We start from the raw sequence: 72,089 nt of genomic DNA, 5'->3' as shown, positions 1-72,089 counted from the left end.
GGAGAGGTGGTGAGGAGTGGAGGCACCAAATCAAAACCGAAGTGTAAATAGCGGCTCAGATGTATGTCTTGGCGTTGCCGGAGACCGCGGCGGTCCCCTGCCAAGCGGTCCCCTAAGACCCTGCCACCGCATCCGGCGCCGACGATGCCGCGGGGGCTGCCCGAACACGGGCCTCCAAGCCAGCAGCATCACGGCGCGGCGTGGCGACGGCAGGAGGGGCTCCGCGATGAGGAGGGATCTACCGCTGCCGCTGCTCGGGAGCTCGGGTCTGCGCCAAGGTCCAGGCCTCCTCATCGAGTGGTCGCGGTCCCTGGTGGCACGGTCATCGGCCACGGCGAGCGGGACGGGCCGGGCGGGCCGGGAGAGGCGGCGGGGCATCGGACACGGCGAGCGGGACGGCAGGGCGGGGCGAGCGAGGCCGCGGGGCATCGGCCACGACGAGCTGGACGGGCGAGGTGGGACAGCGGGGGCGCGGTCATCGGCCACCACCACGGTGAGCGGGACAGCGGGGCGGGGCGGGCGAGGAGGCGGGTGAAGAAAATATGCCCAAGAGGCAATAATAAAGTTGTTATTTTATATTTCCTTATATCATGATAAATGTTTATTATTCATGCTGGAATTGTATTAACCGGAACCTTGATACATGTGTGGATACATAGACAAAACACAGTGTCCCTAGTAAGCCTCTACTAGACTAGCTCGTTAATCAAAGATTGTTAAGTTTCCTAACCATAGACATGTGTTGTCATTTGATGAACGGGATCACATCATTAGGAGAATGATGTGATGGACAAGACCCATCCGTTAGCTTAGCATAATGATCATTAAGTTTTATTGCTATTTCTTTCTTCATGACTTATACATATTCCTTTGACTATGAGATTATGCAACTCTCGGATACCGGAGGAATACCTTGTGTGCTATCAAATGTTATAATGTAACTGTGTGATTATAAATATGCTCTACAGGTATCTCCAAAGGTATTTGTTGGGTTGGCATAGATTGAGATTAGGATTTGTCACTCCGAGTATCGGAGAGGTATCTCTGGGCCCTCTCGGTAATGCACATCATAATAAGCCTTGCAAGCAATGTAACTGATGAGTTAGTTACGGGATGATGCATTACGGAACGAGTAAAGAGACTTGCCGGTAACAAGATTGAACTAGGTATGAAGATACCGACGATCGAATCTCGTGCAAGTAACATACCGATGACAAAGGGAATAACATATGTTGTCATAATGGTTCGACCGACAAAGATCTTCATAGAATATGTGGGAGCCAATATGAGCATCCAGGTTCCGCTATTTGTTATTGACCGGAGAGGTGTCTCGGTCATGTCTATATAGTTCTCGAACTCGTAGGGTGCGCACGCTTAACGTTCGATGACGATTTGTATTATATGAGTTATGTGATTTGGTGACCGAATGTTGTTCGGAGTCCCGGATGAGATCACAGACATGACGAGGAGTCTCAAAATGGTCTAGAGGTAAAGATTCATATATAGGACGATAGTATTCGGACACCGGGAGTGTTCTGGGGTTACCGGGTACGTATCGGGTCACCAGAAGGGGTTCCGGGCTACCCCCGGCAAACTATATGGGCCTTATGTGCCAAGAGGGGAAACACACCAGCCACAAAGGGTCTGGTGCGCCCCCCCCTCCCATATGGGCTGGCCAAATTGGAGAAGGAAAGGGGAAGGAGGAAAAGAAAAAGGGAATAGGATTCCCCCTTCCCCCTCTTCCCTTCCTACTCCGAATAGGAATAGGAAAGGGGGGAGGCCGAATTGGGAGGTGCCCAAGTAGGATTCCTCCAACTTGGGGAGCCCCCTTGGCTGCCTCTCCTCCCCTCCAACCTATATATATGAGGGGGGCACCGCTAGAACACACAACAAACATTGTTAGCCGTGTGCGTCGCCCCCCTCCACAGTTTACGCCTCCGGTCATATTCACGTAGTGCTTAGGCGAAGCCCTGCACGGATCACTTCACCATCACCGTCACCATGCCGTCGTGCTGACGGAAGTCTCCCTCGACACTTTGCTGGATCAAGAGTTCGAGGGACGTCATTGAGCTGAACGTGTGCAGAACTCGGAGGTGCCGTACGTTCGGTGCTTGATCGGTCGGAACGAGAAGAAGTTTGACTACATTAACAGCGTTGTCAAACGCTTGCGCTTTCGGTCCACAAGGGTACATGCACACACTCTCCCCCTCTTGTTTTATGCATCTCCTAGATAGATCTTGCGTGAGCTTAGGAATTTTTTTGAAATTGCATGCTACGTTCCCCAACAGTGGTATCAGAGCCAGGTCTATGCGTAGATGATATGCACGAGTAGAACACAAAGGGTTGTGGGCGGTGATCGTCATACTGCTTACCACCAATGTCTTATTTTGATTCGGCGGTATTGTTGAATGAAGCGGCCCGGACCAACATTACATGACCACGTTCATGAGACCGGTTCCACCGACGGACATGCAACTAGTTTTGCATAAAGGTGGCTGGCGGGTGTCTGTTTCTCCAACTTTAGTTGAACCGAATTTGACTGCGGCCGGTCCTTGTTGAAGGTTAAAAACAGCAAACTTGATAAATCACCATTGTGGTTTTGATGCGTAGGTAAGAACGGTTCTTACTAGAAGCCCGTAGCAGCCACGTAAAACTTGCAACAATAAAGTAGAGGACGTCTAACTTGTTTTTGCAGGGCATGTTGTGATGTGATATGGTCAAGACATGATGTGATATACATTATTGTATGAGATGATCATGTTTTGTAAAAGTTATCGACAACTGGCAGGAGCCTTATGGTTGTCGCTTTATTGTATGAAATGCAAACGCCGTGTAATTGCTTTACTTTATCACTATGCGTTAGCGATAGTTGTAGAAGCAATAGTTGGCGAGACGAGAACGACACTACGATGGAGATCAAGGTGTCAAGCCGGTGACGATAGAAATCATGACAGCGCTTTGGAGATGGAGATCAAAGGCACAAGATGATGATGGCCATATCATGTCACATATTTTGATTGCATGTGATGTTTATCTTTTATGCATCTTATTTTGCTTAGTACGGCGGTAGCATTATAAGATGATCCCTCACTAAAATTTCAAGGTATAAGTGTTCTTCCTGAGTATGCACCGTTACGACAGTTGTCGTGCTGAGATACCATGTGATGATCGGGTGTGATAAGCTCTACGTTCACATACAACGGGTGCAAGACAGTTTTGCACATGCGGAATACTTAGGTTAAACTTGACGAGCCTAGCATGTACAGACATGGCCTCGAAACACTGGAGACCGAAAGGTCGAACGTGAATCATATATTAGATATGATCAACATAGAGATGTTCACCATTGAAGACTACTCCATCTCACGTGATGATCGGAGATGGTTTAGTTGATATGGATCACATGATCATTTAGATGACTCGAGGGATGTCTATCTAAGTGGGAGTTCTTTAGAAATATGATTAATTGAACTTAATTTATCACGAACTTAGTCCTGATAGTATTTGCATATCTATGTTGTAGATCAATAGCGCGCGTATAGCTCCCCTGTTTTATTTTTGATATGTTCCTAGAGAAAACTAAGTTGAAATATGATATTAGCAATGATGCGGACCGGGTCCGTGATATGAGAATTATCCCCATTGCTGCACAGAAGAATTATGTCCTTGATGCACCACTAGGTGACGAACCTGTTGCAGGAGCAGGTGCAGACGTTATGATAGTTTAGTGCACCATGCTTTACGGCTTAGAACCGGGACTTAAAAAATGTTTTGAAACACCACGGACCATATGAGATATTCCAAGAGTTGAAATTGGTATTTCAGACTCATGCCCGTGTCTAGAGGTATGAGACCTCTGACAAGTACTTTGCCTACAAGATGGAGGAGAATAGCTCAGCCAGTGAGCATGTACTCAGATTGTCTGGGTACTACAATCGCTTGAATCAAGTGGGAGTTAATCTTCCAAATAAGATAGTGATTGACAGAATTCTCTAGTCAATATCACGAAGCTACTAGAACTTTGTGATGAACTATAATTTGCAAGGGATGACGAAAATGATTCCCGGGCTCTTCGCGATGCTGAAATCGGCGAAGGTAGAAATCAAGAAAGAGCATCAAGTGTTGATGATTAACAAGACCACTAGTTTCAAGAAAAAGGGCGAGGGAAAGAAAGGGAACTTCAAGAAGAATGGCAAGCAAGTTGCCACTCCCATGAAGAAGCCCAAAGCTAGACCCAAGCCTGAAACTGAGTGCTTCTACTGCAAAGGAAATGGTCACTGGAAGTGGAACTGCCCTAGATACTTGGCGGATAAGAAGGATGGCAAAGTGAACAAAGGTATATTTGATATACATGTTATTCATGTGTACTTTACAAGTGTTCATAGTAACCCCTGGGTATTTGTTGGAAATATGCCCTAGAGGCAATAATAAAATGGTTATTATTGTATTTCCTTGTTCATGATAATTGTCTGTTGTTCATGCTATAATTGTATTAACTGGAAACCGTAATACATGTGTGAATACATAGACCACAACATGTCCCTAGTAAGCCTCTAGTTGACTAGCTCGTTGATCAATAGATGGTTATGGTTTCCTGACCATGGACATTGGGTGTCATTGATAACGGGATCACATCATTAGGAGAATGATGTGATGGACAAGACCCAATCCTAAGCATAGCACAAGATCGTGTAGTTCGTTTGCTAGAGCTTTTCTAATGTCAAGTATCATTTCCTTAGACCATGAGATTGTGCAACTCCCGGATACCGTAGGAATGCTTTGGGTGTACCAAACGTCACAACGTAACTGGGTGGCTATAAAGGTGCACTACAGGTATCTCCGAAAGTGTCTGTTGGTTGGCACGAATCGAGACTGGGATTTGTCACTCCGTATGACGGAGAGGTATCTCTGGGCCCACTCGGTAATGCATCATCATAATGAGCTCAATGTGACCAAGTGTTTGGTCACGGGATCATGCATTACGGTACGAGTAAAGTGACTTGCCGGTAACGAGATTGAACAAGGTATTGGGATACCGACGATCGAATCTCGGGCAAGTAACGTACCGATTGACAAAGGGAATTGTATACGGGATTGATTGAATCCTCGACATCGTGGTTCATCCGATGAGATCATCGTGGAACATGTGGGAGCCAACATGGGTATCCAGATCCCGCTGTTGGTTATTGACCGGAGAGTCGTCTCGGTCATGTCTGCATGTCTCCCGAACCCGTAGGGTCTATACACTTAAGGTTTGGTGACGCTAGGGTTGTAGAGATATTAGTATGCGGAAATCCTAAAGTCGTTCGGAGTCCCGGATGAGATCCCGGACGTCACGAGGAGTTCCGAAATGGTCCGGAGGTAAAGATTTATATATGGGAAGTCCTATTTTGGCCACCGGAAAATGTTCGGGATTTTTCGGTATTGTACCGGGAAGGTTCTAGAAGGTTCCGAAGTGGGACCCACCTGCATGGGGGGACCCACATGAACGTGGGTAGTGGGGGCAAGGCCCCACACCCCTGGTCAAGGCGCACCAAGATCCCACCTTAGAAGGAATAAGATTATATCCCAAAGGGATAAGATCAAGATCCCTAAAAAAGGGGGATAACAATCGGTGGGGAAGGGAAATGATGGGATTTCTTTTCCCCACCTTTGCCAACGCCCCAATGGACTTGGAGGGCAAGAAACCAGCCCCCTCCACCCCTATATATAGTGGGGAGGCGCATGGGAGCAGCACCCCAAGCCCTGGCGCCTCCCTCTCCCTCCCGTGACACATCTCCCTCCTCCCGCAGCGCTTGGCGAAGCCCTGTTGGAATCCCGCTACTTCCACCACCACGCCGTCGTGCTGCTCGATCTCCATCAACCTCTCCTCCCCCCTTGCTGGATCAAGAAGGAGGAGACGTCGCTGCTCCGTACGTGTGTTGAACGCGGAGGTGCCGTCCGTTCGGCGCTAGGATCATCAGTGATTTGGATCACGACGAGTACGACTCCATCAACCCCGTTCTCTTGAACGCTTCTGCTCGCGATCTACAAGGGTATGTAGATCCACTCATCCCCTCTCGTTGCTAGCATCTCCTAGATTGATCTTGGTGACATGTAGGAAAATTTTGAATTTCTGCTACGTTCCCCGACAGTGGCATCATGAGCCAGGTTTATGCGTAGATTCTATGCACGAGTAGAACACAAAGTAGTTGTGGGCGACGATTTGTTCAATTTGCTTACCGTTACTAGTCTTATCTTGATTCGGCGGCATTGTGGGATGAAGCGGCCCGGACCGACCTTACACGTACTCTTACGTGAGACAGGTTCCACCGACTGACATGCACTTGATGCATAAGGTGGCTAGCGGGTGTCTGTCTCTCCCACTTTAGTTGGATCAGATTCGATGAAAAGGGTCCTTATGAAGGGTAAATAGCAATTGGCATATCACCGTTGTGGCTTTTGCGTAGGTAAGAAACGTTCTTGCTAGAAACCCATAGCAGCCACGTAAAACATGCAACAACAATTAGAAGACGTCTAACTTGTTTTTGCAGGGTATGCTATGTGATGTGATATGGCCAAAAGGATGTGATGAATGATATATGTGATGTATGAGATTGATCATGTTCTTGTAATAGGAATCACGACTTGCATGTCGATGAGTATGACAACCGGCAGGAGCCATAGGAGTTGTCTTAATTTATTGTATGACCTGCGTGTCAATGAAAACGCCATGTAATTACTTTACTTTATTGCTAACCGTTAGCCATAGTAGTAGAAGTAATAGTTGGCGAGACAACTTCATGATGACACGATGATGGAGATCATGATGATGGAGATCATGGTGTCATGCCGGTGACGAAGGTAATCATGCCGCGCCTCGAAGATGGAGATCAAAGGCGCAAGATGATATTGGCCATATCATGTCACTTTATGATTTGCATGTGATATTTGTCATGTTTACATCTTATTTGCTTAGAACGATGGTAGCATAAATAAGATGATCCCTCACTAAAATTTCAAGAGATGTGTTCCCCCTAACTGTGCACCGTTGCGAAGGTTCGTTGTTTCGAAGCACCACGTGATGATCGGGTGTGATAGATTCTAACGTTCGCATACAACGGGTGTTGACGAGCCTAGCATGTACAGACATGGCCTCGGAACACAAGCAAAACACTTAGGTTGACTTGACGAGACTAGCATGTACAGACATGGCCTCGGAACACAAGAGACCGAAAGGTCGAACATGAGTCGTATAGTAGATACGATCAACATGGAGATGTTCACCGATGATGACTAGTCCGTCTCACGTGATGATCGGACACGGCCTAGTCGATTCGGATCATGTATCACTTAGATGACTAGAGGGATGTCTATCTAAGTGGGAGTTCATTAAATAATCAGATGAACTTAATTATCATGAACATAGTCAAAAGGTCTTTGCAAATAATGTCGTAGCTTACGCTTTAGTTCTACTAAGATATGTTCCTAGAGAAAATTTAGTTGAAAGTTGATAGTAGCAATTATGCGGACTGGGTCCGTAAACTGAGGATTGTCCTCATTGCTGCACAGAAGGCTTATGTCCTTAATGCACCGCTCGGTGTGCTGAACCTCGAGCGTCGTCTGTAGATGTTGCGAAACATCTGACATACATGTTTTGATGACTACGTGATAGTTCAGTGTGTGATGCTAACGGTTTAAAATTGTGGCACCAAAGACGGTTTTGCAACGTCGCAGAACATATGAGATGTTCCAAAGACTGAAATTGGGATTTCAGACTAGTGCCCACGTCAAGAGGTATGAGACCTCTGACAAGTTTCTTAAGCCTGCAAACTAAGGGAGAAAAGCTCAATCGTTGAGCATGTGCTCAGATTGTCTGAGTACTACAATCGCTTGAATCGAGTGGGAGTTAATCTTCCAGATGAGATAGTGATGGTTCTCCATAGTCACTGCCACCAAGCTATTAGAGCTTCGTGATGAACTATAGCATATCAGGGATAGACATGATGATCCTTGGGCAACTCGCGATGTTTGACACCGCAAAAGTAGAAATCAAGTAGGAGCATCAATTGTTGATGGTTAGTAAAACCACTAGTTTCTAGAAGGGCAAGGGCAAGAAGGGATACTTCATGAAATGGCAAATCAGTTGCTGCTCTAGTGAAGAAACCCAAGGTTGAACCCAAACCCGAGACTAAGTGCTTCTGAAATGAGGGGAACGGTCACTGAAGCAGAACTACCCTAGATACTTCGTAGATGAGAAGGCTGGCAAGGTCGACAGAAGTATATTGGATATACATTATATTAATGTGTACTTTACTAGTACTCCTAGTAGCACCAGGGTATTAGATACCGGTTCGGTTGCTAAGTGTTAGTAACTCGAAATAAAAGCTGCGGAATAAACGAAGACTAGCTAAAAGTGAGATGACGATATGTGTTTCCAAGGTAGATGTGATCAAGCATCGCATGCTCCCTCTACCATCGAGATTGGGGTTAAACCTGAATAATTGTTATTTGGTGTTTGCGTTAAGCATAGACATGATTGGATTATGTTTATCGCAATACGGTTATTCATTAAAGGAGAATAATGGTTACTCTGTCTATTTGAATAATACCTTCAATGGTCTTGCACCTAAAATGAATGGTTTATTGAATCTCGATCGTAGTGATACACATGTTCATGCCAAAAGATATAAGATAGTAATGATAGTACCACATACTTGTGGCACTGCCACTTGAGTCATATTGGTATAAAACGCATGAAGAAGCTCCATGTTGATGGATCTTTGGCCTCACTCATTTTTGAAAAGATTGAGACATGCGAACCATGTCTATTCGTATATATGCATGAAGAAAGTCCATACAGATGGATCATTTGGACTCACTTGATTTTGAATCACTTGAGACATGAAAATCATACCACATGGGCAAGATGACTGAAAGGCCTCATTTTCAGTAAGATGGAACAAGAGAGCAACTTGTTGGAAGTAATACATTTGATGTGTGCAGTCCAATGAGTGCTGAGGCACGCAGTGGATATCGTTATGTTCTTACTTCACAGATGATTTGAGTTGATGCTGAGAATATTTACTTGATGGAACACAAGTCTGAATTATTGAAAGGTTCAAGTAATTTCAAAGTGAAGTTGAAGATCGTCGTGACAAGAGGATAAAATGTCTGTGATATGATCATAGAGATGAATATCTGAGTTACGAGTTTGGGACACAATTCAGAAATTGTGGAAATTGTTTCACGACTAATACCGCCTGGAACACCATATTGCGATGGTGTGTCCGAACATCATAACTGCACCCTATTGGATATGGTGCATACCATGATGTCTCTTATCGAATTACAACTATCGTTTATGGGTTAGGCATTAGAGACAACCGCATTCACTTTAAATAGGGCACCACGCAATTCCGTTGAGACGACACCGTATGAACTATGGTTTAGAGAAACCTAAGCTGTCGTCTCTTAAAAGTTTGGGGTTGCGACGCTTATGTGAAAAAGTTTCAGGCTGATAAGCTCGAACCCAAAGCAGATAAATGCATCTTCATAGAATACCCAAAACAGTTGGGTATACCTCCTATTTCAGATCTGGAAGCAAAAGTGATTGTTTCTAGAAACGGGTCCTTTCTCGAGGAAAAGTTTCTCTCGAAAGAATTGAGTGGGAGGATGGTGGAGACTTGATGAGGTCATTGAACCGTCACTTCAACTAATGTGTAGCAGGGCACAGGAAGTTGTTCCTGTGGCACCTACACCAATTGAAGTGGAAGCTTATGATAGTGATCATGAAACTTCAGATCAAGTCACTACCAAACCTCATAGGACGACAAGGATGCGTACTACTTCAGAGTGGTACGTAATCCTGTCTTGGAAGTCATGTTGCTAGATAACAATGAACCTACGAGCTATGGAGAAGCGATGGTGGGCCCGGATTCCGACGAATGGCTTGAGGCCATAAAATCCGAGAGGATCCATGTATGAAAACAAAGTATAGACTTTGAAAGAACTACTTGATGGTCGTAAGGCTGTTGGGTACAGATGGATTTTAAAGGGAAGACAGACAATGATGGTAAGTGTCACCATTAAGAAAGCTCGACTTGTCGTTAAGATGTTTTCCGGCAAGTTCAAGGAGTTGACTGCGATGAGACTTTCTCACTCGTAGCGATGCTAAGAGTCTGTTAGAATTATATTAGCAGTTACTGCATTATTTATGAAATCTTGCAGATAGGATGTCAAAACATTGTTTCCTCGATGATTTTCTTGAGGAAAGGTTGTATGTGATACAACCAGAAGGTTTTGTCAATCCTGAAAGATGCTAACAAGTATGCAAAGCTCCAGCAATCCTTCTAAGGATTGGAGTAAGCATCTCGGAGTTGGAATGAACGCTTTGATGAGATGATCAAAGATTTTGGGTTTATACAAGGTTCATGAGAAACTTGTATTTCCAAAGAAGTGAGTGGGAGCACTATAGAATTTTGATGAGTATATGTTGTTAACATATTGTTGATCAGAAATGATGTAGAATTTCTGGAAAGCATCCATGGTTATTTGAAAAGTGTTTTTTAATGGAAAACCTGGATTAAGCTACTTGAACATTGAGCATCAAGATCTATAAGGATAGATCAAAAACGCTTAATAGTACTTTCAAATGAATACATACCGTGACAAGATTTTGAAGGAGTTCAAAATAGATCAGCGAAGAAGGAGTTCTTGGCTGTGTTATAAGGTGTGAGCTCAAGACCTGACCACGGCAGAAGAGAGAGAGAAAGGACGAAGGTCGTCCCCTACGCTTTAGACGTAGGCTCTACAGTATGCTATGCTGTGTACCGCACCTGAAGTGTGCCTTGCCATGAGTTAGTCAAGGGGTACAACAGTGATCCGGGAATGGATCACATGACAGCGGTCGAACTTATCCTTAGTATCTAGTGGACTAAGGAATTTTCTCGATTATGGAGGTGGTAAAACAGTTCGTCGTAAAGGGTTACGTCGATGCAAACTTTGACACTAATCCGGATGACTCTGAGTAGTAAACCGGATTCGTATAGTAGAGCAGTTATTTGGAATAGCTCCAAGTAGCGCATGGTAGCTACATCTACAAGATGACATAGAGATTTGTAAAGCACACACGGATCTGAATGTTGCAGACCCGTTGACTAAAACCTCTCTCGTAAGCATAACATGATCAAACCCTAGAACTCATTGAGTGTTAATCACATGGTGATGTGGACTAGATTATTGACTCTAGTGAACTTTGAGTGTTAATCACATGGTGATGTGAACTAGATTATTGACTCTAGTGCAAGTGGGAGACTGTTGGAAATATGCCCTAGAGGCAATAATAAAATGGTTATTATTGTATTTCCTTGTTCATGATAATTGTCTGTTGTTCATGCTATAATTGTATTAACTGGAAACCGTAATACATGTGTGAATACATAGACCACAACATGTCCCTAGTAAGCCTCTAGTTGACTAGCTCGTTGATCAATAGATGGTTATGGTTTCCTGACCATGGACATTGGATGTCATTGATAACGGAATCACATCATTAGGAGAATGATGTGATGGACAAGACCCAATCCTAAGCATAGCACAAGATCGTGTAGTTCGTTTGCTAGAGCTTTTCTAATGTCAAGTATCATTTCCTTAGACCATGAGATTGTGCAACTCCCGGATACCGTAGGAATGCTTTGGGTGTACCAAACGTCACAACGTAACTGGGTGGCTATAAAGGTGCACTATAGGTATCTCCGAAAGTGTCTGTTGGGTTGGCACGAATCGAGACTGGGATTTGTCACTCCGTATGACGGAGAGGTATCTCTGGGCCCACTCGGTAATGCATCATCATAATGAGCTCAATGTGACCAAGTGTTTGGTCACGGGATCATGCATCACGGTACGAGTAAAGTGACTTGCCGGTAATGAGATTGAACAAGGTATTGGGATACCGACGATCGAATCTCGGGCAAGTAACGTACTAATTGACAAAGGGAATTGTATACGGGATTGATTGAATCCTTGACATCATGGTTCATCCGATGAGATCATCGTGGAACATGTGGGAGCCAACATGGGTATACAGATCCCGCTGTTGGTTATTGACCGGAGAGTCGTCTCGGTCATGTCTGCATGTCTCCTGAACCCGTAGGGTCTACACACTTAAGGTTCGGTGACGCTAGGGTTGTAGAGATACTAGTATGCGGAAATCCGAAAGTCGTTCGGAGTCTCGGATGAGATCCCGGACGTCACGAGGAGTTCCGAAATGGTCCGGAGGTAAAGATTTATATATGGGAAGTCCTATTTTGGCCACCGGAAAATGTTCGGGATTTTTCGGTATTGTACCGGGAAGGTTCTAGAAGGTTCCGAAGTGGGGCCCACCTGCATGGGGGGACCCACATGAACGTGGGTAGTGGGGGCAAGGCCCCACACCCCTGGTCAAGGCGCACCAAGATCCCACCTTAGAAGGAATAAGATTATATCCCGAAGGGATAAGATCAAGATCCCTAAAAAAGGGGGATAACAATCGGTGGAGAAGGGAAATGATGGGATTTCTTTTCCCCACCTTTGCCAACGCCCCAATGGACTTGGAGGGCAAGAAACCAGCCCCCTCCACCCCTATATATAGTGGGGAGGCGCATGGGAGCAGCACCCCAAGCCCTGGCGCCTCCCTCTCCCTCCCGTGACACATCTCCCTCCTCCCGCAGCGCTTGGCGAAGCCCTGTTGGAATCCCGCTACTTCCACCACCACGCCGTCGTGCTGCTCGATCTCCATCAACCTCTCCTCCCCCTTGCTGGATCAAGAAGGAGGAGACGTCGCTGCTCCGTACGTGTGTTGAACGCGGAGGTGCCGTCCGTTCGGCGCTAGGATCATCAGTGATTTGGATCACGACGAGTACGACTCCATCAACCCCGTTCTCTTGAACGCTTCTGCTCGCGATCTACAAGGGTATGTAGATGCACTCATCCCCTCTCGTTGCTAGCATCTCCTAGATTGATCTTGGTGACACGTAGGAAAATTTTGAATTTCTGCTACGTTCCCCAACAGTATTTGATACCGATTCAGTTGCTAGGATTGGTAACTCAAAACAGGAGTTGCAAAATGAACAGAGACTAAGGCAAGGTGATGATGTGTGTTGGAAGTGATTCCAAGGTTGATAAGATCACCATCGCACACTCCCTCTACCTTCGGGATTAGATTTGAACCTAAATAAATGTTATTTGGTGTTTGCGTTGAGCATAAATATGATTCGATCATGTTTATTGCAATACGGTTATGCATTTAAGTCAGAGAATAATTGTTGTTCTGTTTACATGAATAAAACCTTCTATGGTCATACACCCAATGTGAATGGTTTATTGAATCTCGATCATAATGATAAACATATTCATAATATTGATGCCAAAAGATGCAAAGTTTATAATGATAGTGCAACATATTTGTGGCACTGCCGTTTAGGTCATATTGGTGTAAAGCGCATGAAGAAACTCCATGCGGATGGACTTTTGGAATCACTTGATTATGAATCATTTGATGCTTGCAAACCATGCCTCATGGGCAAGATGACTAAGACTCTGTTCTCCGGAACAATGGAGCGAGCCACTGACTTATTGGAAATAATGCATACCTGAAAGATCGTGGATGTCGCCTAGAAGGGGGGTGAATAGGCGCTTTAAAATAATTACGGTTAGGCTTGAACAAATGCGGAATAAACCTAGCGGTTAATTTGTTAAGCACAAAACCTACAACAACTAGGCTCACCTATGTGCACCAACAACTTATGCTAAGCAAGATAAACAACTAGGTGATAGCAAGATATATAACAAGAAACAATATGGCTATCACAAAGTAAAGTGCATAAGTAAAGGGCTCGGGTAAGAGATAACCGAGGCACGCGGAGACGATGATGTATCCCGAAGTTCACACCCTTGCGGATGCTAATCTCTGTTTGGAGCGGTGTGGAGGCACAATGCTCCCCAAGAAGCCACTAGGGCCACCGTAATCTCCTCACGCCCTCGCACAATGCAAGATGCCGTGATTCCACTAAGGGACCCTTGAGGGCGGTCACCGAACCCGTACAAATGGCAACCCTTGGGGGCGGTCACCGAACCCGAACACTTTGGCAACCCTTGGGGGCGGTCACCGGTACCCGTCAAATTGCTCGGGGCGATCTCCACAACCTAATTGGAGACCCCGACGCTTGCCCGGAGCTTTACACCACAATGATTGAGCTCCGAACACCACCAACCGTCTAGGGCGCCCAAGCACCCAAGAGGAACAAGCTCAAGGGCACCAAACACCCAAGAGTAATAAGCTTCTCAACTTGTAACTTCCACGTATCACCGTGGAGAACTCAAACCGATGCACCAAATGCAATGGCAAAGGCACACGGAGTGCCCAAGTCCTTCTCTCTCAAATCCCACTGAAGCAACTAATGCTAGGGAGGAAAATGAGAGGAAGAACAAGAAGGAGAACACCAAGAACTCCAAGATCTAGATCCAATGGGTTCCCCTCACATAGAGGAGAAAGTGATTGGTGGAAATGTGGATCTAGATCTCCTCTCTTTTTCCCCTCAAAAACTAGCAAGAATCCATGGAGGGATTGAGAGTTAGCAAGCTCGAAGAAGGTCAACAATGGGGAAGAACACGAGCTCAAGAGATAAAGTAGAATGGGGAAGAAGACCCCCTTATATAGTGAGGGAACAATCCAACCGTTACCCCCACTTCAGCCCCGCAGAGAGCGGTACTACCGCTTGGCCAGCGGTACTACCGCTTGTCCCTATAAGCGGTACTACCGCTCCCCCTCGCGGTACTGCCGCTGGGCCCAGAGCGGTACTACCGCGGTGGCAGGGCGGTACTACCGCATACGAGCGGTACAACGGCCCCCACTGACGTGGCCAGTACCGTAAAACCCGACACGAAAAAGACCCCTCGAATCGAGGCGGTACTAGCACGAGACCGCAGCGGTACTACGGCTGGGGGCTACCAGCGGTACTACCGCTCAGGAGCGGTACTACCGCTATAGAGCGGTACTACCGCTTGTAGCACCCAAGCGGTACTACCGCTCCGGCCCGCGGTACTACCGCTAGGAAACCAAAACTGCCATAACTTCTGCATATGAGCTCCGAATTGAGCAAACTCAAGCTTGTTGGATAGAGGAAGATGAGTAGCCAACAAATAGAGGAGTGAAACCTCCAACCGAGAAGAACCGGCATAACCTCCAACATCGAAAACATCATAGAAGATGTGAGTGAACTCCGTTTTCGATGAACTCGAGCTTGTCATCAAGATGACCATAAGCTCCAAAACTCACAAAGAGAAGAACCAAACAAGAACCAATAAAGATGATGCAAGGATGCAATGGTTTGAGCTCTCTATGAACGATACGATCAAGCTACTCATCGAGAGCCCCCCTTGATAGTACGGCAATCGATCCTATAACCCGGTCTCCCACCTACCATCATGAGACCGGTAAAATAGAAAACCTATCAAAAGCAAACCTTTGCCTTGCACATGGTCCACTTGAGCTAGATGATGACGATCTTGACTCCCTCAAGTTGGACCACCTTTCTTGGTTGCGTTGGCTTGATGAAGACTAGTTGATTGCTCCCCCATGCTCCACTATGGGTGAGCCACTTTTCCGCACATCTTCACACGTCCATTGTCACCACAATGGACGGCAAGCTTCAAGCATTTGATCTCTTCATGATGCTTCACTTGAACTTGCACACCGCAACATCTTCATAAGTCCATTGTCACCACAATGGACGGCAAGCTTCAAGCATTTGATCTCTTCATGATGCTTCACTTGAACTTGCACACCGCAACCTAACCCCACAAAGAACTCTCACGAAGATCATGGGTTAGTACACAAAGCGTAATTGATAATGCTCACCACACCATGGGATCGCTTGATCCCTCTCGGTACATCTTGTGCGCTTTGTGTGTTGATCAACTTGATTCACTCTTGACTTAGTCTTGATCAACCTTGACTCTTTCCAACTCTCTTCATTTGGATGATGTCTTGAAGGTAAACATGAATGATCACACAATCTTCTTCTTCAAGACATGCTTGCAATAAGCTCAACTCTCACATGACCAATCTTTGGATAATCCCTTAATAACTACTTGGTCACCACATAAACTCTTTGAAACCAACACATGGACTTCAAGAAATGCCTATGGACAAATCCTTGGTCACCACATAAACTCCTTGAAACCAACACATGGACTTCAAGAAATGCCTATGGACAAATCCTTCAAATATAACTCAAGGCAACCATTAGTCCATAGAGATTGTCATCAATTACCAAAACCAAACATGAGGGCACCGCATGTTCTTTCAATACCGATGTATGCGATCCGATGAGCGTTGAGGCTCGCGGCGGGTATCGTTATTTTCTAACCTTCACAAATGATTTAAGCAGATATGGGTATATCTACTTAATGAAACACAAGTCTGAAACATTTTAAAAGTTCAAAGAATTTCAGAGTGAAGTGGAGAATCATCGTAACAAGAAAATAAAGTTTCTACGATCTGATCGCGGAGGCGAATATTTGAGTTACGAGTTTGGCCTTCATTTAAAACAATGTGGAATAGTTTCACAACTCACGCCACCTGGAACACCACAGCGTAATGGTGTGTCCGAACATCGTAATCGTACTTTATTAGATATGGTGCGATCTATGATGTCTCTTACCGATTTACCACTATCGTTTTGGGGTTATGCATTAGAGACAGTTGCATTCACGTTAAATAGGGCACCATCTTAATACGTTGAGACGACACCGTATGAACTATGGATTGGCAAGAAGCCTAAGCTATCGTTTCTTAAAGTTTGGGGTTGCGATGCTTATGTGAAAAAGCTTCAGCCTGATAAGCTCGAACCCAGATCGAAGAAGTGCGTCTTCATAGGATACCCAAAAGAAACTGTTGGGTACACCTTCTATCACAGATCTGAAGGCAAGATCTTTGTTGCTAAGAATGGATCCTTTCTAGAGAAGGAGTTTCACTCAAAAGAAGTGAGTGGGAGGAAAGTAGAACTTGATGAGGTAATTGTACCTTCTCTCGAATTGGAAAGTAGCTCATCACAGAAAACCGTTCCCGTGATGCCTACACCAACAAGAGAGGAAGCTATGATAATGATCATGAAACTTCAGATCAAGTTACTACTGAACCTCGTAGGTCAACCAGAGCATGTTCCGCACCAAAGTGGTACGGTAATCCTGTTCTAGAAGTCATCTTACTAGACCATGATGAACCTACGAACTATGAGGAAGCGATGATGAGCCCAGATTCCGCAAAATGGCTTGAGGCCATGAAATCTAAGATAGGATCCATGTATGAGAACAAAGTATGGACTTTGGTTGACTTGCCTGATGATCGGCAAGCCATAGAGAATAAATGGATCTTCAAGAGGAAGAAGGACGCTGGTAGTAGTGTTACTATCTACAAAGCTAGACTTGTCGAAAAAGGTTTTTGACAAGTTCAAGGTGTTGACTATCGTAGCAATGCTTAAGTTTGTCCGAATCATGTTAGTAATTGCCACATTTTATGAAATCTGGCAAATGGATGTCAAAACTGCATTCCTTAATGGATTTCTTAAAGAAGAGTTGTATATGATGCAACCAAAAGGTTTTGTCGATCCTAATGTGCTGACAAAGTGTGCAAACTCCAGCGATCCATCTATGGACTGGTGCAAGCATCTCAGAGTTGGAATATACGATTTAATAAGGTGATCAAAGCATATTGTTTTATACAGACTTCGGTGAAGCCTGTATTTACAAGAAAGTGAGTGGGAGCACTACAGCCTTTCTGATAAGTATATGTGAATGACATATTGTTGATCGGAAATGATGTAGAATTTTCTGGAAAGCATAGAGGAGTGTTTGAAAGGAGTTTCTCAAAGAAAGACCTCGGTGAAGCTGCTTACATATTGGGCATCAAGATCTATAGAGATAGATCAAGACGCTTGATAAGACTTTCGATGAGTACATACCTTGATAAGATTTTGAAGGAGTTCAAAATGGATCGGTCAAAGAAGGAGTTCTTGCCTGAGTTGTAACGTATGAAGTTGAGTAAGACTCAAAACCCGACCACAGCAGAAGATAGAGAGAGAATGAAAGCCATTCCCTATGCCTAAGCCATAGGTTCTATAAAGTATGCCACGCTGTATACCACACCTATTGTGTACCTTGCCATGAGTTTGGCAAAGGGCTACAATAGTGATCCAGGAGTAGATCACTGGACAGCGGTCAAAATTATCCTTAGAAGACTAAGGGGATATTTCTCGGTTATGGAGGTGATAAAGAGTTCGTCGTAAAGCGTTACGTCGATGTAAAGCTTTGACACCGATATGGATGAGTCTGAGTCTCAATCTGGATACATATTGAAAGTGGGAGCAATTAGCTAGAGTAGCTCTATGCAGAGCATTGTAGACATAGAAATTTATAAAATACATACGGATCTGAATGTGGCAGACCCGTTGACTAAACTTCTCTCACAAGCAAAACATGATCACACCTTAGTACTATTTGGGTGTTAGTCACATAGCGATGTGAACTATATTATTGACTCTAGTAAACCCTTTGGGTGTTGATCACATGGCGATGTGAACTATGGGTGTTAATCACATAAAGATGTGAACTATTAGTGTTAAATCACATGGCGAGGTGAACTGGATTATTGACTCTAGTGCAAGTGGGAGACTGAAGAAAATATGCCCTAGAGGCAATAATAAAGTTGTTATTTTATATTTCCTTATATCATGATAAATGTTTATTATTCATGCTGGAATTATATTAACCGGAAACTTGATACATGTGTGGATACATAGACAAAACACAGTGTCCCTAGTAAGCCTCTACTAGACTAACTCGTTAATCAAAGATGGTTAAGTTTCCTAACCATAGACATGTGTTGTCATTTGATGAACGGGATCACATCATTAGGAGAATGATGTGATGGACAAGACCCATCCGTTAGCTTAGCATAATGATCGTTAAGTTTTATTGCTATTGCTTTCTTCATGACTTATACATATTCCTTTGACTATGAGATTATGCAACTCCCGGATACCGGAGGAATACCCTGTGTGCTATCAAACGTCACAACGTAACTGGGTGATTATAAAGATGCTCTACAGGTATCTCCGAAGGTATTTGTTGGGTTGGCATAGATTGAGATTAGGATTTGTCACTCCGAGTATCGGAGAGGTATCTCTGGGCCCTCTCGGTAATGCACATCATAATAAGCCTTGCAAGCAATGTAACTAATGAGTTAGTTACGGGATGATGCATTACGGAACGAGTAAAGAGACTTGCCGGTAACAAGATTGAACTAGGTATGAAGATACCGACGATCGAATCTCGTGCAAGTAACATACCGATGACAAAGGGAATAACATATGTTGTCATAACGGTTCGACTGATAAAGATCTTCGTAGAATATGTCGGAGCCAATATAAGCATCCAGGTTCCGCTATTGGTTATTGACCGGAGAGGTGTCTCGGTCATGTCTACATAGTTCTCAAACACGTAGGGTCCGCACGCTTAACGTTTAATGACGATTTGTATTATATGAGTTATGTGATTTGGTGACTGAATGTTGTTCGGAGTCTTGGATGAGATCACGGACATGATGAGGAGTCTCGAAATGGTCGAGAGGTAAAGATTCATATATAGGACGATAGTATTCAGACACCGGAAGTGTTCTGGGGTTACCGGGTACGTATCGGGTCACCGGAAGGAGTTCCGGGCTACCCCTGGCTAACTATATGGTCCTTATGGGCAAGAGGGGAAACACACCAGCCACAAAGGGGCTGGTGCACCCCCCCCCCATATGGGCTGGACAAATTGGAGAAGGAAAGGGGAAGGAGGAAAGGAAAAAGGGAATAGGATTCCCCCTTCCCCCTCTTCCCTTCCTACTCCGAATAGGAATAGGAAAGGGGGAGGCCAAATTGGGAGGTGCCCAAGTAGGATTCCTCCTACTTGGGGCGCCCCCTTGGCTGTCTCTCCTCCCCTCCAACCTATATATATGAGGGGGGCACAGCTAGAACACACAACAAACATTGTTAGCCGTGTGCGACGCCCCCCTCCACAGTTTACGCCTCCGGTCATATTCACGTAGTGCTTAGGCGAAGCCCTGCGCGTCACCTCACCATCACCGTCACCACGCTGTCGTGCTAACGGAACTCTCCCTCGACACTTTGCTGGATCAAGAGTTCGAGGGACGTCATCGAGCTGAACGTGTGCAGAACTCAGAGGTGTCATACGTTCAGTGCTTGATCGGTCGGAACGAGAAGAAGTTCGACTACATCAACCGCGTTGTCAAATGCTTCCGCTTTCGGTCTACGAGGGTACGTGGACACACTCTTCCTCCCTCGTTGCTATGCATCTCCTTGATAGATCTTGCGTGAGCGTCGGAATTTTTTTGAAATTGCATGCTACGATCCCCAACAGCGGGGCAGGGCGGGCGAGGCAGCGGGGCGAGTGGCTGGGAAGGGGAGAGAAGAGGAGGCGGCTAGGGTTCTACGGGAGCTGCTAAGATTTTTATACCCGAAAGTGAAATGACTAAGATGCCCTTGGGGGCATCGATTTTACATGTGGTGGCACGAGATATTTCACCGCGGGAGTAACTATCCATTACTACAGGAGCTCAGGTTCGATCTGACGGCCGACGTCCTCCGGCGCCTCGATTCGACGGCCGAAATCCAATCAAGCAAACGAAATGGACGGCTGGATCGCTCAAATCGCTGAGAGAGCCCATAGCTCGACTCGTCTCATCTTTCTGGATATGTTGTGGATGTCTACAAGCACCCATGCTTAGATCATACATGAGAAGGATATGAGGGTATTCAGGCATATATGTGTATATATATATATATAAACACTATTCTGATCACGGGATCAGAATATTATTCTGATCACAACATGAACTTCCTGAGTTACACGCCTGAACTTCCCTTTGTAGGAACCCGACATTCGGGCTATCTTCACAACCGTGTCTCCCCACACGAATTATTCTGGTTAGTCGTGTTCTATGTGATGTAAGTGTAATCTAGAAACGGTTTTTAGCAACTAAATGCCCGTTTTAAATAGGAATCTTGCTCGTTGGCGGATTTTGCTCTCGGGTCGTGATGAACTTGCGTTTTTTGCAATTTTACTGCCTGAGTTGTTTGACCTGAACTTCCCCCGGCGCTAGGTTGAACTTCCGCCAACACTGCCCAAATGGGGCTTGCGATATACCGTTGGAAAAATATGGACACGAGTATCATGACCCAAGTTAAATATTGGCAAAATCTAAGCGGTTTAAGAGCAGTTTTAAAAACCGTTTTTTCTTCATACAAAAAACGTGAATCGTATTTTCGATCGCATTTCTAAACCGTTTATCAGAATGAGGCAAATAATATGGCATTGAAAAGCTGCTGCAAAACCGCTCCTTCCACATGTTGATAGTTTTCTCTAATTCCCTATGGTTAAAGAGTAATTTGGAAAGTTGTAAAATTCCGCAAACCGAACAACCGAGTTCGTATTTTCGACGTCATTTCTAACTGGCTAATCCAATTGAGGCAAATGATATGGCGTTGGAAAGCTTATGAAAATGTGCTACTTTTTCATGTTGAAAGTTTTTTCTAGTTTTCAACGGTTTAAAATTAATTTAGAAAACAAGTTCCACCGAGTTCGTATTTTCGAGCTAAGTTTTTAACCGTAAGTCCGAATGCAGCAAATGACACAGCGTTGGAAAGCTTGAACAAATGCGAAACTTTTTGGTATATATTTTTTCTCCCAATTCTTTATGGTTTTAAGTCAATTTTGAAAATGGCTAAAAACGTATTTTTGTTGTAATTTCTATAAACTTTATCAGAATGGGACAAATAATATACCGTTGAAAAGCTACGGAAAATGTGGAACTTTTTCATGTTGATGGTTTTCTCTGATTCCTAGCCGCTTTTAAGTAATTTCAAAAACGACGAGATCATTCATTCTGCCTTTATCGCGAAACAGATATTTCAAAAATGCATCGCGTGAAGAACTTGAACTTCTCGGCATGTCTACTTGAACTTCACCCTATTTTTGGCATGCTTTTTTTGCTCGTAGCTCTCCATCCACTGCTCGTAGCTCTCCATCCACTCACTGGAATTGAGAAGTGATATACCGATGAAAAGCTGCTGTAAACATGCAACTTTCCCGTGTTGATCATTTTTTCATACTCGCGACGATTTAAAAGTTTTTCATCTGAAATTCATTCAGCGTAGTAGTTGAACTTCTGTGACGTATTTTCGTTTGTAATTTTCTCATCCATTCGTCAGTGCTACACAAATGATATTCCTTTTGTACAAATCTCTCTCACAATAATTTTTTAAACTTTCTCCGACGGAGGACTTGAACTTATAGCAACAAAAATAATTGGACCTTTCCTTTTAATTCATTTTTCTCATATTAAACACACACCATGTAGTACATGAACTTTTTTCGTTTTTATAATTTGAATTTTTTATTTTCTTTCTGAAATCAAATTGCTCCCAAATAATAACTGAACTTCTTTGTGGATTGAGAGAGTTATTTTAAAATGCAAAAAACAATTTCTTTTTTGTGTTTTTGAACATGAAAATACAAGGTGAACCTCTCTCGCAAGAATTTTTGAACTTCCCCGGACAGAGCACTTGAACTGCTTTCAACAAACCTTTTAAGCTCTTATTTTTCTATACTTCTATTCTCACCTGAAATGCATTCCGTGCAGTACTTGAACGTCTTGTTGTTTTCAACTTCTTTCAACAGATAAGAATTTTTTGAAATACATAAAAATGTGTTTTAGACGGTATACATGAAAATTTTAAACCATTCACTGGAGTGTAGCATATAATATACGGTTGGAAGGCTTATGAATATGAGCAACTTTTTTATGTAGACAAGTGTTACAAATTTGTTGCTGTTTGAGAGCAGTTTTAAAAATGGCAAACACGATCTTGTTTTTGCCTCTCTTTTTAAACATGCAATAGAAGGTCGGAGTCTCGTAATATAATTTTTGAACCGTGCAGGGTGGAGCACATGAACTTCTTGCAAAAAACTTTTAGGCTTTTAGTTTTGTACTCTTTTATTCTCATCTGAAACGCATTCCGTGTAGTAGTTGAACTGCTCCCTGTTTTCATATTGAACTTCGGCCATGTATTTTTTGTTTGTAATTCCTCACCCGTTACTCAGAGTTCCACAAATGATAAACCATTAGAAACATGTTGAAAAGACACAACTTTTTAAATACGATTAAACTTCTTTTTGGGACAACATGCACCAATTTGTTTTTAACTGTTTATGTTGGAATAAGAATATGATATACCCTTGGAAATTTGTTGAATAGAAGAACATTTTTCGTGCCGAGCATTATGTTTCAAATTTGTAATGGATTGAGAAAACTATTTTAAAGCACTAGAAATACATAGTGAACCTCCTTTACAAGAATTTTGAACTTCCTGGGCCGAACACGTGAACTTCTAACTAAAGTCTTTTTAGACTTTGTCTTTTTATTCTTTTTTTTTCTTATATGAAACACACTCCGTGTAGTAGTTGAACCGCTGGTTGGTTTCACTTTGAACTTCACTTTTGCTTTTTTACCCATAATTCCGAAAACTTTAATAATTTTATTCTCCGGAGAGAAAAAATATGGTTTTAGAATCATACAATTTTATTAAAATTGAACTTCTTGCTTTCATTTTTCCTAGAAATGGAAAGAATTTCAGTTTTCCGTATACATCAAAGTACTCCTTTATTTTAATTTGAACTTCTTCATTTTTATTCCTTAGTAACAAGGAAACCTAAGATTTTTATAAATATTGAACTTCTCTATTTTTCATAATTTGGACTTCTTGGTTTGTTTCCTTGTAGTGACGAAAAAATCCTAATTTTCTAATAAATATTGAACCAGCCCGTTATTTAAATATGAACTTCTAGAGTTTTTATTAGAAATGATGAAAAACCTTTTGTAAGAATTTTGTACTGCTCTATTTTAAAAAATTGAACTTCTTGTATTCATTGTATAATAAATAGGAAAATCTGAATTTTGTATAACCATCGAACTGCTCCGGTTTTTAGATTTGAACTTCTGGGGTATTTTAACAGATAAAATACTTTTTGTATAAATTTGTGTTGAGATGCTTTGTTTTTTTTGTTTAACCTTCTTGGGGTTTGTAATAAACATTGGACTTCTTTGTCTTTTAAATTTAAAACTCTAGGTTTTTCTAGAAACGGGGAAATCCATGTTTTTTATAATTTTTGAAATGATCATTTAAAAAAAATGAAAGTCTGGGTCATTTTAGAAATGAGGAAAACCCATTTTCAAAGACAGAAAAATCCATGAGCTTTTTTCTGTACAAACATATGTGTCTCTTTTTTATTTTCTCGGTTTTGTCGAATTCTCCAATTTATTAAATCTGAACTTTGGGAGTTAACACTATTCTAAGTGATCCTTTTTTCGTTCTTCCTATAAAAATATCATTTGATTCACCCCAAAACACAGGGAAAAAACTCTAGTATTTCTAGGGAGTTTCAAAAACCCACAAAGCCAAAGAATTACAATATATTTTGTTACAACTAACATACTTGACCTTCTTGAACGCAACAGTTTGACCATTGCATAAACAAAAAAAATCAAAATTCAAAAAATTTGGAGAACAACACAAATTTGTTGGAGATGATATTCTCAGGAAGTTTGTTGTTCGTTCGGGCATGGCCATATTCAATTTTTACCAAAACTGAATGAGCATATGAAGTCATTGGTGTACGCCCTAGATCCTCTATGAAACAATGCATAAATTTTATAGGGCACAAGCAACCACATTGAACTCTCTCAAAATTCATTCTGTACATTTCTAGATTGCAGGAAAAATGACCCCTAGTCAATCTAAGAAAATTCTAAATGAATCAGCTCATAGCATGTGCATCTTTTTTGAACCCTGTCGTAGCTAAAGCCGTCCCGTAGTGTCAAGAAGAACATAGACTCAAACAAGGTTGCAGAAAATCCTGTAAAGAGATAAGGGAATAGCAATATGGGGATGAAGATTACCTCAGCTGAATTAGGGGAACCGGCGACCTCCAGTTCGAGGTGGACTGGTGGCTCAGGCGAAGTGGGACTGCCCTGGTGTTGCGGCAGTGAAGCCCCAACAGGAGGAGGCACCGCGTTTTTGCGGATCCCTGCCGGGATGGTGCCATGGCTGGGGAGCTTCACCGTGGCTGAGGAGGAGGAGGAGGAGATGGAGTAGTAAGTGGGGTGCATAGGCTGCAGGGGGCGATGGCGGCGACCAAGTAGCCGACGGCAGCGGCGGGGCAGTTGGCCAGCGGTGGTGGAGGCGCTCGCCCAGGAGCTGCCCGCACTCCGGTGAGGAGTGGCGCAGGGGCAAGGCCGCGCAGGGGGAGCTCGAGCTCCACCACCCGATCTGGGCGTGCTCCGACAGCACGACGTGCTGACGATGAGAAGAGGCGGGGGTAGGCGCGGCGGCTCCGACAGGTTTCCGAGGGAGCGAATGGCTCCAGCTGTGTGCAGGGGAATCGCTGGAGGGGAGCACGTGCCCTGGGCTGCGGCGGCAGTTGTTGGAACGAGGGATGGCGGTGGTGGTTGGGACGAGGGGTGGCGGTGGTGGTTGGGTCGAGGGCCGACGGCGGCTATGGTGGATGGCCTCAGTAGCCGACGACGTGCAGTGTCGAGTGGGATCCGGGCGCTGCGGGTCTCGGCTGGGTGGAGGTCGTGGGAGAGTGGGCTTGACCCGGTTGGTTCTGCCTTTTTTTGTTCTTTTCGAGTTCGGGAAGATCTCATCGGGGCCTTATAGGGCCGGCTGTGATCAGAATAAGGATCAGAATAGTGATATCCTATATATATATATGGGAGAGAGTACAGAGCCTACGTTGGACGCTTCACTTCATCCCCATTTAGATACATTACAACCGTGCGCTTTTCCAGCCCTCTCATGCCACCAGTGTTTCCAGCCGTTGGATGTGCTCTTCTAGGCGTTTCTGACCATCTGATAAAATTCTAGCGCGCCATTTATAGCGACAGGACCAGGCAGCTGCTCTTGCAGCAAAATTGGAGGCCTGTGGTTAATTGGGCCAACACGAAGCCCATTCCAGACTCACAGGAAACCATCGAAGGAGCGACCCGAGCGACTCGTCTCCCTTCGCTCGACGCCCTCCTCTCCTTCGTTTTGACTTCTGCCGTGCCGCCCCCTCTCTCCGTCGCAACGCCTCCCTGATCTTAACCGCACTCGGGCGGCGGCGGCGGTGAAGTGCCCCCTTCCAGATGAAATCTTTGGTGCTAAATGGTCTCTCTCTCTCTAACCCTAACCCTAACCACCATGGATCAGCACCGCGTCTCGGTGACATGTCTAAATCCCACACCGCTGCCTTCGACTGTGCGCATACGTCGTCTTGCTTCGGTTCGCTAAGATCAAGTGATGGTACGCTGCTCCAGTAACAATTTCTGGAGCCTTCTATTAAATTGGGCCTGATTAGCCACGTTTCCTCAACCCCCTACTCGCATTGCAAAGGAAACAGTAGGGGAACACCCTCAACGACGAGGGATGGATGCCGACTACTAGATCCTGACCTCCCCTCCTATGCCCTCGTGCTATTCCTTTAATTTGCACATCGATTAATGGCATAAATTCCTAATTCGCCTATGATTTTGGTCTGTTGTTCTTGGATTGCAGGTTGTGGCCGCAGCAGTGCAGATGTATGGAGCACACTGGAGCAGGGGAGCTCGAGTTTGCGGCCGTGGCAGAACGGCTCCGGCATGGACTACTATTTGGTGATTCATTTTCCTTCCAGTACCTTTGCCGCTCCTTGTAATTTATCTAGATATTATGGAACCTAAATTGCTATTTTGTGTGCTGAACTAAAATCCCTTGGTTGTTAGTAGTACAAAATATATCAGATCTGTTGATCCCATTCTCCCCTTTAAACCTAATATTTTTTAGGCCTAAATCCCCAATTTGTACTGATGTTTAACTGAAATCCCCGCTTTAATACTTCTATGAAAGTAATGTGATGACTCCAAAGTATTTTACTTGCCTTAATCCGTTTCCTTATTTCTTCAAGTTGCTAGCTTACCGTTGGTGGCTATAAACCAGGTTTCACGTTCGTATGAACATGTCCAATTTAAAGTGTATCCTTCTCATTCACTCCATCACCACCTATAAGATATGTTTGGTGCCTTCAAATTTTATTTTCCTATTTGCTTTCGCAGGATTTCAACAACCTATTTTTGATTAGGAATTATATCCATCAGACCGTTTGCTTCTCACGCTATGGCATTTGAAATCCCTTCAAATCAAATTAAATTCCCATATATGCTTGTTACTTTGTTGATTCCATTTTTATATTTTATGATTGCTACCTCTTGAGATTGCGTTGGTTTTTCCCTTGAAGAGGAAAGAGTGATGCACCAAAATAGAGTAAGTATGTCCCTCGGGTTTTGAGACCCAAGGTATCAATCCAGTAGGAGACAACGCACAAGCCACTGAATACCTGCACAAACAAACACCAATTTGCACCCAACGTGATAAAGGGGTTGTCAATCCCATCACGGTTATTTGCAAAGTGAGATCTGTTATAAGTGGATAAATGGTAAAGTAATATTTTTGGTATTTTTGGTTTATGGAACGGAAAGTAAAAGATTGCAAAGAAAGTAAAAAGGAAACTAAAATTGTAGATCGGAAACTTATATGATGGAAAGTAGACCCGGGGGCCATAGGTTTCACTAGAGGCTTCTCTCAAGATAGAAAATATTACGGTGGGTGAACAAATTATTGCCGAGCAATTGATAGAAAATCGCATAATTATGACGATATCTAATGCAATGATCATGAATATAGGCATCACGTCCGTATCAAGTAGACCGACTCCTGCCTACATCTACTACTATTACTCCACACATCGACCGACTCCTGCCTGCATCTAGAGTATTAAGTTCATAAGAACAGAGTAACGCATTAAGTAAGATGACATGTGTAGCGGGATAAACTCAAGCAATATGATGAAAACCCCATCTTGTTATCCTCGATGGCAACAATACAATACGTGCCGGTTCCCCTTCTGTCACTAGGATCGAGCACCGCAAGATTGAACCCAAAGCTAAGCACTTCTCCCATTGCAAGAAAAACCAATCTAGTTGGCCAAACCAAATCGATATTTCTAAGAGACTTGCAAAGATATCAAATCATGCATATAAGAATTCAGAGGAGATTCAAATAATATTCATAGATAAGATGATCATAAATCCATAATTCATCGGATCTCGGCAAACACACCGCAAAAGAGTATTACATCGAATAGATCTCCAAGAACATCAAGGAGAAATTTGTATTGAGAATTAAAGAGAGAGAGAAGAAGCCATCTAGCTACTAGCTATGGACCCGTATGTCTGTGGTAAACTACTCACGCTTCATCGGACAGGCAATGGTGTTGATGTAGAAGCCCTCCGTGAATGAATCCCCCCCCGACAGGATGTCAGAAAAGGCCCCTAGATGGGATCTCACAGGTACAGAAGGTTGCGGTGGTGGAAAAGTGGTTTCGTGGCTCTCCTGGAAGGTTTTGGGATATTTGAGAATATATAGGCGGAAGAAATAGGTCGGTGGAGTCACGAGGGACCCACAAGGGTGGGGGCGCGCCCTACCCCCCTGGGCGCACCTCCCGACCTTATGGCCGCCTCGTGGCTTTCCTAACGTGCACTCCAAGCCCTCTGGATGTCTTCTGGTCCAAGAAAAATCATCATGAAAGTTTCATTCCGTTTGGACTCCGTTTGGTATTCCTTTTCTGTGAAACTCTAAAACAAGGAAAAAAAACAGGAACCGACACTGGGCTCTAGGTTAATAGGTTAGTCCCAAAAATAATATAAAATAGCATATTAATGCATATAAAACATCCAAAACAGATAATATAATAGCATGGAACAATCAGAAATTATAGATTCGTTGGAGACGTATCAAGCATCCCCAAGCTTAATTCTTGCTGGTCCTCGAGTAGGTAAATGAAAATTCCCACCAGTATATGAAAGTGATATCATAGGAGACTCTCTATCATGAAGATCATAGTGCTACTTTGAAGCACAAGTGTGGTAAAAGGATAGTAACATTGCCCCTTCTCTCTTTTCTCTCATTTTTTTTATTTGGGTCTCCTCTCATTTTTGTGGCCTCTTTTTTTCGCCCGGAGTCTCATCCCGACTTGTGGGGGAATCATAGTCTCCATCATCCTTTCCTCACATGGGACAATGCTCTAATAATGAAGATCATCACACTTTTATTTACTTATAACTCGATACTTAGAACAAAATATGACTCTATGTGAATGCCTCCGGCGGTGTATCTGGATGTGCAATGAATCAAGAATGACATGTATGAAAGAATTATGAACGGTGGCTTTGCCACAAATACGATGTCAACTACATGATCATGCATAGCAATATGACAATGATGGAGCGTGTCATATAAACGGAACGGTGGAAAGTTGCATGGCAATATATCTCGGAATGGCTATGGAAATGCCATAATAGGTAGGTATGGTGGCTGTTTTGAGGAAGGTATATGATGGGTTTATGGTACCGCAAAAGTTGCGCGGCACACGAGAGGCTAGCAATGGCAAAAGGGTGAGAGTGCGTATAATCCATGGACTCAACATTAGTCATAAAGAACTCATATACTTATTGCAAAAATCTATTAGTTATCGAAACAAAGTACTACGTGCATGCTCCTAGGGGGGTAGATTGGCAGGAAAAGACCATCGCTCGTCCTAGACCGCCACTCATAAGGAAGACAATCAATAAATAAATCATGCTCCGACTTCATCACATAACGGTTCACCATACGTGCATGCTACGGGACTCACAAACTTTAACAGAAGTATTTCTCAAATTCACAACTACTCACTAGCATGACTTTAATATCACCATCTTAATATCTCAAAACAATCATTAGGAATCAAACTTCTCATATTATTATGAAAGTTTTTATTATATCCCTCTTGGATGCCTATCATATTAGGACTAATTTTATAATCAAAGCAAATTACCATGCTGTTTTAAAGACTCTCAAAATAATATTAATGAAGCATGAGAGTTCATCAATTTATATAAAATAAAACCACCACCGTGCTCTAAAAGATATAAGTGAAGCACTAGAGCAAAATTGCCTAGCTCAAAAGATATAAGTGAAGCACATATAGTATTCTAATAAATCACGATTGATGCGCGTCTCTCTCAAAAGGTGTGTACAGCAAGGATGATTGTGGCAAACTAAAAAGCAAAGACTCAAATCATACAAGACGCTCCAAGAAAAACACATATCATGTGGTGAATAAAAATATAGCCTCAAGTAAAGTTACCGATAGACGAAGACGAAATAGGGGATGCCTTCCGGGGCATCCCAAGCTTAGGCTCTTGGTATCCTTGAATATTACCTTGGGTGCCTTGGGCATCCCCAAGCTTAGGCTCTTGCCACTCCTTATTCCATAGTCCATCAAATCCTTACCCAAAACTTGAAAACTTCACAACACAAAACTCAACAGAAAATCTCGTAACCTCCGTTAGTATAAGAAAATAAATCACCACTTTGGGTACTGCTGTGAACTCATTCTTTATTTATATTGGTGTAATACCTACTATATTCCAACTTTTCCATGGTTCATACCCCTCGATACTATCCATAGATGCATCAAAATAAGCAAACAACACGCGAAAAACAGAATCTGTCAAAAACGAAAAATATTATATAGCCAATATTAATTTAACTGAAAATAAATTCAGAAAAATATTGAAACAACAAATTTTAAAATAGTTCAAAAATATGAAAAGGTTCGTCAAAAATGAAAAAAGTTTGTCGATTGTGAGAAAAAGTTCATCAATTTTCGAAAGAATTCATTGAATTTTAGAAAAGAATCAAGATTTTGAAAAAAGTTCATTGGATTTGAAAAAACGTTCTTTGGATTTGAAAAAACTTTCATCGAAGTTGCAAAAAGTTCATCAAATTTTAAAAAAGTTCATAGAATTTGAAAAAAAGTTCATCCAATTTGGAAAAAGTTCATTGAATTTTAAAAAACTTTATGAAATTTGGAAAAAGTTCAATTTTTTTAAACAATTCATCATTTAAGAAAGACCTAAAAAGAAAAAAATTGATGAAAAAGAAGACGCATCTGAAAAAGAAAAAATGAAATAATAAAACCTGATTAAAACCACCCCGGAAATGACCAGCGGACTAGGGAAAATCCGTTTTGGGAAGCTTCCCAAAACCAAAGGATTCCTGCGATTAAAGATACAAATAAAAATAAAAAAGCAAGTTACTAAGCAGTAGTCATTTGTTGGTGGCCTAATGGTAACTGTGTTGGCGTCGCTGCAAGTGATCGCGAGTTCGAACTCCGGGAGCGCCTATTCGGCGCCTTCAGCGCCGCCGAAGGTAGCTGGCGCCTGCGGCAGCGCCTGCTGGGTCGGCCCACGAATGAGCAAGCAGAAAAAACTGGCGTCGCTGCAAGTGATCGCGAGTTCGAACTCCGGGAGCGCCTATTCGGCGCCTTCAGCGCCGCCGAAGGCAGCTGGCGCCTGCGGCAGCGCTTGTTGGGCCGGCCCATGAACGGGCACGCAGAAAAAACTGTATTATTACGCGAAAAGACATCCAAAAAGGTGACTCTCTGTGATTCGAACTCACGCCCTCACGCTCATCTCCGAGGCTGGCCAACCGGTACACCTACTAGATGCTAGTGATTAATTTCAGCGCGAATTGATTTAAGAACCAACATAGTAGCACTTGACTTATTTGAAAACATTAATAAAAAATGTGAATGTATGGAAAAAATGTGAACAAATTTGGAAAGTTGACGAACATGCATAAAAAAGTTAACCAATGTAAAAAAAGGCTCATATATTCAAAAAAGTTCACGAATTCAAAAATAAAAGTTCATGAAATGGAAAAAAGTGCACTAATTTGGAAAAAAATAGTTCACAACAATGAAAAAGACCATGAGTTTGAAAAAAGTTCACGGATTTGAAAAAAGTTCATCGAATTTGAAAAAGAGTTTACTGAATTTGGAAAAAGTTCAACGAATTTCAAAAAAGTTCATCAACTTTTCAACAATGTTCATCGGATTTGACAAATAGTTCATCGAATTTCAAAAAAGTTCATCAGCTTTTCAAAAAAGTTCATCGGATTTGAAAATATTTCATCAAATTCCAAAAAAAATCATCGAATTTGAAAATAGTTCATCAAATTTGCGAAAAAAAATATCAAATTTGAAAAACAGTTCATCAAATTTTAAAAATTATTTATTGGATTTGAAAAAGTTCATCGAATTTGAAAAAAAGTTTCTCAATTTAGAAAAAAGGTTCACAAATTTTTAAAGAGCGAGCATTACAGAAACAAAAAGAACTAACACAAAAGGATAAGAAATTTTGGCCTTCTTTTTATTTATTAAAATGTTGCCAGGAAATAAAACTTTTCCAATTGTCAAGTTTTAACTTTTGTGATTTTGGATTTATGCCTCTTGTGGGAAAAACCTTCAAAGGTATTGTTGGACTTGATTTCTCTCTATAATAAAACAATTATTTATCAGTGGATTCAAATGTTGCAAGATTTACTTTCTCAAAACTTTGTTCTTATAAAATGATTTCTTTTGCATTTGGAGCCTATTTGCACTACAAACATTTGGCAAATGCATTCAAATTTTCCACCAAAATTTGGGGATGTCATGTGATGGTTCCACATCACTTTTATGCAAAAATACCTTCTGGCCATTGGAGATTTTGAGCTCTTCACCAACTTTTCCAATCTGGTCCAGTAGGCACTTTTGCACTGCAACCCATTTAAATATTCTTCTAAAAATTCTTCCAAGTGTTTGGAGATGTCAGTGGATGCATACCATTCATCATCAAGCAAAAACCCAGTGATGTTCTTTGAAAAATTTGAGTGGATCAACCTCTTTTGCATTCTGACCCAATTTGGTGATTTGTACTGCAACCTTATTTTTCTTTGCTCTAGTAACCCTGAGCTTTTTCCTACTAGTAGCCCTCCCTACCAAACTCTTAAGTCCAGGAGATTGGGCTCATTGGAGGTTTTGAAATGCATGTTCTAAACCCTTTTTCTTTCTGCCCAAAACTGGAGTTTTGCAAAACTTACTCTAACAAGTTTTTGGTTTTGCCCAAGTGATCTTACCACCATCTTCTGCATCTAAAGAGACACTGATCTGGAGATTTTGGCCACTCCAAGAGTTGCCTAAGTGCATCTGGCATTCTGTCGAACACCTGGTGTGCACAGCCCTTTTTGGCAAGCTCTCTGGTTTGCATTATGGGCTTGAACCCCTGACCGATCCACCTTGTCCACTGAGTGCCTTGTTACCCCTACCTCCATCCTGTGCAGTGCCAGCTCCACCCTCGAGCTCTAGAGCGCGCTGGCATTTCATCGAGCAGGTGCCGTGCGTGCTCTGGGCGCGCCCAGAGCGCACGTTTTGCACGCGCGCGCACTACGCCGACACGCCGCACTGCCGCCCTCGTCGCGTCCCATCTCTGACCCCTGCTCGCCTGCCGAACCCCGCCACGCACTCGCCCTCTCTCCAGTACACTCCAAGCTCCCCCTGGCACCCTGCAGCGCCGCCTTGGCAGCACGCCGGCGTCGGCAGCAGATTCCGCCGCGGACAGCGCCGCCCAAACCGCCAGCGCACGCCAGCTGCCCCAGAGCACAGGCCGTTCTTATCCTCCCGCTCGTCGGCACGCTTTCGTCGCCTCCATGATGCCCTGCAACTACAGGAAAGTGGTCGCCGGCGATCTTATCTTCTGCCGCCGCGGAGCCAGCCCCGTCACGCTATAAAAGGGAACCCCGAGCTCGTTCAAGGCTTCAGGCGACACGTTACAACGCACGGGTCCTTTTGTTACAACGCACGGGTCCTTTTGTTAGTTATACGTATGAATATGGGCTCAAAGCGGACATTTTGCACGTCCGCGGGCCAAATTAGCCTATGGTGGTAAATGTTAAGGAGTATTAGTATTGGTCTAGGAGTCCTTATTAGTCTATGTTTAGTTTCCTTGCACCTCAAGTCATGTGTAATATATATATATATGCCTCTTGGGCCTTCAATAAAGATAAGTTGCTTTCCTAACATGGTATTAGAGCTTAGGTTGTTTTTTTAGCACGCGCAACTCGTGCAGATCCAATTTTGCGCCGCCGCCAACCTCCTCTCGGTCGGACGCTGCCTCCCCCGCGATGCCGCCATCTTCCTCTGGCCGTCTCGCGCTCCCATCCCCCCCACTTCACGTGCCCTGCCAGGATCCTCCCTGGGCAACGGTGTCTCCAGATCGGGAGATTGGGCCGCCCCAGTCAAAGCTGCCTTCAGATCGGTTTGGTTCGACACCCTCCAGAGATCGGGCCGGCTTGGTCAACGTCGTCATTCTAGAGTCTGGATCCCATCGCCCTGAAGATCGCCACCGCCCTGGTCAACAGCGCCCCCGTGCAGGTCTCTCACGCCTGCTGTGCTCCCATTTTCTGCTCTCCAAGTCCGCCGCTGGGACGATCGGCCCTTCCGCGAAGACCGTTGCCGCCGCGTGACGACTCGCGTGCGTCCGCTCATGCAGCCGTGCAAGCGTGTTCCTCTCCTCCTGCTCTTGCTTCCGTGTGCGTGGCTGTTGCTATCTCTTGCTACACTGGCTGCTGCTACCTGCTAGTCTGCTATGTGATGCTGCTACGTGGTACTACTACCTGCTACTACGTGTTGCTGCTAGTCCCCATGGATCTAGTTCCGCCGTCCGGCTGTCTTCTTTGCTTTCGCTGTGTCTTGGTCCGGCTACGTGTTGTTGTGTCTTGGTCCGCTGCTTGATCTCATAAAAAAATCTTTATGTTTCTTCCGCTGCTAGATTTTCCATCTATCCATTGCATCTACTATTGCTTTTAGTTTTCTTTTCTTCCGTTGCGTCCACCAAATCCGTTAATATTTCGTGTTTCTCATGCCATGCGAGTCCACAATAGCTTTGTCCGTTAGCCTTTTTCTAGTCATTGTCCTATGTATAGGATTTCTGTGGCCTCTCTTTGCATTGTTGATCTAAGCCCATTCTCTTGCCGCCGAGCTTCTTTCGCCGTCGGTTTTCATGGGCCATGATTCTTCAAGCAATGCTTCATTCTCTTGATGTGCCATCTTCTTTTGACAACCCATCTTCTCTTGATACTTTTATTGTATCATCTATTGATGCGGTGTCTTCTCTGATGTGCCATCTCTTCGTTATCCCCTTTGGCGACTCGACAGGTTTTGAAGACTCTTCATGCTACGACGACACTCTCAAGACGCGGATTTGGATTATCTTTTTTTAGTATTACACTTCTTCAAATGCAATGCTATTGCATACGCTTTTGCATTTGAAAGGGGGTGTTAAGGAGTATTAGTTTTGGTCTAGGAGTCATTATTAGTCTATGTTTAGTTTCCTTGCACCTCAAGTCATGTGTATGCTAACGCTCACACGTGTGGTGGGAGCCAAACCCGCCCACATGCCCTATAGCACACAGACTACTCCATGTCACCGCATGCATGCCTGTGGAAATCTTTTTGGATTTTCTTTTTTAAAAATGTTTTATCTCTTAAATGAAAAATCCGATTGAAGATCCGTTTTCACCATTAAATCTCTCGCGACGAGATCTTCAAAACTAGATCTCATATCAATATATTTCAACGAATTTTTTTGGGTTAAAAGTTGCCGTGTCTATTGCACATGAATTGTCATGATGTTTACACTGAAGTTGCCATAATATGTTTCAGCTATTTTCTTCTACATTTAAAAATAATTTTGACATGTTATAAAACGAGGAATTAAGAAACTAGACTTGCCATGCACCATAGATTAAAATTGCCATAATACATGCACTTAAAATTGCCATGGTTCATACAAAAAAATATTTTCATGTTCAAAGTACTGGAATTGGCATCATCGAAAAACTAAAATTGCCATGATTTACAAACTAAAATTGCCACATGGAACTTTAGTTTAAACACTATGACAACTACAGTGTAAACATCATGTCAACTTTTGGGGAATTTTTTTTTCGTCGAAACATATCAACATGGGGTCTAGTTTTGAAGATCTCGTCGAGACGGATTTAATGGTGAAAACGGATTTTTAATTCGCTTTTTTAGTTAGGAGTAAAACATTTTTAAGCCGAAAATAAAAAAGATTTCTGCTGATGTCATTTGTTCATACGTGGCAAAATGAGTGGTGATGGAGGTGTGTGAGCGATGTACAAACGCCCACACGTGTGGGCGTTAGTTTTTCCGTATATATATGCCCCTTGGGCCTTCAATAAAGATACAGTTTTGCTAAAGCACATCTAGATGTACCATAAGTATTGCACATCTAAGTCCTATGTCATTGATCTTAGTCGAGATTCGTGTGGATATTTTCTTTTTCTTTTTTCTTTTTCTTTTTTGCTTGATTCACTCACTTAGATGTGCAATAACTAGGGTACATCTAGACGTGCCCTAGACACACCCAGATACATAAGGCTGGTCATAGTGGGGAGTAACTTAGACTAGTAATGTTACTAGTCTATGTTACTACCTCTATAGTGCATAGTGTCATAGATTAGTATCATAGATGGTCTCATTTATTGTCATGCATGACACATAGTAGCATCACATTTATTATGTTACGGTATCTACCTATGTCACTATAACCATCTTTTTCTTCTTTAATTGCCTGCCACATAAGCATGTTTGCGACTCCCAAATGCATGATACTACTTATGTTACCCACTATGGCCAGCCTAAGTTGCTTTACTAACAGTAAACCCCCCGGGCCAATCGGAGCGCGGCATTTGATCGAGTTCTCTCCGCCACTACCCGGATGCCACTCCTTGCATACGTGGCGGTCCAAGCCCCACCCCACCGCTCGGCCATTTGCCGGCCACCACGCGTCTGCCGCTCCCTGGACTCGACTCCTCTCGTCTCGGTTGGGGGGAGAAAGAGAGAGAGAGCAGAGAAGACAGGGAGGGGGGAAGAGGCCGTCTGCGAATTTGAGGATTTTCCTCTCCCTCTCTCTCTTTTGTTCGTAGCCGTCTGGATATGCTACCGCTGGCACCCGGGAGACAGCACGAATCGGGCGCGGTCGCCGCTACCTGAGCTGGAGGAGGATGTTTGATTGCAACGGGGAATCCCAACAGCAGGTGTGCCGCCGCCTCCCTCTTCTCTGCTCTGTTCTAATTTGCGTTCTCCTCACACGGTTAGATCTGCTATGTGTTCACGACGTGTCATGTATGTTGCGTTCTAGGTTTAGATGTGGTGGTTTGAGAAGGGGTAGGAGATGCTTTCCATGGAGGTCTGAGCGTGGTTGCGCAGCAGAGCAAGTCATTTTGACATCTCTATGTTTTTTTTTTTTGACGGGGGAGCAGTCATGGTTTACTACTAGTACTAGTTACGGATGTAGCCGGTAAGACTGCCTATTGCTTCGAGGAGTACTGGAATGCTGCGCCACGTGCTTGAGAGGGGAAAAAGCACAACAAATATTTTGTATGTGTGTAGTGTTGCTGCAATCTGTCTATCTGAAAATGACCCCATTTTAGCACCAGTTTTCATACCTACCTGAAAATGACCCTATTTCAAGCTCTGTATGGTTTTCCACCTCTCATGGTAGCTGAGTCTACACTACCTGACTCCATTTGTGAGGACAGTGAGAACTTATTACAAAACAGAGAGCTAGCAATGGAAGTGATCAAGAAAAATTTGCTGAAAGCTCAAGACAGAATGAAGTACTTTGCTGATAAGAAGAGAACTGACAGGCAATTCCAAGTGGGTGACATGGCCTATCTCAAGCTTCAACCTTACAGGCACACCTCACTTAGTCTCCACAAACACCTGAAACTCCATTCCAAATTTTATGGTCCCTTCAGAGTGCTGCTATAAATTGGGAACACTACATATAAATTGCTCCTTCCAGAAGGGTGTCAACTACATCATACCTTCCATGTCAGGCAGCTCAATAAGCATGTCAGCCCTCATGTCATACCAACTCGTCACTTGCCTCTAGTGGATGAGAATGGACTGATCAAAATGGAGCCAGAAAAGGTACTGGAAAGGAAATTGATTCCCAGACCACAGGGGAACATCAGTATTCCTGTTGTATGTTTGCTAGTCAAATGGGCGAACAAGTCGATCGAAGCAGCAACATGGGAGGACTCAACATTTATATAAAAGTTTTTTCCCTCCTTTCAGCCTTGAGGACAAGCATTGTCCCAATTGGGGGGTATTCTCAGGTTCGAGACTGAATCAACTGAAGAATAGTGACACTTCTACTGTCTCCGCGTGATGCTCCTGAGGTCGCGCTCGACGTTCATCCTTGATCGTAGGGCTCACGTCGCTTGATACCGGTTCGCCCGTTTATGTTCATTGTCAGCCGCTGATCGAAGATCGGATGCTACACCACCTCTCTCGCATCATTGTTCAGCATCTGGCAACGTTGACTGGTTGCCTTTGCTTTCTGTTTTAGCTTTTCACCTGCTTACGACTGTAATGGCTATAAAGCACCATTTCTTTGCGTTTGAGACCAACTTTATGTAATTGTGTAATTGGGTTGTAACCGTAACCGCCTGTGGCGTGCTACAGTGCCCTAATTTCCTACTCCCTCCGTCCCAAAATAAGTGTCTCAACTTTGTACTAACTCTAGTACAAAGTTGTACTAAGCTCTAGTACAAGCTTAGTACAACTTTGTACTTGAGTTAGTACAAAGTTGAGACACTTATTTTGGGACGGAGGGAGTATTTTGCAATAGAAACCCTAGCAACTCGAGCCAATTTGCACTAAAATCTTCTAAGTTTCTTCTTTCACAATATAATCCAGTCAGTAGCTAGCCATGCCCTAACAGAGAGAGAGAGAGAGCGATAGAGGTAGGTGGGAAGAATAGGAAGACCAGAAAGGGATTTGCTACAGTCTTCTTCGATGGCTCACTCCTCTACGCTTTTGACTTAAGTACTGGTTACATTCGCTAGTCCTGAACCCCACACGCAGGTGATTACTATTGTTTGAGAGAGAGATAGAGGCAGGTGGGATGAACAGGAAGAACAGAAGGGCATTGGGAGAAGTGCATATTTCAACCCCAAACTCATGCCCTAGTTAATTTACAACCCCAAGCTCCAATACCGTCTAGACTAGGGCATGAGTTCGGGGTTGAAATATGCACTTCTCTCAAGGGGCAGTCTTCTCCGATGCCTCACTCCTCTACTCAATCGGCTTAAGTACTTGTTACATTAGTGTCCTAGTTGATTAAGCAACTTCGTTAGGAAAGAGTCCAGTCAGTTTAGAGATCGTATTAGAGTTTGAATAGATTTACTGGCTTGTTTTGAACTGGACTACATGTTCTTTATTCTCCCTGAATATTCGTGGTCTTTTATACATTTTGAGAATATTAACATTTCATCAAATTACAAATTTAAATAGAGGCAGGTGATAGAGTTTGCGATTTGCTAAATTTTATGATGTGAGACTAAAAAACAGTAACAACATAGTCCCAAACAAGTTGGGGTAGGCTAGAGGTGAATCCCATAAGATCTCACGACCAACTCATTGTTTTGGCATATGGATAGCAAGCTTCCACGCATCCCTGTCCATGGCAAGCTCTTTGGTGATATTCCAATCCTTCAGGTATCTCTTTACGGACTCCTCCCATGTCAAGTTCGATCTACCCCGACCTCTCTTGACATTATCAGCACACTTTAGCCGTCCGCTGTGCACTGGAGCTTCCGGAGGCCTGCGTTGAATATGCCCAAACCATCTCAGATGATGTTGGACAAGCTTCTCTTCAATCGGTAATACCCCAACTCTATCTCGTATATCATCATTCCGGACTCGGTCCTTCCTTGTGTGGCCACACATCCATCTCAACATGCGCATCTCCACCACACGTAACTGTTGAACATGTTGCCTTTTAGTCGGCCAACACTCAGTGCCATACGACATTGTGGGTCGAACCGCCGTCCTATAGAACTTGCCTTTTAGTTTTTGTGGCACTTTCTTGTCACAGAGAATGCCAGAAGCTTGGTGCACTTCATCTATCCGGCTTTGATTTGATGGTTCACATCTTCATCAATACACCCATCCTTCTGCATTATTGACCCCAAATATCGAAAGGTGTCCTTGTGAGGCACCATCTGCCCATCAAGGCTGACCTCCTCCTTGTGCCTAGTAGTATTGAAACCGCACCTCATGTACTCGGTTTTAGTTCTTCTAAGCCTAAAACCTTCCGATTCCAAGGTTTGTCTCCATAACTCTTAACTTCCTATGACCCCCATCTGAGTATCGTTGACTACCACCACATCATCTGCAAAGAGCATACACCATGGGATATCTCCTTGTATATCCCTTGTGACCTCATCGGTCACCAAAGCAAAAAAGATAAGGCCTCAAAGATGACCCCTGGTGCAGTCCTATTTTAATCGGGAAGTCATCAGTGTCGCCATCACTTGTTTGAACACTTGTCTCAACATTATTGTACATGTCCTTAATGAGGGTAATGTACTTGTCTCAATAAATCTGACTAGAGTGTCGACCACTACTAAAAGTCACTAGATGTGATCCTCTCTTTTTAAAGAGGGTGTTAGCTACGATCATGTCGTAGGCTAGAGCAAAGCTTAAGACATCTTCTCCTTGATTCCTGATGCCATAGCCAAAGCCCCCATGCATCCCTTCAAAACCTGTGTTAGATGTACCCACGTGGCCATTGAGGTCTCCTCCTATGAACAGCTTCTCGCCAATCATACACTTCTAACCATGTCCTCCAGGCCTCCCAGTACTCCCTCTTGGTGTTCTCATTGTGGCCTACTTGCGGGGCATACATGCTGATAACATTGAGAACTAAGTCCCCAACTACCAGCTTGACCAGGATAATCCGGTCCCCACGTCTCTTGATGTCTACCACTCCGTACTTGAGGCGTGTACCACAGCTTGAAGCCGGTATCCTCCACCTCCTTCGCCTTCTGTCCCCTCCATTTGGTTTCTTGGACGCAAAGGATATCAACACCTCTCGGCACCGCTGCATCAACTAGCTCCCGAAGCTTCCCTGTTAGGGACCCTACGTTCCAGCTACCTAAGCGAATCCTCCTAGACTCGGCTAGCTTCCTTACCCTTCGCACTCGTCGAGTCAAATGTGAAGACCCTTGCTCATTTTCCACTACATCCGGGCGACGATGTAGTGCGCCACTAAGGATGCGACGACCCGATCCTCGCTCACTTGCCACCGTATCCAGATCAAGATACGGTGCGCCATCGAGGGGATGACGGCCCGGCCCTTGCCCATTTGACACCACACCCGGGTTCCGATGTGGCGCGTCGCTGAGAGGGTTACGCCTCTTTTGGGTTTTATCTCCATAAGAGTGGCTGAGTTTTGACGTTGTCTCGCCAAGCCTATCACAACCCTCCTCAGTATGATGCGCAAATTAATTTTGATTAGCGACGCAGAGACACTGCTACTTTTTATCCAGATGATTTAGTCTTTGGTTTTGAAATGCAGGTAGGGGATGGAATCTGGGCTGAACTCAGGGAGAATGAAGACCATATAACACCTTGCCCCAAGGATACGAAGGATAGTAGATCAATCTGTGTTCGAGACCAGAAGAAGAATGATGATGAAGCAGCTAGTGTTGTGGGCCTTACTGAATGTACTTCAGGGGGTCAAACTGAACATCCTGGTTTGGAAAAGCAGGCTGCCACTGAGGCTAGTGGACATTATTCAGCTGCACAACTTGACATAGAATCCTGGCCTGACCTGCCTCTCCCGAGCACTGCATTTGATAGAAACTACAATGACTATAATATAGCATCAACATATTTGGATTTCAATTCTGCATCTAGTTTACAAAAAGTTACCAGAAGCGTGTCAGGTTTGTTTCATTATTTAACATTTCTACATTCAAACATGCCACACATGTAGGAAAAAAAAAGGTAAAGACACAATACTTTCAAAGCAAATTATATATCTTTCGTTAGCCCATATACAGTGCAGCTGGATGGTGAATCTGAAGTGTTTGGCAATGAGAATGAAGAAAAGAGCAACAACCTTCTCGACTGTGACTGGGGCAATATTGGAGATTTTGATGATTTTGACTACTTGTTTAGGTAAGGTTGGAAATCAAATGAAACAACAAGTATGGATAGTTGGTACGATACTATTACCGGTTTAATAAACTTATAGCTTGATGTGGTTCTGCAGCAACACTGAAGCCTTATTTGGAAATGAGATGATTGTTAATGGCAGTAATTTCCTTGTTACGAGTTCAGATGTGGTTGTCGGTACTGTACAATCAATCCCCTTTCCGGTATGTATATGTAGTACTCGGATCTTTTATTGCTAATTTTCATTTCCTCTGTAGCATTGAGCTCTTTCTTATCAATGCGACTTGATTGTTTTACAGTGTATACCATTAAATAAGCAACCATCTTCTGATTGTGGATCTTCTTCGGTTCTGATTAATTGTACTCCCAGTAAAATAGCCAAACAAGAAATCAAGGTACATGGCTAAATGCATTGACATGCCTAGCAACCATCTCTTGGTTGCTCTTGTATATACGATACAACTTTTGGGGGGTAGTAGATGTTACAGACAGGTATTGGGGGCAGCACTATAGCCGCAGGCCCAGACCTGCCACACAGTCCGTAACCACAATACCAACAGGTGGGCCTTAGGCAGGCACATGGCTAATCCTTGGCGGCCAAGAAGTCCAAGTTTATCCCTAGCAAATATATTTCTATTAGGAAGTTGTCTTTACTTTCCAAACGGTTAGGATCTGGTTTGCTTTCCAAGTTTTGTGATCTCTCTGATCTATATAAAGAGAGGATAGTTTGTATTAGGATTATCAATCAAGAAATAGGGAAAATTGCCCCAAACTGAGAGTTCAGAGCCTCCAGCGTCACGGCAGGGGACGAGCCCCTACATGCGCCTAAGGGCGAACCTCGCTATCCCCTCCGATCAGATCCCAGTTTCCACCTCCCAACTCCACGCACGTAACATCTTGGTATCAGAGAGGACCTTCCTCGGCCACCCACCACCAACAGCCACCAATTCCCCCCCCCCCTTTTCTACCTGACCTCAAAGCACTACCCGAGCTGCGGTCTGATGTCGCAGCATTGACGGAACAACTAGCGGCTGCTAGGGTGTCCATTGACCTTCTGGAGAAGGGAGGATCCAGCAAGGCACAGAGCAAAGATGAAGATGAGATTGACAACACAGCTGCTGCTGCACTGGCTGCACCGTTTGCCTACCGGGAGGCTCCAAAGTTCCACAAGCTGGAATTCCCTACCTATAACGGGGAGGGCGACCCGTTGCCTTGGTTGAACCGTGTCGAGTGCTTCTTCAAGGGCCACCAGACGGAGGACAAGGAAAAGGCGTGGATGGCCTCCTATCACCTAACCGATGATGCTGCACTATGGTACAGCCGGCTGGAGATGATGCATGGCGAACCACCATGGCCAAAGTTTGTCAAATACCTGAACCGCAGTTTTGGGCCAAGGATCAGGACTAGTCGGCTGGCGGAAATTAAACACTTGAAACAAACAGGCTCGGTATGCGACTACAAGAAGCAATTCCTCACTCTTGTTTGCAGGTGCGAGAGTCTTTCAGAAGAGCAACAGATCGAGTTGTTCATTGCTGGGCTACGCAAGCCCATCCGTACTGATGTGGACTTGCAGTACCCATCGAACCTTGAGGCTGCCATGAGCTTAGCACTCTCCTATGAGCAGGGTTGTTTTACAGATGATGAGGACACAACCACACCACTCTCAGGCACAATATTGTCGTCCAAAGCAACCAAGGCAACAGCAACGGTCGCTGTTTCCCTACCCAAACAGCCTGCTGCTGTCCCAGCCGGACAGCCCCTCCCTGCTAGGCAATTCAAGAAACTTACCCCAACAGAGATGGCCGACCGGCGCACTAAAGGGTTGTGCTTTAACTGTGATGAGAAGTACGCCCGTGGCCACCGTTGTGCCCGGCTTTTTTGGATCGAGGTGCCTGATGGGGAAGACACTGACGACGTTGATGCTGACACAGTTGAGAAAGTGTTCGCCCTGGCAGCATCTGACACTACTGCGAGAGGTCCAGGAGCGTCAACCAATGGCACGCCAACCATCTCGGTGCGTGCACTTACGGGTATATGCATTGGCAAGACCATGCAGCTACATGTCCAAGCTGCTGGAGGTCGTCTCAGGGCTCCGGTGGACTCAGGATCCACACATAATTTTCTAGCTGAGGAGGCAGCCAGTCGCATGGGAATTTCCCTTGAACAACGCCCGGGGTTCAAGTAACCGTGGCTAACGGGGACAAAGTTTCGAGTGCTGGATGTGTGCAGGGCCTCTTGCTGGATGTCCTTGGCGAGCTGTTTGTCATTGACTGTCATGCCACTCCCTTGGATGGTTTCGACTTGGTACTTGGCGTCCAATGGTTGCGCACACTGGGGCCCATACTTTGGGACTTTGAGCACTTGACCATGTCGTTTTGGAAGAAAGATCACCAGGTCATTTGGCACAGCATCAACATGTCCGAAGGGCCACTGCAGGTCCATTCATGTGCCACCGATGACCACATGGCCATACTTCTGGAAGGGTTCAAGGCTCTGTTTGATAAACTGTGTGGCTTACCACTGGTGCGCATGTGCGACCACGCATTCGGCTCTTGCCAGGAACGACCCCTATTGCAGTTCGCCCATACCGTTACCCTCAGCTCCAGAAGGATGAGATTGAACGCCAATGTGAGGATATGCTCCAGCAAGGTATCATCCGGGAAAGTAACTCTGAATTTTCTTCCCTGGTGATTCTTGTCAAGAAACAGGTCGCACATGGAGGTTTTGCGTGGACTACCGCCAACTTAATGATGGTACTGTCAAGGATAAATACCTGATTCCGGTTGTCGACGAGCTCCTGGATGAGCTCAATGGTTCTTCGTTCTTCACCAAGCTTGATCTCCGCAGTGGGTATCATCAGGTTCGGATGCACGAGCCAGATGCCAAGATGATGGCCTTCCGCACGCATCACGGCCATTACGAGTTTTTGGTGATGCCTTTTGGCCTCACCAACGCACCAGCCACGTTCCAAGCCTTGATGAATGCTGTTCTTTGTCCTTCTCTTCGGAAATTTGTACTCGTTTTCTTTGATGATATTTTGATCTACAGGAAGTCTTGGACAGAACACCTTCGTCATGTTCGTGCTGTCTTGCTTCTCCTACAGCAGCATCAGCTATCCTGAAGCGCTCTAAGTGCTTCTTTGGTGAGCGCAAAGTGGCCTATTTGGGCCATATCATCTCAGCAGACGGCGTCGCCATGGACCCGGCCAAGGTGGAAGCGGTGGAGGCATGGCCAAAACCACGAAGTGTCCGCGCCCTTAGCGGGTTCCTTGGGCTTGCTGGGTATTATCGCAAGTTCATCCAGGACTACAGAGTGCTCTCAGCTCCACTCACCAAGCTCGTCAAGAAAGAAGGCTTTTTGTGGTCCCCGGAGGCTGACACAGCCTTTCACACACTCAAGCAGGCACTCGCAGCAGGACCTGCCTTGCAGCTACCGGACTTCAACTCTCCATTCTTGGTGGACTATGATGCGTCTGGCACGGGCTTTGGAGCCGTGCTACACCAAGGGGGCAGACCTCTTGCTTTCTTCAGCAGGGCGGTGGCACCATGCCATGTCAAGCTAGCAGCTTATGAGCGTGAGCTAATTGGATTGGTGAAAGCTGATCGACATTGGAGGCCGTATTTGTGGGGCCGAAGCTTCAAAATAAGAACATATCACTATAGTTTGAAATACTTGCTTGACCAGCGCCTCTCCACCATTCCGCAACATCAATTGGTAAGCAAGCTGCTGGGATATGACTGCACTGTGGAGTATCGACCAGGCCGTCAAAATACAGTGGCATATGCTCTCTCCAGGTGCCACGAGGAGGAGCTAGGGGCTGTCTTTGTTCTCTCATGTCCTCAGTTTCAACTTTTTGATGATTTGCGCCAGGAAATTGCCACTAGTGCAGACCTCACAGCGTTGCGTGACTCCATTAAAGCAGGGATGGCTGCAGGGCCTTGGAGTGTCACCGACGGCCTCATTCTCCATAAAGGTCGGGTCTACATCACAACAGCCTCAGTTTTCCTCCCTGCAATCTTGGCAGATGCCCACGACTCCGGTCATGGGTGTTCAGAAGACACTTCACCGATTGCGTGCCAATTTTTACATCCCTTGCATGCGAGCAGTGGTGGAGGAGTTTGTGCGGTCTTGTGTCGTGTGCCAGCGCAACAAGACTGAGCATCTTCCCGGTGGCCTTCTCCAACCCCTTCCAGTCCCTCAACATGTTTGGACAGACATTTCCATGGACTTTGTGGAGGGCCTGCCGAAAGTGGGTGGTAAGTCAGTCATTTGACTGTTGTTGACCGTTTCTCGAAATATAACCACTTCATTGCTTTGGGACATCCATACTCTGCTAGCTCTGTTGCCAAGGCCTTCGTCGATAACATAGTTCTTCTACATGGATTTCCGACGTCCATTGTGAGCGACCGTGACCCAGTATTTACCAGCAATTTCTGGACCGAGCGTTTCCGCCTCGCTGGTGTCAAACTACAACTCAGTTCTGCATTTCATCCCACTGACGGACAAAAATAAGTGCTGAACCGCATCATTGGCATGTACTTGCGGTGTTTAGTGGGCGATCGTCCTAAACAGTGGCCTCACTGGCTTCCTTCGGTTGAGTTCTGCTACAACTCATCTTTTCAGTCCGCCCTGAAAGCTACTCCTTTCGAGGTGGTATATGGGCGTCCGCCTCCGATGCTTGTATCTTATGAGCCAGGCCTTGCAAAAGTAGCAGCTGTGGACCGTGCCCTCTCAGACCGTGACGAGTTCCTTGCTGACATACGGGATCGCCTTCTCCAAGCTCAGAATAGCATGAAGATCCAGCATGATGAGAAGCACCGTGACATTGCCTTCACCATTGGAGAATGGGTCTGGCTTCACCTTCAGCATCGGCCCACGGCATCCTTGGGTGCGCACAGCAATGCCAAGCTCGCTCCACGATACTTTGGACCATATCAAATTCTTGAGCGCATTGGTGAGGTGGCATACCGGTTGCAGCTTCCACCTCATGCACGGATTCATGATGTATTCCATGTGGTGTTCCTCAAAAAAATATCATGGTCCGCCCCCAGATACCCCTCCTGCATTACCGGACATCTTACATGGCAGGGTGGTTCCAACTCCGGCTGTTGTGCTTCGCTCACGTCTGTTCAAGGGAGTCCCTGAAGTATTGGTGCAGTGGCAGGGTGCTGATTCGACAGCTACTTCATGGCTGCCCCTGGAAGACTTCAAGCATCGTTATCCAGATTTCCAGCTCGAGGACGAGCTGTTTCTCCAGGCGGGCGGAAGTGTTACGGACAGGTATTGGGGGCAGCACTATAGCCGCAGGCCCAGACCTGCCACACAGTCTGTAACCACAATACCAACAGGTGGGCCTTAGGCAGGCACATGGCTAATCCTTGGCAGCCAATAAGTCCAAGTTTATCCCTAGGAAATATATTTCTATTAGGAAGTTGTCTTTACTTTCCAAACGGTTAGGGTCTGGTTTGCTTTCCAAGTTTTGTGATCTCTCTGATCTATATAAAGAGAGGATAGTTTGTATTAGGATTATCAATCAAGAAATAGGGAAAATTGCCCCAAACTGAGAGTTCAGAGCCTCCAGCGTCACGGCAAGGGACGAGCCCCTACATGCGCCTAAGGGCGAGCCTCGCTATCCCCTTCGATCAGATCCCAGTTCGGACCTCCAACTCCACGCACGTAACAGCAGATGCTAATGCTAATGTATGCTGAGTGTAAAATTGTCTGGGTAGTGATTATTCTCGAAAACTAAATCAGACCAGTAATTGTGTATGTGCAATGCACATTAATATTAAGCAAGATATTAATTGTATTGCACATTAATATTAGGCAAGATATAAATTGCATATTAATATTAGGTAGGACTAGTACAATGCTCGTGCGTTGCTACGGGCAAAATACAGGAAAATAAATCAAACTGATGACTAAGTGACATCAGTGAAGTCCTTCGAATATATATCACCTTTTACCAAATTCTTTAGCGGATACTATGAGAGCAACTGTGCACCGGTTGCCTATTTTTTATCGGTGGTAAAAATTTGTGATCGTCGTCTTCTTCCTCCTCTTTGTCTTCCTCCTTCCATCCCAACAACCCATCCTTCGACGCTGGTCGTGGCCAGTGTCGATGTCCTGCGCCACCCTACCCGAGCCACCTTCTTTGTTGGTTCATCATTGCCCCGACACTGATCGAGGCCGGTGTCGATGCTGCCCTGCCCATTCTCAAAACAATTATGCAAATCTCAGATGATCTCTTAAATGAAACATGTTATCAGTGCTTGGCGAGATGGCATGTGCATAGCTTATATGAAGCATGTGAAAGAGGGTATCATGTTTTTAGAGGGATGGATTGATCAGCACAAGCATGCATGTATGGAAACTTAATGCCTTCCAGAATTAAGCCACAAATTTTTCAAGCAAAGCACCATATTTTTCTTATGCTAGAAGGGTGAACACGTATGCAAAGGAGCTGAAATCAACCTTAATGTTTGGCACATTTTTATATTGGTATAGATACGGTTGAACAGGTGAGATTTGTCGGATCTCCGCAACTCGCTCTTTTTATATTGGTATAGATATTGAAGGTGGTAGCTAGCCATGTGATGCATATGCTCATCTTTTATGAATGAATTCATCTCCATCTTTCATGATGATCTGGGAAATTGTTTTCTTCACATGGTTGCTATCCTTTCTAAACATATAAATTAACACATATAAGAGTGTCAATTGTCCAGTGTAGTGATTTTTAAACACTTATTCACTTCATAGTTATCATTTATTTTTCACTTGCAATTTAGAGATCTTTTGAACTGGCCTGAATGGAGCTGATGATCATATCCTGATAAATTTGGCTATACCAATCTGATATCTGTTATCCAGCCTAAGGCTCCAATAGTTGATGTTCACCAGAAAAGTAACAACAACAACAACAACAAAGCCTTTAGTCCCAAACAAGTTGGGGTAGGCTAGAGGTGAAACCCATAAGATCTCGCGACCAACTCATGGTTCTGGCACATGGATAGCAAGCTTCCACGCACCTCTGAACAAAAGATGCTACTTGTAATGTATGCTGTTTTTCTATACATGTATTCAGTTGATCCTCTCTGGATTCATCCTGTATGACATTTTTCCCCTCCTATTGGGAACTGTCTTCACTACTATAATTGCCGTTTTGATAGCCTAGAATTTATATGTAGTTTAAAATTGGTCAAAACAATAGGTACTTGGTTACATCTTGTTTCAGTGAGTGACCTGGCTCGTTACAACCCAGTATAAATGTGGCACTTTTGTAGGGAGATGTAAAGAAGAGACAATTGAAATCACAAAGAAAACCAGATGACGGAAGCAAAAGTAAAACATCCAACAATACAAGTGGTTTCTCCCAGAACCAAGGACACCAGCAACCAGACAGTTTGCATTCATTATCCGAACCTCCTGTCCAGCATTTTCAGACTCGTCAATATGCACTGCTCCACGATAGCAAGAATATGGAGCAATTTCAAGATGCTATTCAGCTTGCATTCCCTGGCTATGGATATCCTGCATATCCATGTCCTACCATTCCGGCGGTGTCAAATATTCAGGCTGAAGGCCATCAGACAAACCCAAAGGCTGCATGTTACCAAACTTCAGTAGATCCTCTGAAGCAATCAAGTTCCACAGAAAAGCCACAAGATATGCCATCAAGGGCACTGATGATGACACCCCAGGAAAAGATTGAAAAGCTTAGGCGCCGACAACAACAACATGCCCTGAGAGCTATTCAACAACAGCAGCAGCAATTTTGTCAAGAGGGTTCGGGCAGGGACACTTTGGTACCTCGAGCATACTCCCGAAGGAACAAGAACTCAGATTCATTAGGGAGTTCAGGTATCATAGACGAAAATGCACTAGAGCAGACTTCAGCTTGTCGTAAAGAGATTCATAAGAATTCTGGAATTCCTGATGATCCCTTTATAGAGGAAAAAATATATTATGAGCTTAAAGATGCCCTTGGGAAGGTCATTTCTTTGTTCTTTCTGTAAAACGTTATTGATGTTCATGTGTTGAGTGAAACACTTTTCAGTTGCAGGATTTGGTCTTATGAAAATGAAATTGACTAAATATTTTATTCCTTGTGCAGCTGGATGCCAGGACTCGACTCTGCATTTGAGACAGTCTGCTTCGATTGGCTCATAGTTCCTCACAGAGACAAATTGCTGGTGACAGAACTAGCAGTAACAAGACTAAAAGAGATGAAGATGAAGTTTCAGAAAATGACGCATCCAACAGGAGAAAAAGGTATATTGCTTAATGCCAAAGTGGGTTAGTACTCCCTCCATTCCAGGAAAAGAGTGTATATAACTCCCACAACTATCACATTTTGGACAGATAACCCCCTCACGTCCACAAGCATCATGTTTTGGACAGATAACCCCCTCACGTCCAAAACCGGGATCTTAATTGCCTCAACTATCCAAAACCAGGCAAATCACCCCCTCCAAACTGTTTTGGCAGGTGGTTTTGCCCACATGGCCCGCTGACCAGATTTTTTTGTTTGACTTACACTGCCATCTCATCTCATGACTCACATGTCAGTGTAATCAATTGTTTCTTTAAAAAACCTGTTTTTCTTTCCTCAAGACACATCAATGGAGCTGCACATGTCCGCATCTCCGGCGACTCTGTCGTGTGCTCCCCTGACGAGACCGTGGCGCATGCCGGTGAGGAAAACTAGCAGCAGGGTACTCGATCGTCCATCTCCTCAAGAGTCAAGACACGCGTTTAGCAGGTACGGCCCCTAGTCTCTGACTCCAGGGAGCTTGCCATCCCGCCGCTACACAATCCCCGAGTAGGCCAGCGTGGGAGTCCACCTGATACTGCCGTCGGCGTATTCCTATTACGCGCACCTCCACACAGCGCTATGGCGGAAGTGTTGTGCTGCCGCCTTCCCCATAGTCAGCATGCACGGTGGCCCCGATGTCCGTGGGAATGCCGAGGGCCGAGCTGCGCGTTGGGATGACAAGTGTCGGCGACTTTGGGCGCAGCTAAATCCTATCAAGCAGGCCGCAAGTGTCGGGATGACAATACCCGCACAATCGTAATGAAGTTTTCTGCAAAGAAGAAGCGGCAGGGTCCCCAACGCGCTGCTCGTTCGGAGATGTTGTGGCGATGGCGACGCGCCGCTACACCACCTCTGCGTCGCCCTGCGCAGGTACTGTGGGGGCGTTCGAGCGGGCACCTCTGAAGACTCTTGTGTCGTGGAGCAGTGACTATCCTACTCCCTCGGCCATGGCATTCAAGAACTCCACCTCCGAACGAGCACATGCCATGATGACATGATCTGCACGTCTCTTGTCCTGCTCCTTCTCACGTCCATCTCATGTCCCTGGAGACGCAGGCCATGAGCAACATCATCACTTTTTTCTCTGGCTCCATACAACAGCCGAACTGATGCACGTGGCCTGTGACCGGACAACGGACATCATGGGGAAACGAGCTCCGAATGTTGTTCTGCAACACGAAGCCTCCCATGGGATGGACGCAGGTGGAGCCCGAAAACAATGGCTCGTGCGGGATGGAGTGACGCGTCCTGCTGTGGATAGTTTCCGCTGCTGTCACAACGGTCGGCGGCCTCGATCGCGCCTCCGTGCCTGGACATGGCGCCCCCTCGTTCACTTCGCTACGCCTCCGGCAAGCTCTCGACGCGCTCCCAGCTCAGCGCATGGCCTCACCCAGTGCAGCAGAGCTTTTCCATGTCTCCTCGCTGCCACGTTTGCAAAACCACCATAAAAAACCACTTACCAGGGCATGAGGGGATGATTTGCCTGGTTTTGGATAGTTGAGGGGATTAAAATCCCGGTTTTGGAAGTGAGGGGGTGAATAAGGTGCACACACATTTCAAGAATCAAGTTTGACCATCAGTTTAACCAACAAAATGTGGGTTATGTGCGCCAACATTTTTATTTTCATTAGTATAATTTTGAAGTCACATAACTTATAGTGTTGGTCTAGTTGATGGTCATAGTTAAATCTTGAAATGTGTGCTGGTATGTAGGGGTTATTGGTGACTCCACTGTGATTCTAGATCTAACATCTAGCTCAAGCAGACTTGCCCTGACAGATTGTATAGCTAGGCATGTATATATGCCCTGATAGATTGTATAGCTAGGCAGACTTGCTGTACTGTCTTTATAAAATTGGGGTCCTATTTATTATTTTATGTAGTTCATACACAATATGTGTTATTCTGCTGAAGAAAAAGGGGAAAGAAAAGAAAATAAAAGAAGGGCAAAGAAGGCTCGAAACATGCCATGATAGTTGTTGCTTCAATTAAGTTCAACTTCAATTATAATGATTTTAGTTTTGTTTGAAATACCAAATTTGACCAACATATCAGAATTGCTTAGCTTGAAAAAAATGCAAAGAAAAGAAAACTTGTATATCAATGCCCAAAAATATCAAAGTTGTTGGGGTTTGAGTAAAAAAAGAAATTAAACTAGTTAAATAGGAAATCCTATCATGTTTTTTGAAGTAACATATATTTTTTAAAAGACATACATTTCATTGGTTCTTACTTAGCTCTAGGAAATCCTTGGTTACAAGTGTTCCTTTGGCATGGACATTTTGATGATAGGGACACTTTGGTGTGCTTGAGGCAAAAGGCAAATATTCCCCTGAAAGTTGGAAGCTCTAGGTATTTACTGGTGTAGTTGGAACATGCATCGTTGTTGGCTGATACAAGAAGATTCAGAAAAGGGACTGCCACGTAAATAAATACAACCATGTCCACATGTAAGATGCTCTGAAATTCCTTCATAACCCTAGCAAGTAATTGAAAGGATCTGAACTTTGCCAAGATGGGTAAAGCGTGTCAACTCTCCTGGTGGAGAGCCCGCATATTATATATTCATAGGATGGGGCTTATCCCATAAATGCATACACTTGATTGTTACAATTGTGCATAGCACGTTGAGAGTAAGAGAGATACACGGAGGTTTACAAGAGAGTTAAAGAAGAGAGTTACAGGCATAAACCGTGTACGTTTAATCTTGATCTTTAACTAGACATCCATAACATCCGCCATAAGATATCCATAACAACCGCCATAATATATCTTTAACACCCTCCCTTATTCTGAACTTCCCAAGTTAAGATTACGCTTGAACTCCTCAAACGGTCGTGTGGCCAAGGCTTTTGTAAAACCATCTGCAACTTGATCCTTTGAATGAACAAACCGAATCTGCAACTCCTTATTAGCAACTCTTTCCCTCACAAAATGATAGTCAATCTCTATGTGTTTGGTTCTTGCATGAAAGATAGATTAGCAGATAGGTATGTAGCACCAAGATTGTCACACCAAAGACATGGGGTTGGTGTGTGACATATGCCAAGTTCCTTAAGCATGGACATGACCCATATAATCTCTGTTGTTGCATTTGCCAATGCTTTGTATTCTGCCTCAGTACTTGACCTGGAAACTGTGGCTTGTTTCTTTGCACACTATGAGATCAAATTAGGTCCAAAGAAGACTGCAAAACCACTTGTTGATCTTCTATCATCTATGCAACCTGCCCAGTCAGAGTCAGAAAACACACTAACAAGTGTGGATGAAGACTTGCTAAAGGTTATGCCAATACTAAGTATTTTTCACATATCTCAGTATACGTTTGGCAGCAGTCCAATGAGCTGTAGTTGGTGCATGCCGAAACTGACAAACCTTATTGACAACAAAGCAAATATCAGGCTTGGTGAAAGTCAAATACTGAAGTGCACCCACCAAACTTCTGTACTTAGTACCATCCTCTTGACTCAGGAGTTCTCCTTCAGCAAGAGATAGTTTTTTCTGAAATGGACAATGGTGTTGGTGATGGTTTACAGCCCTGCAATCCAGCTCTATTCAAAAGATCAGTTGCATATTTTTCTTGGGAAAGATGAAGACCACCTTCCTTGTTTTTCTTGACTTCAATACCAAGGAAGTAATGCAGGTCACCTAGATCTTTGAGGGCAAATTCTGAATTCAAATCCTTTAACAATGCAGTTACTGCCTCATTTGATGAGCTTGTGACAATGATATCATCAACATATATAAGCACAAATATGGATGTTTTGAACTTGTTGTAAATAAATAGTGATGTGTCGGATTTAGAAGGAACATGACCAAGTGTTTGCAACTTTGAACTCAGATGTGAGTACCATGCTCTAGGGGTTTGCTTCAACCCATAGAGATTTATCAAGCCTGCACACATGAAAAGGTTTATTCTTATGTTCAAACCCAGAAGGTTGCTTCATGTACACTTCCTCTTCCAGAACACCATGAAGAAATGCATTCTGCACATCTAGCTGTCTGAGGCTCCAGCCTCTGGATACGACAATAGACAAAACAAGACGGATACTGGCAACCTTAACAATAGGACTGAAAGTATCCTCATAATCTATGCCATACCTCTGTTTGAATCCTTTAGCAACAAGTCTAGCCTTGTAACGATCTATTGTATCATCTGACTTTCTCTTTATCCTGAACACCCATTTGCAGTCAATTAAATTTTTACCTTGATGTGAAGGAACTAGGTGCCATGTCTTGTTTCTCTGAAGTGCTTGGAACTCTTCCTCCATAGCTTTTCTCCACTTGGGATCTACACTTGCTTCTTGAAAAGTACTAGGTTCTCCTGTTGAACATGCCAAGCCAAATTTAACTTTATAATTTACAGGTTGAATTACCCTTGTTCGAAGTCTTGTACGCGGCGGTGTAGTATGTTGCTGGACTGTTGTAGATGATCCAGGCGCAGAAAATCCCATAGACTGCTCCTGGATAGAGGATCCAGGCTATCCCGAGGTTGCTGCTGTGACATGTGCCGCTGCCGGATCTTCTCTGGCCATATATGTGGGTGAAGCTTCAGTGGATGGTGCAGAAAACCTAGGCGAGACAGTTGGATCAGGCTGGGATCCCGCGCCTGCTGCGGGCTGGCGCACCGTCCGCCTGACATAGACCCGTGGGTCCGGGCCAAACCGCGTGGTCGGCCGGTCCCTTGATGGCGACGCGTGCGTGGATGACGACCCCCTAGGTGAGGACGTGGCAGACGTAGACCCGTGGGTCCGGGCCAAACCGCGTGTCGGCTGGTCCCCTGATGGCGACGCGCGCGTGGATGACGGCCCCCCAGGTGAGGACGTGGCAGGCGGGGGTTGGCGAGCAGCCGCTCCTGGCGTGGATTCTGTGTTGTAGCGCTTCGATCCCGGAGTGGGTCGCGCCTGCGCTGACACCGCCGTTCCCGAGGCAGATTCGGGAGCAGCCCTGTCACGTAGCGGGGGACACATGAAATATGGACCATTTTGGCCATTTTCTTTACCATTTGACGCCAAATTGGTTTCTGTTGCTTCACCACTTGAGCCTGCTTCATCACAAATCTCATTTGCACGGTTAGAAGAGTTAGTCAAGTGGTTAGTACAATTGTCGTTCCCTTGATGAAAACCAGACAAATGAGGTGGTAGTAGAAGGATTTCTTGGCGAAGTAGGGCACCGGCGTTAGGATGTAGATGAGCAAAAGTGAAGACAGTTTCATCGAAGACCACATCATGAGAAATATATACACGACCTGTAGGAACATCAAAGCACTTGACACCTTTGTGTTGCGCACTATAACCCAAGAAAACACATTGTTTTGAGCGAAACATGAGTTTGCGAGTATTGTAGGGACGAAGGTTTGGCCAACAAGCGCATCCAAAGACACAAAGAGAGTTATAGTTTGGTCGAGTATGAAGGAGTCGTTGCATGGGTGTTTCATTGTTGATGACACGACTGGGTAGCATATTGATGAGATGAACTACAGTAAGAAATGCCTCATCCCAAAATTTGAGAGGCATGGAGGTACCGGCTAGGAGAGCAAATCCTACCTCAACTATATGCCTATGTTTGCGCTCGGCAGATCCGTTTTGTTGGTGGGCATGAGGGCATGAAACATGATGCAAAAGACCCAACTTTTGGAAAAAACGAGTTTAACTTCTCGTATTCACCACCCCAATCAGATTGGACAGCAAGGATCTTAGTGTCAAATTGGCGTTCAACAAGTGCTTGAAAATTATGAAAAACTTGAAAAACGTCAGAACATTTTTTAAGAAGGTAGATCCGAGTGAATTTACTGTAGTCATCTATGAAACTAACATAGAAAGTATGTCTACCAACGGAAGGAGGAGCTGGACCCCATACATCAGAGAAAACAAGTTGCAATGGCTTGGTAGAAATACTAGTGGAAACTGGATATGGTAATTGATGAGCTTTCGCTTTCTGACAAGAATCACAAATAGTTTCAAGACTACGCTCACCAACACATGGGAGCTGATTATTTCGAACCACTTGTTGAACAATAACAAAAGAAGGATGTCCTAATCGCGCATGCCACCGTTCCGATGAAATTTTGATGACACCACACACTTGTTTATTGAAGCTTCTAAACTGAGGAATCAAAGGGTAGAGCCCATGCACACATCTACCGCGGTAGAGAATTTTCCTCGTGGCCTGATCACGAATCAAAAAGAAGTAGGGGTGAAACTCGAGAAAAACTTTGTTATCTATGGCAATACGATGAACAAAAAGAAGATTTTCTCAGTTTGTGGTACTTGTAAGATATTTCTAAGATGAATATTCCGATGAGGGGTATTGACAATTGCATGACCAACATGATCTATCTTCATACCTTCACTGTTTGCGTTGTGGACTTGATCATGGCCATGGTACTTCTCGCTCATGGTCACCTTTTCAAGCTCATTGGTGATGTGATTTGTGGCTCCAGAGTCAACGTACCAATTGGTATCAACTCCATAAGATGTATCTGCAGCTGCTGCAACTTTCTTGCGTTGGGAATTGTTCTCGGCATAGCGCCAATCACAATCGTTTGCAATGTGGTTTTTTGTTGTTGCAAATTTGACATTTATTTTCATACTCATCATAACCTTGAAACGGACGACCCCTATTGTTGTTATAGGAGGGGCGCCGGTTATTGCCGTAGTAGTAGTTGTTGTCGTTGTGGTAGTGGCTGCCGCCACCACCACCGCCGCCACCACCGGTGTTGTAATTGCTGCCGCCGCCGGTGTTGTAGTTGTTGCCACTGTTGTTACCACCATAGCCACCGCCACGACCACCGCCCTTGCGGTAGCCCTTGGGAGACCCACCACGGCCTCTGGCAGCGAGATTGGCAGATGATTTGAAGGCACCCGCCCCTGTTCCTTGGAACATCTCGACTCGTTGGTCGAAATTTGAGACCATGCCGAAGAGATCATCCACGGTCAGGGACTCCACGCAGACATCCAGTGGCGAGATGAGGGGCTGATAATCCATATCCAGCCCCCCGATGATGAAGGAGAGAAGCTCCTCGTCCTTGATTGGTTTGCCAGCTGCAGCGAGCTCATCAGAGAGGGCTCGCATTTGACCGAAGTAGTTGCACTCGGTGAGCCTTTTTGGGCGTTTGAGAGGGGCGATGTGGCAATTGTTGGCGCGGGAGAGGGATTGGGTGGCGAACATGTTAGCGAGTGCTGACCAGATCGCGTGGGATTTTTCTAGGGATGCAACCTGAACAAGAACTTCCTTAGAGAGGTTCCAGAGGAGATAGGCCACGATCTGTTGGTCCTGGATGAACCAGGGGTCGTAGGCTGGGTTGGGAACGATCTCTTCTTTCCCATCGGAGTTCTTGGTCATGATGGTCTTTGTGGGTTCGACTGTGGATTGGTCGATATACCCATATAGCCCAGCCCCCATGATTTGGAAACGAGCTTGGGCTTTCCAGAGGACATAGTTGGTTCGGTTGAGAGGCTTGGATGTGGTGTAATTAAGGCCAAGGGAAGAGACTTGGGTGGAGGAGGACATGGCGGCTCAAGGTGGAAGATGAAGGTTGTGGTGGTGAGGGGTTTGCTAGATGCAATGGAAGAAGGAGGCTCTGATACCATGTCAAGATGGGTAAACCGTCTCAACTCTCCTGGTGGAGAGCCCGCATATTATATGTTCATAGGATGGGGCTTATCCCATAAATACATACACTTGATTGTTACAATTGTGCATAACACGTTGAGAGTAAGAGAGATACATGGAGGTTTACAAAAGAGTTAAAGGCATCAACTTCTAATAAACCGTGTACGTTTAATCTTGATCTTTAACTAGACATCCATAACATCCGCCATATGATATCCATAACAGCCGCCATAATATATCTTTAACAAACTTCACATGCTCCTAGGTTATGCCTAAGGTCATGTCGTGTGTGTCTGGCCCGACTCCCTCCCGACCCCCTCGCGCCGCCACCCAGGGCGACGCCAGGGGGACCAACTCCTCGCGCCGCCAGCCCTCCCACGAGGCAGATCTCTGCCGCCGCTGTCGCCGACACTGGCCGCGGTGGTGGCGGCGCCCGACGCCTAAAGGGCTAGGGCAGAAGGGAAGCGACGGATCTCCTATCAGGCGGCTGGGGCGCCTCTTGCGGGGTGTCTTCGTGCGGCAGGCACGGCGGCGTCCTGGCTGTGCGGCGGCAGCCGGCGAACCCAGGGCTGGCGAGGTCCTCCTGTGGGATTCTCCGCTATGCGATGGGTGGCGGCGGTGGCCGTGGATCTGGCGTCCCGGACAGATCCGTCATGGTTCGGCTATGGCCGACTGGTGGCGCGTGATGGGACCGGGGTGGGGCGGCCGTTGGTCCTCAACCGGTTTTCCGACGACACCATACGTCCACATGGCGAGGGTGTGCTCGGATCCGGTCAGCGGCGAGATTGTGGTGGCGCTACTTCTGGTGAAAATCACGCCGACTTCGGTCATGGCGGACGCTGACGGCGTCTCCGACGCCCCCTGTTGAGGCATCGTCGTTGCAAACTGCGTCAACATGATCGGGATGTTCCGGGGGAAACCCTAGAGCTGGGTCTACCAGATCGGACGATGACGGCGCCTTCGGTGTCGTGCTCCCTCCCGAGGGCATAGTTTTGGAGCAGGAGCTGGCTGGAGGGGACGAGGAGGAGCGGTGTTTCATCTACCGCAAGGCCGTCGATGGATCCCGGCGGCATGGCGCTGAGGAGTTTCGGCGACGGGCGCGTGTGGATGAATACGTGCAGGATGGTGGCGTTGTCTGGCGCCGTGGTGGGCAAGGTAGATGCAGCAGTACAGTACTGAAGATGGATTGGTGGCAGGTGGCTGCGGCGGCCTCATACCCGGCAGGTGTCCTGGTTGTTGAGTGCGCCGGACTGGTAGGTGCCCCATACCCGGCAGGCGTCCTGGTTGGGACCTCAGGTCTTAGATGTTAGGTTTGGCTGCAAGGTCTGTTTGGTATTAGGCCTAGACTATCAGCATCCCTTCATCAATTGGATAGGAGTAGCGACAGATGTAGTCTTAGTGGTGTATGACTTTGTAAGGTCTTGTGTGAATAATTAATAAAGTGGTTGCATGTATCGTCCAGATGCAGAGGCCGGGGGTTCTCCTCCATTTTTAAAAAAAAATGTCGTGTGTCTTCTTTTGTGGAATGTAAACAGCAAGCTACCTTTTGTGCAATTTTTGTAGTTAATAGTACTTTTTTCTGCGAGTATTCACAATGGCTCATCCTTGTATCTGGATATCAGATCTCTGGTGAAGGAAGCAGAAACAGACACCAATCCAGTCGATCGAATTGTAGCCCATTTGCTGTTTCATAGACCATGTTCGACGGTTGCAACACTTGCAAAGGAAGAAATCGCATCCTCGACTCTGATGTCACTTGAAGCTGGTGAATATGTTATTATCTATATCTCTAGACTACTAGCATGAGATCTACGTGTAGAACAAACAAACATGATGGCTTGAATATTGCAATATTTTGCAGATTCCAAGATGCCTGGGGCCACGCCTGGGCGACCATCAGGAGATCAACAGACTGCGCAGGAAATGGCAATTCAGCCTTCAGTGTAACGGATGTGTGTTCAGAGTTTACTCAAATGATAGTAAAATAGGAATTCTGTATTTGCATTTTGATACGCCCGTTTCCCCTGGATGGTTGGTCTTTCTCCAGAGAGTACGCAGATGGAGACCAACGTGACATCCGAATGGTACCCTACTTTTATAGATAGCGGCCGCAGCGTCCCGCAGGTCTTTGTACTGTATTTTATAAAGTTAAATACACTACAGGTGCCTTAACTTGCCCGGCGCGGCCAGTTTGGTGTCTAAACTTGAAAAATACACAAAAGTGGTGACGTAACTTGTCTAGGCGTTCAAATACGGTGCCTCTAGACGTATGCCGCCGTATCAAGTGCCCGTGGGGCATGTCAGCGTGTCTCTGGGCCACATATCAGTGGCTGCGGGCGTGTTGTGAGCCGTGCGTGTAGTTTTTTTTTACAGAAATGTCCCTGGACTTTAGTTAATTCTTGGAAAAAATCGTTACGCATGCTGGACGCAAGCTTTTTTTTATTTACGGAAACGTGTTTGTACTTCAATTAATTCTCAAAAAAATATAAACACAAGCCGGCATGAAGAGAATTCAAACCACGGACATCCTGGTTGCCTAACAAACAAGTGGATCAAGAGGCCACACTTTGGTTTACATTTAACTGCTAGCTAGCAACTTATATGCACGATTCCGCGTATCGCTTTGCACATATTTTTTGAGTGAAGTTTCTGTTTAATTTTCATGATACATAAATTTTCCTATATGAATAAAATAAAATAATTATCAATCTGTAATTATTGTTTATTTTATATCTTTACTCTATTTTCATTATTGTGTACCTTGAAGAGATAAACATGAAATTTTTCTAAAATTTATGTGGACATAAAAAGTTGAACGTATATTAAAAATTATTGTGTAAATTTATGCATCTTCATTGAGGGCCATAAGCACGAACAATTATTGTGTATCTTCATTCTATTCTTAAAGTACACAATTATTGAAAATTGACAATATTGTATTTTAAAAACTGTTCAACGTGTATTAAGTATTATTGTGTGACAATAATAAATTCCAGAAATGTACTAACATGAGAGTGTTTGTAGAAATTTAAGAATAATATTACACAATATTTTTAATACACATTCAACATTTTCAGAAAACAAGGTGAACATTTTCTAAAATAATATTAAAATGAAAAATGAACATGAACGTGAACGTGTCTTTCAAAATATGCTCACCATGTTTTTAAACGTTCAACTCTTTAATTGCACATCAATTTTAGAAAAATTTCGTGTTTATCTCTTGAAAGTACACTATAATGGAAATAGAATAGAGATACAAATAAACAAAATTATATATTGATAATTATTTTATTTTTTCACATGAAAAAATTTATGTATCATGAAAACTAAACAGAAACATCACTCGAAGAAAGACAAGATAGTAACTTGGAATAAATATAAAGAAAATTACTCCAGTAGAAGCATATGCAGAGCGATACGTGCAATCATCTATATAAATTGCTTGCTGATAATTAAGCGCAAACCAGACCGTGGCCGCCTGGTCGGCAACAACATATCCCATGTTCGAAGTCCCTGTACGCTGACTCCCGCAAACAAAATATTAAAATCAAGGGGTATTTTTTGCGAAAATTAATTAAAATCCAGGGGCATTCCTGTAAAAAACAACATGCATAGCTCACAACGTGTGTAGGCAACCGCTGACATGTGGCCTAGCGACAGACTAGAATGCCACGCGGGCACTCGATACGGCGGCATACGTCCAGAGGCACCGTATTTGAACGCCCAGACAAGTTACGACATCACTTTTGTGTATTTTTCAAGTTTAGGCACCAAACTGACCGCACCGGATAAGTTAGGGCACCTGTAATGTATTTAACTCTATTTTATAGCACGTTTGCCGTTTTCAGGCTTTTTGACCCCTTTGCATCAGATCCAGCAAGAATTGCATGCACTAGACCAATGTGGACTTGTCGAGATGAGAGTGAGACTGGAATCGTGTACAGAGCTCTAAGACAGCTGCTCTGTACTTATTTTTGGGGGTAAAATACGCCCGCGCTAAAGTTCACTTATGTCATTGTATTTTCGAAGGTGCAAGTTACGGTCATTTTGGTTGACGAAATTATTTCGTACTCTCTGTAAACAAATATAAGTTCTTTTTCAAATCTGTATGTGAAACAAAAACGTCTTATATAAGATGTTTTTCAAATCTGTTTGTGAAACAAAAACGTCTTATATATGTGCATAGAGGCAGTGCCAATTTGGCTGTATTAATTGAGGTGGCATGCATCCACCTGATTTGATCACTCACATACCAATGGGCTGAATTTTGTTGAAGTTATATTTTTTTTCAGTTTTCCTTTTCTACGTAATGAAATTAATGTCCGTGTTGGTAAGTTCTTTTGAAGCCCAAACTGTAGAACAATTATTCTATGGTATTTTTATCAATATAAATATTTATGAAGTTTTACGAGACAAGAAAAAACAAAAAAGAGAAAACAAAGCCATTGGCTCAACCTATTCCAGCCTTAGGAAACTCTAATGAAAAGAGTTGCTAACTAGGCAAGACAATCAAAGATCTAGCTCTTGAACTCTGTTGAGTACTAACTCTTGATCCTGTGAGTTAATAATAGAAGATCAGACTTAAGGAGGTATCTCCAAGAGGCAACACTTGGGTATTCATGATTCAAAATCCAGAAGTTTCTTTGCATCCAAATGTGCCCACACTACAGGAATCAGACACTTTGCCGTCTGCCATGGCTAACGTCATAGGCATGCCTGGCGGACGGCAAAGGCCTTTGCTGTCAGCCAGCAGACGGCAAAAGGTCCGGCTGGATAGGCTACGGCGAAGGCTGGCGGACGGCAAAGATGAAATGGTCTTTGCCGTCTGCCAGCAGACGGCAAAAAGCCTGGACGGCACACGTGGCAGGTTAGTTCCGTTAGGGGGTTAACGGCGTGCCTTGCCGTCTGCTGGCAGACGACAAAGTCTTTTGCATCTTTGCCGTCTGCGAGCAGACGGCAAAGTGCCCATATAGGCCAGCCCAGATTGCTGCCACGTGGCATGCTATGCCAGACGGCAAAGAGGAAAAGGTCTTTGCCGTCTGCCAGCAGACGGCAAAGCAACCATATAGGCCAGCCCAGTGCCCCCAGGTTGCACAGGTAGCTGCCACGTGGCAGCTTTGCCGTCCGCTGGCTGATGGCAAGGCTCTTTGCCGTTTGCCAGCAGACGACAAAGAGCCTGTATAGCCCCTATTTTCTTCTTCTGTTTTTTCTTAAATTCATTCAATTTGACAGAATTTCATATACACACACACACGCACACACACACACACACATTTGAAAATAATTTCAACAAGCATATTAACAATAAGTTTCCACTGAACATATCCAACATACAAGTTTCCAACAACATATACAATGGTTTCCAACAACATATCCATACATACATATCCAAAACAAGTTTCTCTTGTCCAACATATCAACATATCCAAAAGGAATCATAAGGAGAAGAGTACACTCCATCAATGCAAGCTTCCTCATCTAAAGCAAATCTGCAAATTAGGAAAGATGAAAGTTAGAAGAAGAAGAAGAAAAAGACTAGCTAGAAGAAAAAGAAGAAAAAGAAGAAGAAGAATTTATCTTCTCTTTCTTTTTCTCCTCTCCTCTTATTCATCATCTTCTTCTTCTAACAAAGAAGAAGAAGACTAGCTAGAAAAAGAAAGAGAAGATAAATTCTTCTTCTTTCTCTTCTTCATCATCTTCTTCTAACTAAGGAAGAAGACTAGCTAGAAGAAAAAGAAGAAGAAGAATTTATCTTCTCTTTCTTTTTCTCCTCTCCTCTTCTTTATCTTCTTCTTCTTCTAACTAATAAAGAAGACTAGCTAGAAGAAAAAGAAGAAGAAAAAAGAAGAATTTATCTTCTCTTTTTTTTTCCTCCTATCCTCTTCTTTATCTTCTTCTTCTAACGAAGGTACAAAAAATGCCATTTTTAGCTAAGCTAGGTAAAAATGCTAAGTGTGTAGGTCATTTTAGAGCTAAGCTAGGTAAATAGGTCATTTTGGAGCTAACCTAGGTAAAATGGATCATATTGGACCTAATCTAGGTAAACTTGGTCATTTTGGAGCTAACCTAGCTAATTATGCCATTTTTGAGTTAACTAAGCATATTATGCCATTTTTGACATAAGTAAGCTAATTATAGGTCTTTATTGAGCTAACCCAGGTAACTAAGCATATTAGAGCTAATTTAGCATTTTACAGCTAACTTAGAGCTAACTTAGGTCATTTTGGAGCTAACTTAGGAAATATAGCTAAGTCTAGGTCTTACCGTCATCACGGAGGTGAAGGACCGGTCGGGTTTGCGGCAGTGCCTGACGGAGAAGGACCGGTCGGGGTCGGGGTTGCGCCAGTGCGAGTCGGAGAAGGATCGGTCGATGCTTGTCGGGAGGCATGCTGCACCAAAGATCATTTGCAATGTCTCGTTAGCATGATGCAATTGAAATGTGAAAACTAGTAACTAAGGACCATTCAAATGAAACTCACAGTGTCCGCTATAGCAATCTGGGGCATCGGCGAAGGGGTCTGACCATTTTTCTCGTACATGGACTGCACATTTTGTTTTCACGAGTCAGTCATATTAGTTAGTAATGAAACGAACATTACGTGCATGATTTGGCTAATATGCAGGAGAAACTTACCACGAGGAGCTCATATAGGGCCCGGTGAGACGCGTCGTTCCGGTTCCTCTCCGCCTCCAACAGACTTGCCGTCCTCTCCTCCAGCTCGATCTCCCTCTGCTTGGCCTGCCTGTTTGCCTCCTCCAGAAGCTCCTGGGCCCTAGCCTCGATGGCGAGCTCCACTGGACGTGGTCGAGGCGGGATCTCAGGAAGAGACCCCGCGTGACGCTTCTTGATCTCCGGGAGACTTCTAGGACAACGTATCAGTCCATCCCCAATGGCGACCGAGCCATGTTTCCTCCCCTCACCAGATAGCATCACGAGCTCTGGATCAAAAGTACTCTGGCTCGGGTTGAAGTCATCCCCTTTCGTCGCCTTCCCAAAGTCTCTGTACCTCACGAGCTTGTTGTGGGAGGAGATGCTGGTGAAGCTCTCTGGATGATCGAGGTCATCCTCAGAGAATGCCTTAGCCTTCTTGAACGGGGCACTCTGGGCTATGGCATAGAGGTCGTAAAGTGGTGGCACATCCTTCTTGTTGTGTTTCGCCTAAAAGAGAGGAACAACATATTAGTTAAGGGCTGAAGCTAGCATGAAGAATGAAATTGCATGAATCGTTAAGGGCTCAAACCACATACCCAGTGATCCCCGTACTCAAACAGGTTGGAGCTCCCTTGATGGTGTGGGACACCTCGCATTTGGGCACGCTTATCCCTGGCCTTGTTGTGTTCGGCTAGCCATTGGGGAGAGCACCACTCATCCACCAACGCCTCCCGACAGTCCATCATATCCGCACACCATCTCGGGGGCACCTAAGTTTGGCAAAGAGAAATTTCAGCGCTACGCCTACGAATGAAATCAAGGAAACTAAGTACAAGGCCTTAAGAATAGGTAAGTACCTTCATGTACTTCTCCTTACTCAGATACTTGCGGCGGCACTTCTTCTTGGCCCTCCTAATGTTAGTCGAGGCATAGTAGTCTCGAACAGCCTGCACCCTAGCCTCGTTCCATAAGTTCTGAAGTAGGCGCTTGCACTCGGCTTCGAGAACCCTAGCCGCCTCCGCCTCGTCTTCCTCAAAACACCTGTAGAAGGTCTGCATTCGAACAAGACAATACTGATTAGTACAATCACTAGGTAATGTTAATTTTTGATTCTGTAAAAGGAGAAATTACCCAAAACTGCCGCCTCACAATGTCGGCCACCGTCTCGCACAAGACACCGTCTCGCACAAGACACCGTCGACCATCTCCCTCGGTGGGGCCGGGGCAGCCACATACAGCTCCCACCTCAGTGCTAGCTGTGGAATCCGACCCTCACCGGGGCAACGTGATCCACCCCGAGAAGTGGTGCCGGCAAAGCACACCAAGGACCTGGTTGGGCCTGGGGACACCATCGGCGTGTATCCAACCCCTGCAGTATGACAAGGCCAACACATTAGATATTAATTTGAAGAAACATGAAGGAGAAAGGTTAAAAAAGAGTAAATGCACTTACTGTCGTGGTACTAAGACTGACAGTAGAATAGGTGGGTAAGTATGGAGAGGCAAGATCCTAGCTATGGCGAAGTTGTACACACGAGTTTTACGAGTTCAGGCCCTTCTCGGAAGAAGTAACAACCCTACGTCTCGGAGCCCGGAGGCGGTCGACTGGATTATGTATGTGTGTGTTTACAGGCTTGTGCATGTGGAGGGGGGTGGCTTATATAGAGTGCGCCAAGACCCCAGCCAGCCCACGTTACAAGGGATTTAAGGTACATCAAGAGGGGGGCGTTACTGGTAACGCTAGTAATAAAGAGACATAATGACCATAAAGCTATGATGTAATGTCCGACCGTTGCAGTGCAGAGTGGCTTTAGATCTTCTAGCGGTCGAGTGTTAGTCTCCATGGTTGAGTGACTTCGAGTCTTTCGAGTGGAGTGCTTCATGGTCGAGTGGATGGTGACTCCTCTCCGAATGCTTCCGGTTTTAGGGTGATGTCCCTGGGGAGGGTATCTAGGTTAGGCCTATGACCCTACCCTAGGTACATAGCTTCATTATTAGCCCCCGAATGGATCAGGGTTTGAGTGGAGAAGGAGTTGAAAATACTTACGACTCACTTTTCGCGCTTCGGATGTGTCTTGTTCGGATCGACGGACCAGCATGATGACACCAACTTCTTTTTCAGTCGCCTTGGTCCATTCCTGGTTTTGTCGAGTGAACTTTTGCTGAAAGAGCTTCGAGTGTTAATATGGAGAAGATCTTCCGTCTGACAGGTTGTTCTGCTGTCCGCGGATCTTGCGGGATTCGAATTTTGGGAAGCGTGCGAGGCGGAGGAGGCCGTAGTAATCGGGCTGGATAAGGCAGGGTCGCCTCGATTTCTGCGCCACCTTTTTCGCCACGTATCGCGCGCGCGACTGTTGCGGGATTTGATAAGATCGTCCGGGCCTACAGGTCAGTCACTCGGAAGCAACCTCATATAAGGCGCCGGATTGGGGTTTTTTGAACAGTGCGCCCTCATTCTTCTTCCTTCCTCTCAGTTTTCCCCACTGCGTCCGTTCCTGCCCCAGCGCGTCCGCTCCGTTCGAGCTCTGTCCGCTGCGATGGGGAAAGAGAAGACGGAGGCCCTGGAGCGCGCGAAGAAGACGACGGCGAAGTCTAAGGGGAAGAAGTCCAGCCGGGGCGGATCCTCGTCGAGGTCCGGTCTGCCGCGCGGCTGGATCCAGGGCGACTGGATCCAGTCGATGATCCGCCAGGACGACATCGACGATCTGGCAGAGGAGGGACTGATTCCCCACGGATCTGCGCGGCTCCCGGGGAATGAGACTGAGCCTCGACCGCAGGAGGGTGAGTGCGTCCTCCTCGCCACCCACATCGATCGCGGGTTTTCTTTGCCTCCGCACCCTTTTTTCCGAGCTTTCTTGAACTTCTTTGGGGCACAACTTCACCACTTTTCCCCCAACACCATCGTGTATCTTGCTGCTTTCGTGTCTCTGTGCGAAAATTTCTTGGGTTGTTGACCACACTGGGGCCTCTTCAAGCACATTTTCACGTGTCGCTCCCAGTCGGTCAAAAAGGCCAATTCGAGTGACGAGAAGACAAAAGTGTTTCAGATGTGTGGGGGTCTTGGAATTCAAATGAGGGGTAAGAGCTCTTTCCCAGCCATAATCTTTCCCGAGTCAGTCCGAGGGTGGCAGTCGACCTGGTTTTACTGCAAAGACCAGCCGACTCCAGGACAGTCGACTGGACTTCCTCCCTTTTCCATGGCTCGCGTGGAGAAGCCCTCCACCTTGAAAGTGACCCCGGGGGAGAAAGCGGAGGTGAAGGTGGTGGTTGAGCGAGTGGTCTACCTCATCCGTGAGGGCGTGACCGATATGGATCTGCTGGAAGTCTTCCTCAGACGACGTATTTAGCCACTTCAGGCCCGTGACCATCCGATGTGGATGTATTCGGGCATTGAAGATTCCACTCGGGTGCATCCAGAAGAAGTCGACGAGGATACGGTGGAGAAGTGGTTGAGGGGTATCACTGGCAATAAAGATAACCCCAGGGGGGCCAGGAGAATCCCTCCACTCGACCAATCCTATGAACCAGACAAGGTCCAACTCTGAATTACCGAGTGTTAACTTGATTTATCATGCACCTGTTTATGGTCCACCGACTGACTTTGTCTTGCTTGTTTTCTTCTAGGCCCTTACTGAGATGTATTCGATGCCCAACGGAGAGCAGGAGCAGGACCCGGAAGGGGAGGCAAGCGGAGGCGAAAGCGGCGAGTGGCATTCTGATGGTGAAGGGGACGAGGAGAGCGACGACCCGAGTGATGAAGAAGAGGTCGACTCACCTCCCCGCAGGGAAAGGCGGTCCAAGCTCACCCACGATCCAGCAAGCGCCCGCGACAAGGCGACCGTTCAGACCGGGCAGTCGTCAAAGCGTCCTTGGACGTCGTCTCCGGCGCCGACTGAAAAGGCCCCAAAGCAGTCCAAGGTTGTAGTGCAGAAGACCCGGAAAGCGCTGCCCAGAATCAAAATTGACATCCCTGTTGCCTCTGCGTGAGTGTCCTGTCTTCATTTTATCCGAAGTTTTGTGCTGTCCATGTTTCCTTGGTTTGACCGAATGAATCTTGAAACTAGCAGTGCCGCTACCTCTTGGACCGCTGCTTACAAAAACGAGGATGAGGACATGGAAGATGCGGTCACCTCCAACCCAGGTATAATCTTTGTGATCTTGTCTTCGCTTAGTCGATTGAACTGCGATATAACCGATCGAGGATGAACTTTTGGCGACTGATCTTTTACAGCTCCTCTCAACGTCATTAACCTCCCCGACAACGACGAGGACGAGCCACAGAGGCCCTTGGGGAGAAGAAACAGGAAAACGTCCGCTGGCAAGACGCCTCAGTCGACGCCGGTGGCGGAACCGGTAATTCAGGCCGCCGGCGATGCCAATCGGACTTCCGTCTCCTTCGCCATATCGCTGTCGAGTGCTCGGCCTTCCGCGTCAGCTGCACAGACTCCCGCCGATCCACCTTCACTTTTTGCTGCACATCACGTCCCAAAGGACCAAGTGGGTGCTGCCAAAGAGGCTATACGCCAAGCGGGCATTATGATGGAGAAGATGAAGATGGTGCGGGAAGCCAGCCAAGCTGCTTATGATGCCAGCTCCGCTTTCCAGAGCAACGTCCAGGTTAGCAGATTGCCGACTGACTCTTTTGGCTTGTTCTGTTAGGATATGGTACCTGAAAACTTTCTTTCAAAGAATCTTTTAATCTGTCTGCGCTTCGCATCTGTACACCCACTGGGTGTTTTGATTTGCCACTGAGCAAATTCGTACTTTGAGCTGACTATGTTGTTGTCGATTGAATCTTTGAACCAGTGGGGGCATGCTGAGTGCACCCACTGGGTGTAGTCCCCGAGACCATAGTTGACTGCGGGCAGTCGACTGTGGTCTGAGAATCGGAATTTCCTCACTCGACCGGGACGGACCGTGACAAGGAACCTGAACCAGTGGGAGCACGCTAAGTGCACCCACTGGGTGTAGTCCCCGAGACCGTGGTCGACTGCAGGCAGTCGACTATGGTCTGAGAGCAACTTTTTTTTACACTCAACCTGGACAGACCACGTCGAGTGGAATCTGGACCAGTGGGGGCACGCTAAGTGCACCCACTGGGTGTAGTCCCCGAGACCGTGGTTGACTGCGGGCAGTCGACTACGGTCTGAAAACAACTTGAATTTATTGAAGTATTGTTCTGAAGCAACTAATCTTTTCATCTGTCGATTGACTGTCCCTTGATTACAGAAATCTTGTGAACTCAGAGTTCGTTTTGCTGAATTGGAGAAAAAACAGATTCAGCTCAACCTCGATCTAGAATTGGCCAAGACAAATCCGCAGAAGGCCAAGGATGAAGCTGCTGGTAAGAGAAAGCTTGCCGACTGACTTGTCTCTGTACCAGATCTCATTTTACTTTTTCTGAACCGGGCGTTGTTTCTTTTCAGAGAAAATGAATCAAGCTCTGGCGAAGAAGGACCAAGATCTTGCAGCCGCACAGAAAGCAGCTGATGAGAAAACGGCACTCGCTGAACAGAAACTAGCTTCAGTCGGCAAACTAGAGGAAGAAAACACCATGTCGGCGTTCTGGGAACGGGGGTCCCCAGACTTGCCTGCGTGCGGCCCACAGCGTGGCTAAGCCAGTAGGCCGTACGGCCCATCTTCATCAACAAGGCATCCAAGACCCTCGCGAGGGTCCAAGCCTCGCAAGGCGGAAGACGCAAGACCTCCTCTGGAGTGGCCGAGCTAGGCAGGCTCACGAGGAGCGGAGATATCAAGGCGGGGCAAACCTCACGAGGCTCTCGTGACGTGAGCCATGACGAACGGCACCAGGCGGGCGCCAGCGCGCGCAGCGTCCTTATTTCCTCTTTGGTGCTAAGGAGGCCAGCGCAGGCGAAGAGTACCGAGGCATCAGGCAAAGGTTGCTATATTGGTGCAACAAGACCAAGACCAGGAGGACGGCGAGACGGAGGTCATCGTGGAGCCCAAGACGGCCTCACCACCAGAGCTTTTCGCAGGCGAAGACCGCTTTTGTCAGGATAGCTTGTACTAGCTGTCCCCCTTCAAATTTGCCCGCTGTTGTTGGCTCCCTTCCCGCTCGATATTTGGAAAGAGGACCAGGGCCTATATAAGTAGAGCTAGCCACCACAGTAGAGGCAGGTTGAACTGATCGAGCAATTCACCTAGCTCTCACCCACACAAGTTAGCCAGGCACAAGAACACCTCAACCTCAGGAGGCTGTTCTTCCCCTTGTATTGTTCATCATCCGCCCAAGAGGCAATCCACCACCACCACATTGGAGTAGGGTATTACACCACAACGGTGGCCCGAACCAGTATAAACCTCGTGTCTTTCTGTGTTGCGAGTTCGTCGAGTTCGTCCGCGAGATCTTAGCGAGCTAGGGCGTAGATCGGTCGGAGGGAAAGACTTCGCGCGCACCCCAGTGTTCGAACCTTAAGGGTTTGCCGGAACCCCACATCCGACATTTGGCGCGCCAGGTAGGGGTGCTCCGGAGCTCCTCTCCACCAACCTGCGCCCCGTGCCGCCGCGCTTCGCTCCCATGGCAGGTGCCTCGCCACCCACCTCTGCGGCCGACACCAGCAGCAGGGAGTCTGGGTACCGAGCCCTGGCCCCCGCCCTGCGGCGAGTGCAGTGGCCAACCAAGTTCAAGCCGGAGATGCCGCCGCGTTACGACGGCGCGGCAGACCCAGCGCCGTTCCTGCAGGCGTACAAGGAGGCCGTCCTCGAGGCCGGAGGTGACGACAAGATCATGGCCAACTGGTTCCCCATGGCCCTCGCCGGCGAGCCGTGCGCCTGGCTGCTCAACCTCCCGGGATCCATGGTGGCATCCTGGGGGGAACTCCGCAACCTCTTCACCGTGCGCTATGCGGTGCCGGCGCACCACGCAGTCGCGGCACTGCTGGGTGGCTCTCAAGCACCGCCTTCAGATCGCCACGTCAAACCTTTCTTCCGTCAGATTGGGGCCGACCTCACCTTCGGCTCGAAAGACCACCCCGGCTCCACCGCTGGCTCCGGCATGCTCCCAATGCTCTGCACGCCTACCATCTGCAACGTGGCCGTCACCAAGACCCTCATCGACGGCGGTGCCGGCCTCAACTTGCTCTCCGTAGAAGCCTTCAGTCTTCTCCACGTGCCACTCGAGCGGCTCAACCTCAGCAAGCCTTTTTGGGGAGTGGGTGGTGGAGCTGCCCACTCTCTGGGGCAGATCCGCCTCCCTGTCACCTTCGGCACACGTGACAACTACTGCACTGAGCTGGTGGACTTCGACATCGCCCGCATCGGTCTCCCATACAATGACATCCTTGGGTACCCGGCTCTCGCTCAGTTCATGGCGGCGACTCACCCGGCCTACAACCTCATGAAGATGCCAGGGAGCAAGGGCGTCCTCACCATCAAGGGGGACACTAAGGAGGCCGTGACGGCACT

The 72,089-nt window shown here is 45.5% G+C and overlaps 1 protein-coding gene across 5 annotated transcripts; it reads left to right on the top strand.

Annotated features, from left to right (window-relative positions):
* The first annotated feature begins 36,823 nt into the window (after positions 1 to 36,823).
* LOC123078356 (protein LNK2) lies at positions 36,824 to 60,242 on the top strand. 5 transcript variants are annotated; one of them, XM_044500835.1, is made up of 11 exons: positions 36,832 to 37,142; positions 37,247 to 38,228; positions 41,477 to 41,846; positions 41,964 to 42,081; positions 42,176 to 42,281; positions 42,378 to 42,473; positions 49,365 to 49,941; positions 50,195 to 50,352; positions 52,688 to 52,845; positions 59,632 to 59,774; positions 59,871 to 60,242. In XM_044500835.1, exons 2-8 carry the CDS (start codon positions 38,097 to 38,099, stop codon positions 50,248 to 50,250), a joined length of 1,455 nt encoding a protein of 484 aa, XP_044356770.1. In that variant the 5' UTR covers positions 36,832 to 37,142; positions 37,247 to 38,096; the 3' UTR covers positions 50,251 to 50,352; positions 52,688 to 52,845; positions 59,632 to 59,774; positions 59,871 to 60,242. The 5 variants fall into 5 exon arrangements, with proteins under 5 accessions (XP_044356771.1, XP_044356770.1, XP_044356769.1 ...); XM_044500833.1 differs by having other exon boundaries at positions 36,836 to 37,142; positions 49,365 to 50,072; XM_044500834.1 differs by lacking the exon at positions 52,688 to 52,845 and having other exon boundaries at positions 36,834 to 37,142.
* Positions 60,243 to 72,089: the final 11,847 nt, after the last annotated feature.

The sequence above is a fragment of the Triticum aestivum genome, chromosome 3D, assembly GCF_018294505.1.
Source record: "Triticum aestivum cultivar Chinese Spring chromosome 3D, IWGSC CS RefSeq v2.1, whole genome shotgun sequence".
Taxonomy (NCBI): domain Eukaryota; kingdom Viridiplantae; phylum Streptophyta; class Magnoliopsida; order Poales; family Poaceae; genus Triticum; species Triticum aestivum.
The sequence above is the reverse complement of the archived record's forward strand: the minus strand, read 5'-3'. Positions and strand labels throughout refer to the sequence as shown.

Coding starts and splice junctions, on each gene's coding strand:
- LOC123078356 (XM_044500833.1), top strand. CDS start 38,097: ATGTTTGCTAGTCAAATGGGCGAACAAGTCGATCGAAGCAGCAACATG. Junction 42,082..42,175: donor GATTTTGACTACTTGTTTAG/GTAAGGTTGGAA, acceptor GTGGTTCTGCAG/CAACACTGAAGCCTTATTTG. Junction 42,282..42,377: donor TACAATCAATCCCCTTTCCG/GTATGTATATGT, acceptor ATTGTTTTACAG/TGTATACCATTAAATAAGCA.